This window comes from Polypterus senegalus, chromosome 3, assembly GCF_016835505.1.
Source record: "Polypterus senegalus isolate Bchr_013 chromosome 3, ASM1683550v1, whole genome shotgun sequence".
NCBI lineage: Eukaryota > Metazoa > Chordata > Cladistia > Polypteriformes > Polypteridae > Polypterus > Polypterus senegalus.
The window spans coordinates 300,464,456-300,536,544 of record NC_053156.1 but is presented as its reverse complement, the minus strand read 5'-3'; the positions used below and the strand labels follow the sequence as shown (position 1 = coordinate 300,536,544).

Below are 72,089 nucleotides of genomic sequence, written 5' to 3'. Positions count from 1 at the left end.
TGGTGTGTCGCCGGACTTGCGGCCATATGTCTTGGACACTCGGGTGAAGAGAGGGGCGGAGCTGTCAACTGATCACCACCTGGTGGTGAGTTGGCTTCGATGGTGGGGAAGATGCGGTCAGACCTGGTAGGCCCAAGCGTGTTGTGAGGGTCTGCTGGGAGCGGCTGGCAGAGTCCCCTGTCAGAAGTAGCTTCAACTCCCACCTCCGGCAGAACTTCAACCCGTCCGAGGGAGGTGGGGACATTGAGTCGAATGGGCCATGTTCCGTGCCTCTATTGTTGAGGCGGCTGACGGAGCTGTGGCCGCAAGGTGGTGGTGCCTGTCGTGGCGGCAATCCCGAACCCGTTGGTGGACACCGCGTGAGGGATGCCGTCAAGCTGAAGAAGGAGTCCTATAGGACTTTTTGTCCTGTGGGTCTCTGGAGGCAGCTGATAGGTACCGGCAGGCCAAGCGGAGCGCTGCTTCGTTGTTGCTGAGGCAAAACTTCGGGCATGGGAGGAGTTTGGAGAGCCATGGAGAGCGACTTTGGACGGCCGAGGAGATTCTGGTCCACCGTCCGGCGTCTCAGGAGGGAAGCAGTGCAGTGTCAACACCGTATATGGTGGGGATGGTGCGCTGCTGACCTCGACTTCGGGGCGTTAGGGTGGTGGGAGGAGTACTTGAAGACCTCCTCAATCCCACTAACATGCCTTCCAATGAGGAAGCAGAGCCTGGGGACTCTGAGGTGGGCTCTCCCATCTCTGGGACTGAAGTCACCGAGGTGGTCAAAAAACTCCTTGGTGGCAGGGCCCGGGGTGGATGAGATCGCCCGGAGTTCCTTAAGGCTCTGGATGTTGTAGGACTGTCTTGGTTGACACGTCTCTGCAACATCGCATGGACATCGGGACAGTGCCTCTGGATTGGCAGACGGGGTGGTGGTCCCCTCTTTAAAAGGGGACGGAGGGTGTGTTCCAACTATGAGGGATCACACTCCTCAGCCTCCCTGGAAAAGTCTATTCGGGGTTCTGGAGAGGAGGGTCCGTCGGATAGTGAACCTCGGATTCAGGAGGAACAGTGTGGTTTTAGTCCTGGTGCGGAACAGTGGACCAGCTCTTCACCCTTAGCAGAGTCCTGGAGGGTGCATGGGAGTTTGCCCGACCGGTCTACATGTGTTTTGTGGACTTGGAAAAGGCATTCGACCGTGTCCCTCGGGAATCCTGTGGGGGTGCTCGGGAGTATGGGGTACGGACCCCTGATAAGAGCTGTTAGGTCTCTGTACAACCGGTGTCAGAGCTTGGTCCGCATTGCGGCAGTAAGTCGAGCCCGTTTCCAGTGAGAGTTGGACTCCGCCAGGGCTGCCCTTTGTCACCGATTCTGTTCATAACTTTTATGGACAGAATTTCTAAGCGCAACCAGGGTGTTGAAGGGGTCGGTTTGGTGGACTCAGGATTGGGTCACTGCTTTTGCAGATGATGTTGTCCTGTTTGCTTCATCAGGCCGTGATCTTCAGCTCTCTCTGGATCGGTTCGCAGCTGAGTGTGAAGCGGCTGGGATGAGAATCAGCACCTCCAAATCCGAGAGCATGGTCCTCAGCCGGAAAAGGGTGGAGTGCCCTCTCAGGGTTGGGGAGAGATCCTGCCCCAAGTGGAGGAGTTCAAGTATCTCGGGGTCTTGTTCACGAGTGAGGGAAGAATGGGCGTGAGATCGACAGGCGGATCGGTGCGGCATCCGCAGTGATGCGGGCTCTGCATCGGTCTGTCGTGGTGAAAAAGGAGCTGAGCCGTAAGGCAAAGCTCTCAATTTACCAGTCGATCTACCTTCCTACCCTCACCTATGGTCATGAGCTATGGGTAGTGACGAAAGAGCGAGATCGCGAATACAAGCGGCTGAAATGAGTTTCTTCCGCAGGGTGTCTGGGCTTTCCCTTAAAGATAGGGTGAGAAGCTCAGTCATCCTGGAGGGGCTCAGAGTAGAGCCGCTGCTCCTCCGCATCGAGAGGAGTCAGATGAGGTGGCTCGGGCATCTGATCAGGATGCCTCCTGGACGCCTCCCTGGTGAGGTGTTCCGGGCACGTCCAACGGGAGGAGGCCCGGGGAAGACCCAGGACACGCTGGAGGGACTATGTCTCCCGGCTGGCCTGGGAGCATTTGGGATTCTCCCGGAAGAGCTGGAAGAAGTGGCGGGGAGAGGGAAGTCTGGGCCTCTCTGCTTAAGCTGCTGCCCCCGCGACCCGACCTCGGATAAGCAGAAGAGAATGGATGGATGGATGGATGTATGTAAAAAAAAAAAAAATGTACAATTTAAATTGAGTGTAGTGGAGCTTTGGAATGACTTGAACTTATTTGGATGTGCAGCCTCAAGCTGTATTCCTAATAACTTCATTCCATTCCTTGTCAAAGTTTGCGGACCCACCTTGCCTAAAGTCGAGGGAATGTTGATCATCAACTGCACAGCACATTCACACCATCAGAATGTTTTTATATATTTACATATAAATTTAAGTTCTTCATACACTAACCACATTTCCTTTTAAAATACAGGCTCCAAAAATACAATTACAAACAAACCAAAACAAGCTAATTTGAGATATTCATTGGTTGAAAAAGACCTCTAACTCTACATCACCTACAGTTTTAAACTTACTGTAGAGGATTATAATTGGCTCAAGCACCCAATAGGTCTGAAACCAATATGCCACAAAAAGTACAGGACTACCTGATATCACAGGGTGCAGGATTACCATATATATTGTCACTGATTAGGGTTTTCTCGCACCCTTGTACCCTCAGACCACACGTCAAACACCAGGTAAAAGTCCAAAAGATTAATATTTATTATAATAATAAGTGCACAAAGAACGCTCCTCTACACAATATTCAATAAACAATAAACCAATAACAATCCTCCTCTCCCAGACGCTTAGTCACCCTGCCTCCCAACTCAGCTCGTCCGTCTGGAATTTCCCACAGTCCTTTATAGTTCTTGACCCGGAAGTGTTTGTCCCTCAGCCCACGTGACTTCAGGTAAAACTTCTCTTTTTCTTCAACCTGGAAGTACATCATTCCTCCCGTTCACGTGACCAGGACGCACTTCCAGGTTATAGGGCACATATGAGTCTACGAGCCTCGCTACAGCGACTCCTTGTGGTCCCCAAGGTATCCAGCAGGGTTGTGTATAAAAACAACAAAGTCCATGAGGCCCTGCTGGAACTCGGGGCATGTCCATGCTGTCGGGAGAGCTCCTCCTGGCGGCCTGGGGTTGAGGGCCGGACATCCATCACAATATATATATATATATATATATATATATATATATATATATATATATATATATATATATATATACACTCACCTAAAGGATTATTAGGAAGACCATACTAATACGGTGTTTGACCCCCTTTCGCCTTCAGAACTGCCTTAATTCTACGTGGCATTGATTCAACAAGGTGCTGAAAGCATTCTTTAGAAATGTTGGCCCATATTGATAGGATAGCATCTTGCAGTTGATGGAGATTTGTGAGATGCACATCCAAGGCACGAAGCTCCCGTTCCACCACATCCCAAAGATGCTCTATTGGGTTGAGATCTGGTGACTGTGGGGCCATTTTAGTACAGTGAACTCATTGTCATGTTCATGAAACCAATTTGAAATGATTCGAGCTTTGTGACATGGTGAATTATCCTACTGGAAGTAGCCATCAGAGGATGGGTACATGTTGGTCATGAAGGGATGGACATGGTCAGAAACAATGCTCAGGTAGCCCGTGGAATTTAAATGATGCCCAATTGGCACTAAGGGGCCTAAAGTGTGCCAAGAAAACATCCCCCACACCATTACACCACCACCATCACGTGCACAGTGGTAACAAGGCATGATGGATCCATGTTCTCATTCTGTTTACGCCAAATTCTGACCATTTGAATGTCTCAACAGAAATCGAGACTCATCAGACCAGGCAACATTTTTCCAGTCTTCAACTGTCCAATTTTGGTGAGCTCGTGCAAATTGTAGCCTCTTTTTTCTTTTTGTAGTGGAGATGAGTGGTACCCGGTGGGGTCTACTGGTGTTGTAGCCCATCCGCCTCAAGGTTGTGCGTGTTGTGGCTTCACAAATGCTTTGCTGCATACCTCGGTTGTAACGAGTGGTTATTTCAGTCAAAGTTGCTCTTCTATCAGCTTGAATCAGTGGCCCATTCTCCTCTGACCTCTAGCATCAACAAGGCATTTTAAGCCCACAGGACTGCCGCATACTGGATGTTTTTCCCTTTTCACACCATTCTTTGTAAACCCTAGAAATGGTTGTGCGTGAAAATCCCAGTAAGTGAGCAGATTGTGAAATACTCAGACCGGCCCGTCTGGCACCAACAACCATGCCACGCTCAAAATTGCTTAAATCACCTTTCTTTCCCATTCAGACATTCAGTTTGGAGTTTAGGAGATTGTTTTGACCAGGACCACACCCCTAAATGCATTGAAGCAACTGCCATGTGATTGGTTGATTAGATAATTGCATTAATGAGAAACTGAACAGGTGTTCCTAATAATCCTTTAGCTGAGTGTTTATATATATATATATATATATATATATATATATATATATATAGTGGAACCTCGGTTTACAAGTAACTTGGTTTACGAGTGTTTTGCAAGACGAGCAAACATTTTTAATTAATTTTGACTTGATAAACGAGCGATGTCTTGCAATACGAGTAGTATGGATACACTTTGTCTGCTGAGCGTTATGTGATCACAACTGAGCTGATGGTTCTTCTCTCTCCTTATCTCGCTCGCTCGCCCAGCGCATTTCTCTCTCTCTCTCTCATCTCGCTCGCCCAGCGCGTCTCTCTCTCTCTCCTTATCTCTCCCCCCAGCGTCTCTCTCTCTCTCTCTCTCTCTCTCTCTCCCTGGTAATCGTCTCCTATTCTCCGTCTGAGTCTGTGTGCCTCACTCATATAGTCAACATCTGTTTCCTACAGCATTGTGACTGTGTGTGTGCGCGCTGTGAAGTGCGAGCCCCATCTTGCTCCCCAAAATACGAAGCTGAGTCCAAGTACTTTAACACCAGCTTTATTCAGCTTGAAACAGGAACAGCGCTGTTATTTATTGTACCGGGATCTTTATAATGTTCCTTGTATGACCCATTGACGACAGGCTTATAGCATGTCTGCGATCTTTCGGATGCGCTTATACGGCGAACTGCTACAGCGCTGGGAGACTGCGATTGCTTTGGGACGCTCTTCCGCGTGTTGTCTCGTTGGGTGGAATCCCACATGAGTTTAGAAACTCACACCAGCCATGATTCTTTATAAAGGTAAAGTGCAGGTTAATTTGTATTATGTATTTTACTTTATATTTTGTATTAATCATTTTTATATGAATAGTTTTGGGTTGTGGAACGAATCATCTGAGTTTCCATTATTTCTTATGGGGAAATTCGCTTTGATATACGAGTGCTTTGGATTGCAAGCACGTTTCCGGAACGAATTATGCTCGCAAACCGAGGTTCCACTGTATATATATATGTATATATAAGCAATAAGATAATATAAGCAGTATATAAGCAATAAGATGCTGCAGATGTTCTATCAGATGGTTGTGGCGAGCGCCCTCTTCTATGCGGTGGTGTGCTGGGGAGGCAGCATAAAGAAGAGGAACGTCTCACGCCTGGGCATACTGGTGAGAGAAGGCAGGCTCTATTGTAGGCACGGAGCTGGACAGTTTGACATCTGTGGCAGAGCGTCGGGCACTGAGCAGGCTCCCTACAGATTTTATTTCCCTACAGATTTTATTTTTTCTCCAGCCGTCTGGAGTTTTTTTGTTTTTTATGTCCCCCCTGGCCATTGAACCTTACTCTTATTCGATGTTAATTAATGTTGATTTATTTTGTTTTATAATTGTGTCTTTCATTTTTCTATTCACCATCCTGCTCCACTGACAGACTGAGGAGACCCCACACTATGCGACTCTTCAATTCCAACCGAGGGGTAAACGCTAACATTATACAAAGTTATTGTCTGTCTGTTATACTTTCATTGTTATCACTCTTTAATTTAATAATTTAATATTGTTCTTTATCAGTATGCTGCTGCTGGAATTTCCCCTTGGGATTAATACAGTTATCTATCTATCTATCTATCTATCTATCTATCTATCTATCTATCTATCTATCTATCTATCTATCTATCTATCTATCTATCTATCTATCTATCTATCTATCTATCTATCTATCTATCTATCTATCTTGAGGTATGGGCTCAGGTACACATGTAACCAGGGGCTAGCAAAGGGAGCTCAAATGAGATAAGGTAACGGGGAATACTGGGGACATTCCTCATCCCAACGTGGCCGCAAGTCAGTTTCAGGGGAGACAAGTTTAAGGCTTCACTAGCATGGAGACTATATACAAAAAAAAACTAAGGGAACACCTAATCATGCCAGTCTAACACTAAGTTAATAAAGTTTCAGGGATATCAGTTTTATCAGTTTGTCCAGTTAGGATACATAAGCGATTTTGAAACAGCTTTACTTGATTTGATGCAAATGAAAGTGACAACAGGTTCACTGTTTAGGTAACAGCATGAGAAGCCGCAAAAGGAAATGGTTTTGCAGGTGGCAGCCACAGACAATTGCTCTCTCCCTATCCTTCATGAATGATTCTTCTCTTGATTTGTATTTTGCTACAGTCCTTGTCACTTGGATAGCATGAGGTCGTACCGGGAGCTGATTCAAGCTGTACAGGTAATCCTGCTCTTCCAGGACGGCACATCAAACAGTGCTGTTGCAAGAAGGTTTGTCGTGTCTTCCCAATGTGGTATAGCGGGTCCACGGCTCAGAAGAGAAGCCCAGATTATAAAGAAATAATCACCACACTCGTGTCTTAAAGGGGGGGTGTGGTAGTGTAGCCGGAGTGGTTCTTGGACACTAGGTGATGTAAGCAAGCAGGCGACAACAGGCTTGCTGTGAGAAGGAGAGGCAGCTGCGAAGTGAGCCCTAGCGGGTTGTTTGGCTGGCGCCAGGGGCAGTCGGTAGTGGTCGCTCCTGCTGAGCATTAGTGAGGAACAGCAGTGACCAGTAGGAGGTTGGCTCGCTGCATATGGCCACGGAAGATAGCGGGAGTCAGGAGGCTTGGGAGATGGATGCCCCAGCGTAAGTGACCTTGTTACTAGGGATCCCAAGTCTCAGTCTGGTGGAGCTCTACGGATCCAGGGACCGAAAGGCTTCCAGACCAGCAACATGAGGCAGCCAGCTGTGGGTAGGGCGACTCCCCTGTTGCAGAGCCTGGATGGGAGAATCAGGGGAGTCGCCAGTTAAAGAAAGTACAATGTTCGTTTTTAAAGAAAGGACTGCTTCCAGACAATATTTTAGGCACATTTTAACTGGAATTATTTATGGGATTTTAACCTCCACATTTCACTTATTTTTAATGGATTATTAGGGGGCTTTGCTCGCCAACCCCCTGGTCTGCGCTATGCACCAGCCACCTTATGTCTCTGTCGTTCATGTATGTAGATTTCACTTTTATCAAACAACAAATCTTTTAATTCTTGTGGATACGCCTCTTCATTGGGAAGAAACACAACTTTTCCTTGATGGCAACATGAATTAGATGATATACAAGTCTCCAACTTAAAGTTTAAATCCAAACAACATATTCGATCTCTTTTTGCTGTACCGTAATTTTACAGAGTAATAATTTCCATTTGTTTGTGCTAATGCGATCCTTACTATCATTTTTTTTTAGCCTTTCAAATTTTAGTACTTTCGTTATCTCTAACCTACTCTGCATGTGTATCGCGCCAACGTTTTGGAACATCTTTATGAAGTTCTAATTTGTCATCTACTCCTTGTCTTTTATTTCTGGCCTTCAGGATTTATTTATATAATAGAAAGATTTATATAATGACATTTGGAGCACTGCATTATTTATTTTGAACACTGTTTTTGGTTTTATTGTATTTAATAAAAGCACTTGAACCTTTTTGTGCCATCCCCTTGCTTCATTGTGTCCTCGCTGTCCAGCTCATCCAGTTACATTACTGACGGTGTTGGGTTCAAGAGCGCCCAAAAGGAAGTGAGAACATTGGGCAAGAACACACATCACATCTAGTACAGTCTCAAAAGCATGGAGGAGATACCAGGGGATGATCCAGTACATGAGGACAGCTGGCAGTAGAAGGTCATCATCCCAGCAACAGAACCAGCATCTGCTGCTTTGTGAAAGGAGGAACTGAGGTAGCCCTGCTAGACCCCTATAAAATGACCTTCAGGTGGCTACTGGTGTGAATTTTCCAGACAAAACTGTCAAAAACAGACTCCATGAGGGTTTCATGAGGGCCCAACATTCTCTAGTGGGACCTATTCTCACAGCAAATTATCATCCAGCTTGATTAGCATTTGCCAGAGAATTCCACAATTGGCAGCTCTGCCCAATCTCTTCACAGATGAAAGTAGGATCACACTAAACACAAATGACAGATGTGAAAGAGTCTGGAGACACCATGGTGAACGTTATACAGCCTGCAACATCATCCAGCATGACTGCACAGATCATATATCACACAGACCTCCATGGATATCCTGACTGCTTTTAGCTACCTGGATGAAATCCTCAGAGCCCCTGCCAGACCTTATGCTGGTGGAGTGGTATCTGGCTTCCTCCAGGAAAGAGACAATGCCTGGCCTCATGTGGCCAGAGTGTGTAGGCAGTTCCTGTATAATAAAGGCATTGATGCCATTGAATGGCCCACATGTTCCCCAGGCCAAAATCCAACTGAGAACTTCTGGCATGTTATGTATCGGTGCATTTGACGCTGCCAAGTGACACCATGGACTCTCCAGGAACTCACTGATGCACTAATCCAGGTCTGGGAAGTGATCCCACAGGACATCATCTGCTGTCTCTTCAGGAACATGCCCAGATGTTGTCAGAAGTGCATACAGACACATAAGGGGCCATACGCATTACTGAGTCACATTAGGAGTTGCTTTGATGAAATTCACACAAGTTGAATCAGTCTGTGATTTCAATTTTGAACTCTGATTTTTTGGTGTGATGTTGAATTCAGCCCTCAATGGGTTGGTGATTTTGGTTTCCATTGATGATTGTTTTCAACAAATTAAAACAATATTACCAATTGAATATTTTGTTCATAGGGAGCCGATGTGTTACTACTTAAGTGTCCCCTTCATTTTTTTGAGCAGTGTATAGAGAAAGTTTTCAGACCCCTTTGCTTTCTGCACACTATATTATGTTGTAGATTTAATTTTAAACTGATATATCTGTCATTTTTCAATTTGCACTCAATAACCCATAATGACAAAGTAAAAACATTTTTTCAGAAGGGATTACAAATTTATTAAAAGACAAATCCTGAAACATCTCATTCATGTAAGTATTCAAGACCCCTAATTTAGTATTTTGTACAAGTTCCTAAGGAAGCACTATGGAAGCACAACACACCTGGATTTGGGCAGTTACACCCATTCTTCCTCTCTGATCCTCTCCAGCTCCATTAGATTGAATGGGAAACAATGCCATCTTCAGGGCTTTTTCACAGGGTAGGTAGGGTTCCTGACAGAAAAGAAAGTGTGACCTGACATTTTTAACAAAGTATGTGGCTTTTCAACCTGCATTTACCCCTGATAAGGCGTAATCCAACATGCCACAAAACATAAGGAAGTCCCTTTTGCCGTAATGAAAAGTGTAGCCATATCTTAATCTTTAAAAAAACATCTCTTCTATACTTAAAATCATCAACTGGACCTCCACATCACCATACATATTGTACTTTTTGAAAGCTAAACTCAATTGGTCTAAATCACACTTAACTTGTTCAAGTGATCCTACCATTTCTCTGTGACCTGACATTTGCGCGATAGACATATGCGCGCTGACAAAATTGCGCCGACAAAATCGCGAAAGTTTCATTAAATATGAATTACTAGTTTAAAGCATAAATAATTTTTTCAAAGAAATATCAGGCATGCTAATTGATGATGTTCTTGACATAGTAAATTCGTCATTAGATACGGGGGTCTTCCCAGACTGTCTTAAGACTGCTGTAGTTAAACCCCTGCTCAAGAAAAATAATCTTGACCCCTCTGTCTTTGAAAATTTTAGACCCATCTCTAACCTGCCCTTCTTAAGTAAAATTCTAGAGAAGGCAGTCATTTTGCAATTAAATGACCACCTCAATGAACCTGCTATTCTTGATACATTTCAGTCAGGTTTCAGAACAAATCACAGCACAGAAACTGCACTTGTTAAAGTAGTAAATGACTTGCGGGTAAATGCAGACAGAGGCCATTTATCTGTTCTCATCCTCTTAGATCTGAGTGCCGCATTTGACACCATTGATCACAATATTCTTAGAAATCGCCTTAGTCAATGGGTGGGCCTCTCTGGCAGTGTCTTAAATTGGTTTGAATCCTACCTGGCAGGGAGAAAATTCTTTGTGAGTTGTGGGAATTACATCTCAAAGACACATGATATCCGATATGGTGTTCCACAAGGCTCTATCCTGGTCCGCTGCTCTACTCAATCTACATGCTTCCGTTAGGTCAGATTATCTCAGGGCACAACGTGAGCTACCACAGCTATGCTGATGATACTCAGCTGTACTTATCAATAGCACCTGATGACCCCGATTCTCTTGATTCACTAACACAATGTCTGACTTTTATCTCAGAATGGATGAATAGTAACTTTCTCAAACTAAATGAAGAGAAAACTGAAATTTTAGTAATTGGCAATAATGAATTCAATGAGGTTATCAGAAATAAACTGGATACATTAGGATTAAAAGTTAAGACTTAGTAAAAAACTTAGGGGTAACCGTTGACTGTAATCTGAATTTCAAATCGCATATTCATCAGACCACTAGGACAGCATTTTTTCACTTAAGAAACATAGCAAAAGTTAGACCTCTTATATCATTGAAAGATGCTGAGAAATTAATTCACGCTTTTGTTTTCAGTCGACTAGATTACTGTAATGCACTCCTCTCAGGACTACCCAAAAAAGACATAAATCACTTGCAACGAGTGCAGAATGCAGCTGCTAGAATCCTAACTAGGAAAAGAAAATCCGAACACATCTCTCCAGTTTTGATGTCACTACACTGGTTACCTGTGTCATTCAGGATTGACTTTAAAATTCTGCTTATAGTTTACAAATTCTTAAATAATCGCGCTCCATCTTATATATCGGAATGCCTGACATGTTATATTCCAAATCGTAACCTTAGATCTTCAAATGAGTGTCTCCTTATAATTCCAAAAGCTAAACTTAAAAGAAGTGGTGAGGCGACCTTCTGCTGTTAGGCACCTAAAATCTGGAATAGCCTGCCAATAGGAATTCACCAGGCTGATACAGCAGAGCACTTTAAAACACTGCTGAAAACACATTACTTTAACATGGCCTTTTTATAACTTCACTTTAACTTAATCCTGATTCTCTGTATGTTCAATTCATCATAATAACTATTCATGGTGGCTCTAAAATCTGTACTGACCCCTACTCTCTCTTCTGTTTCTTTTTCCGGTTTCTTTGTGATGGCGGCCTGCACCACCTCCACCTACTCAAAGCATCATGATGCTCCAACATTGATGGACTGAAAGCCAGAAGTCTACGTGACCATCATCATCAGGTCCTTCCATGAAAACCCTAAATACAAAGAGGACTGTTTGACTTATGTTAGGTAGATTGCGCAGAGGGGACTGGGCGGTCTCGTGGTCTGGAACCCCTACAGATTTTATTTTTTTTCTCCAGCTTTGGAGTTTTTTTTTTTGTTTTTTCTGTCCACCCTGGCCATCGGACTTTACTTATTCTATGTTATTTAATGTTGACATATGTTTATTTTTTATTGTGTCTTCTATTTTTCTATTCTTCATTTTGTAAAGCACTTTGAGCTACATTTTTTTGTATGAATATGTGCTATATAAATAAATGTTGATTGATTGATTGATAATAATGTTTATTTTAGATGTCAATATTATAAGACGCGGCATGCCATCAGCATGGTACGCAGATAGTCCTTAAGATCATGCCCTGCATATGTAGGAAGAATTGCAGCAAGGGTTGGCCTCTCTCGCGATTTTGTCGTGGCGATTTTGTTGGCGCACATTTGTCGAAAACCAGTTAGTGGGTTTGTCGGCGCTCATTTGTCCATTGTGGTTTTGTTGGGGTGCATATGTCTATTGCGTTTTTGTCGGTGAACCCATTTCTCAGGTTGTCAGTTCTCAGTTGTCAGATGTGCAGCACACAGTCTGTAAATGTGACTCCCCACCAACAAAAAACTTGTAGACTTAATCTACTTAACCTTGGGTATATGGGGGGTTTGGCTCTCTTGCTTCTACGACCTGAGCTATAGCGTAGCAATGGATTGTAGAGACTGCGCAAAGCACAAGGGCCTACAGGTTTGGGGGGCCCACTCAGAGCCATATAGATTTATAAAATAATCTCTTGCACAGTTCATCAGTTCATCGTGTTAATAATTCACAGTTTCAGTAGCATGTTTGCTCCATCACCATGCAAGTCCAATCCAATCCATGATGATATTACGTATTCTGCAGACGTACCGCTTACACAAATTTAGACTTCAGGAGTTTGGAAGCCCTGAGCCTAATCACAGGCACAACACGGCCTAGTCCGCCTTACACATTCTCAAATTTGGCGACCTTTGGAGAGCCAAAATGGACGTGAACTGAAGAAGTTTTGAAGTACATTACATGAATGATGTAATATGCATTATTATTGTAAATAATTGTTACTTTTGTACTTTGATTTGATGTCAACAGTCTCAAGCGCAAGGGGTCTGAGTTTCTGGGCTTGTGAGTGTCCTGGATAAAAACCAAAATGCAGGCCTTTAATGACCTCTTGCTCACAGCCATCAGCAGTTTTGTAATATGGATGTGAGACATGGACCCTATCCAGTGAACTGAGACAAATATTGGACTCCTTCGGTACTGTGTCTCTTTGGAGAATCCTTGGGTATCGCTAGTTTGACTTTGTGTCAAATGAGCGGTTGCTCACAGAGTCCTGAATGAGGCACATTACATGCATTGTGAGGGAGCATCAGTTAGGGCACTATGGCCATGCAGCGTGATTCCACCAGGATGATCTGGCTTACAGAGTCCTCAATGTTAAGGACCTGAGCTAATGGACCAGGCCAAGGGATAACACCTGGCTGTGGCAGATAGATAGTCATTTCCAGAGAATGGGGGCTGGACCATGTATCTGCCTTGGTGTGTGCCAACTGGGATTCCAAGCTGTTTTGTTGTGTCGTTGGTGAGGCCACACACTGTACCAGTGCATGCTCCACAACCTCACCTGACCTGAAAGTTTTTTTTGGGAGTATTTTCTTATTTTCTTACAGAGTTCAGGCTAGGGAGCTGTCAAGAAATATGGTTTGTTAAAGCCCATTCTGGCATTCCTTGTGTGGGCAATACAAAAAAAAAATTGTTGTTGGTTATTTTCCTTATTTTTCCTTTTATTTTTCTTGAGGTCAGGCGAGCATGGGTGCCAGTCAATAGTATCAATTCCTTCATCCTCTAGGAACTGCCTGCATCCTCTTGCCTCATGAAGCCGCGGATTGTCGTGCACCAGGGGGAACCCAGGACCCACTGCACCAGCATAGGGTGTGACAATGGGTCCAAGAATTTTATCCCAATACCTAATGACAGTCAAGGAGCTGTTGTCTAACCTGTAGAGGCCTAGGCATCCCTCCATAGATATGCCTCCCCAGACCATCACTGACCCACCACCAAACCGGTCATGATGAACGATGTTACAGGCAGCATAACTTTCTCCACAGCTTCTCCAGACCCTTTCACGTCTGCCACAACTGCTCAGGGTGAACCTGCTCTCATCTGTGAAAAGCACAGAGCGCCAGTGGTGGACTTAACAATTCTGTTATTCTATGGCAAATGCCAAACAAGCACCATGGTGCCGGGCAGAAAGAGACCCCAGGGCCCACTAGAGTAAATTGGGCCCTCAGGCCACCCTCATGAAGTCTGGTTCTGATTGTTTGGTCAGAAACATTCACACCAGTGGTCTGCTGAAGGTAATTTTGTTAGACTTCCTGTGCAACGTCTGTGGGGTCCAGGTATCGCCTCATGCTACCATTAGTGACACTGACCGTAGCTAAATGTAAAATGAGTGACAAAACAGATGAGAAGGGAAAAATGACAGTGGCCTCCACCTGTTAATCCATTCATGCCTGTTTTGGGGGTCATCTCATTGTTGCCCCTCTAGTGTACCAAAGCAGCTGAAACTGATTAACAAGCCCTCTGCACCTTAACTGACCAGATCAATAGCCCAGAAGTTTCAATGACTTGATGAGATACTCAGATTAAATAGTGTTCCTTTATTTTTTTTGAGCAGTATATATGTCCTTATTTATTTATTTTTCATATCCCTGCTTTTATTTATTTATGTGGGAACTTAATTTCCATCTAATTAAACAAACAATTAAACAATAAAAAAATCAGACAATAAAACAATCAGCTCGCCTCCACACAGATCACCCGCGTTTTCCAATCTCCTCAGCTGTGCATGGACACGCAGTGCCCGAATTTCACTATTCATTTTATTTTAAATTTTCTCATCAAAGACAGCATGTTCATAAAATTAGTACTTTTGAAATAAACACACAGCACATTTTGTTTAGGCGTGCTCTCCAAAAGTAGAAGTCAATGTTTTATTGTTTTAATATTCAAAACTTTCAACTTTGAAGCATTCTGCCTCAGGGAGAAAGAGTACTTTTCTTTAGGAGAAGTTTTTAGGAAAATTTGATTTAATGTACTGTAAATTCCGGCAATGAATTCAAGACTGTTTTGCATCTTGCACAGCTTGTCTGTGGCTCCTGGCAGGCTACAAGAAGCACACTCTTAGTTGATTGAAAACACTGTTAAAACAGAGAAATACTTTATTTGATGCAAATTAGATCTTTTGTAATCGCTCCATATAAACTCTAGTAGACGCTCTGATAGTCGGAGATCCTCAGACCTCATCAAGTGAGCTGAACATCATGTTTGCTGCCCGTGTACTTCACATCATGGCTGCCATTGCTGTGCTAGCCACACTTGCTGCTGCTGGTGTGGTGAGTATTACTGCTGTTCTACAAGTCCTCTTGCATAAATCTGTGTCATTCGTTCATAGAAGTATTCAGATTTTTAATTTAGTACTTTGTAGAAGCCTCATTGGCAGCAATTCCAACTTTGAGTCTTTCGATAAGTCTCTACAAGCTTTCAAACTCCATTAAATTAGTTGAATAGCTTCTGTAAACTTTCATCTTCAGAGTTAAAGTCTTGGCGTTGGCTCTTCCACTTAAGGACACTCAGATATTTGTTCTGAAGCCACCGCAGCATTGTCTTTCTGTATGCCTCAGGTTATTCTTATGCTGAAAGGTGAACTCTCACTCTAGTCTGAGGTAACATATGCTCTGAAGCAGGTTTTCTTCAAGGATCTCTTTGTATTTGACTACATTCGTTACATTTTGACCAGTATCCTTGTTCCTGCTACTTAGAATCACTTTAGGAATGGTACTGGTAGGTGATGAGCAGAGCATGGTCTTCATCAAGACATAGGCCTTAGAGGTTTTTTTTTATCACATCGTAGAATCTTTTCTGTGATGCTCGAAGAATTCCAATCAGGAGTTAGCCATCATAAATGACTGATTGATGGAGTACTGCTAAGATGTTTCTCTTTCTGACAGCTTTTCTTATCTCAGTAGGTGATTTCTAAAGCTCTCTTACAGTGACCATTGGGTTCTTGCTCACCGTCTGACAAAGATCTTTGTACCCAGTTACTCAGTTTGGCCAGACAGCCAACTCTAGGAAGGATCACAATGGTCCCAGACTTCATCCATTTCACACTTATTGAGGCCTACTGTGCTCCTGGGAACACTCAATCCTGTACAAATGGTTGTATACCCCTGTCCTGATCTATAGTATATCACAATAATTTGATCGTGGACGTCTACATGCAGTCCCTTGAACTTCATTGTTTGGTTTTTGTCCTGATATGATGTGTGAAGTGCAGACCTTCCATATACAGGTTCAGGTGTGACTTTCTAAACACCATCCAATCAATTCAGTTTGCCACAGATTTAGTCCAATCAAGTTCTAGACACGTCTTAGGGAGAATTAAAGTAAACAGGATAAACCTCAGCACAAACTGAACTTCCACTGAAAAAGATCTGAATATTTACAAGAGATTTCAGCTGATGATTTTTAATAAGTTTGCAATCCTTTCTGAAAACGTCTTCACTTTGTCATTATGGGTTATTGAGAGCAGATTGATGGGCAAAATGGCAACTTTATCCACTTAAATTAAGTGTGTATAAAGTGGAGGGGTCTGAATACTTTTGAATCCAATGTATATGAAAACAGCTGCATGATTCAATCGACTCCTTCATTAAAGAGTACTTTTCAACAGCAACAACAACAATATTTATTTATATAGCACATTTTCATACAAATGATGTAGCCTAAAGTGCATTACAGGATGAAGAAAAAGAAAAAAGACAATATATAAAAATAAAATTAGGCAATACTAATTAACATAGAATAAAAGTAAGGTCCGATGACCAGGAGGACAGAAAAAACAAAAAGAGAGAGAGAAAAAAAAAAGAAATCTGCAGGGGTTCCAGGCCCCGAGACCACCCAGCCCCCTCTAGGCATTCTACCTAATATAAATTACCTCAATCAGTCCTCATGGTTTTCAGGCTTCAAATGAAAAAACTTAAAGATGATGGTCAAGTGGACATCTGGCCTTCAATCCATCAGCATAGGGGCAGCATGGTGCTTTGATTGGGTGCTGGTGGCACAGATCACCACCACAGAAAATTGGATAAAAAACAGCAAAGAAGGTAGAGGCTAGTACGGATTTTGGATCCACCATAAATGATAATGATAAGTAAATGCATATACAGAAACATCAGGATTAAACTTAAATGAAGCTATGAGAAAGCCATTTTACCATAATGAGTTTTTAGCAGGTTTTTTTTTTTTTTCGCTAATAAAAGATACAAAGTCATGACTGTTCTCCTCTAAGGAGTGTCATAGCTGTCATCTTGTGTTTCAATAATTGCGTAATAAACTGAATTATAGAGAAATGTCGTACTGCAGACCACTGTGGCTTTGTAATTCAGGAGCTCCAATGAAAAGCCAATTGGTTTACAATTTTATGTCACCTGATTTATATAACAAAACTCCAGGAAGGGCCTGGCTGTGGCTCACAGAACTACAGGACACTCCTACCACAAGACACACCCACTAAGAGACACGCCTACTTGATGGTCGCTGTTACTCCTGAGGAAGTCCGCCCTCCCACAACCCTCCCCTTAACCACAGTGTAAGGAAGTTTTTGTTATGTTTTGGCCAGCATTCCACATCTGGCTGGGGTTCAAATGTCTCTTTAATGTGTGTTTTGTTCATTTTTATATTTGTTGTCATTTCTGCATATCTTTGTATCTTTTATTATGTGCCATTTTACTGTTAAATATAATTTCTCTATTTGATTCTGTATTGATTATTATACATATGCTTGCTAGCAGATAGCTTTTGTCTATTTAGTCAGCAGCCATATCACCCTGTAGCCCTAGACTGGTTGCCCACTGAAGCTAAGCAGGGTTGAGCCTGGTCAGTACCTGAATGGGAGACCTTCTGGGAAAAACTAGGTTGCTGCTGGAAGAGGTGTTAGTGAGGCCAGCAGGGGGTGCTCACCCTGTGGTCTGTGTGGGTCCTAATGCCCCAGTATAGTGATGGGGACGCTATACTGTAAAAAAAGCACCGTCTTTCGGATGAGACGTTAAACCGAGGTCCTGACTCTCTGTGGTCATTAAAAATCCCAGGATGTCTTTCGGAAAGAGTAGGGTGTTACCCCGGCATCCTGGCCAGATTTGCCCATTGGCCTCTGACCGTCATGGCCTCCTAATCATCCCCATACACTGATTGGCTTCATCACTCTGTCTCCTCTCCACCAGTAAGCTGGTGTGTGGTGGGTGTTCTGGTGCACTATGGCTGCTGTCGCATCATCCAGGTGGATGCTGCACACTGGTGGTGGTTGAGGAGATCCCCCCCCTTGTATGTAAAAGCGCTTTGAGTGCCTTGAAAAGCGCTATATAAATGTAATAAACTAATTATATAATTATTTGTCTCTTGTAAAATATTTTAATTAAAGACTTCATTGACCCTGCCCTGTTGTTACTCTTGTACAAGTTTAAATATTGATAATAAAACTGTGCAATCCAGAGTAGCAGACATTTGACACCGATGGTCCATTTATCAGTAATTTTCAAATTCATAAGAAATGCCCACTAACCACATGTTTCTATAATTAACTGGATTTTCAAGAAGTGTGAACAACAGCTGTAGTTCAGTCATCTCTTTCCTGGTGTTATGATGACTCCACATGTGTGGTAATAATAAAGATGTACATCCCACCCTGAGTTGGCTTCATGAATTTGACTTTGACAGGCCCCAAGAGGCACAGCCACTAAAATTCACCTTCAACCGACTTCTCTCAATCTTATAAAGTCTACAAACAAAATCGCAGTCCCTTGTGGTTTTTTAAATGCACTGGCATTGCTGAGTTCTCTGGTGTGTATTGCTTCACTTTGATTTTTGATTTTTTTTTTTTTTGACCCTTGTGCTTTGTCTTTTGAACATTCTTGAAATATGTGCACTGAGACTTGTTTGCCTGTTGATTGCCACGTTGAAGCAACTCCTTTTGTCTTTGTCCACCTCATAGCTATTTTTTGCAGCATTTTTTGCATGTGCAGCTGGGGTTTGATGGCTTTCGCCCCTTCTTAGTGAGTATTTTGAATCATTTGTGGGTCTTATTCTTAGTAGCTGTCTATTTCATGACAGTTTAATGAGAACAAAGCACTAGCTAGGATTTGAATTCGGCTTGGGATGTCCAATGCAAACAAATGAACATTTCACAGAGCGTGAATATTTATCAGATGTGTCCAATTTTATAGATCATCAATGGAGCAGAGCTGCGGAGGTCTAGAACCCACCTTTTATGGAATTACATCACTCAAGACCTCATGGGTTATTTCTGAGCAAACCACGCAAGAAATGAACTGTGCACTGATATAGAAACTGGGTTTGGACAAGTTGATTTTCATTAAAAAAGGACAAAAATATCTGCAATTGGAGCTAAACATTAGAAACTCATTTAGTTTAACTCCACTAAAAACTGCATTGTACTGGTGATGACTTGGTGTTGTTACCATAACAAGAATCAGAATCACATTTATTGGCCAAGTGTGTTCACACACAAATAATTTAATTTCTTATTTTATGATGACTCTCCAAGTATGGTTGCATGACAATCATACATGTAATTGATAAATTAATGCCTGACATAAAGAGAAGACAAAAAATATGAAAATATTTGAACAATCGGGCTGTGCTTTTATGTCATGTAAGTGGTGGTTCAAGTAGACCCTCTTTCAGACAACTGGCAGTTTAGCTGCACAGGACCTACTTCAGATAACTGCAGCGCCATATCAGCGCGTGAACTCACATATCTCATGGTGATTGGAAGCTTTAAAGTTGAACAACTCATTAATTGTTTCATTTTTCTGTCTTTCAGATACAGCCTAGAGGTGTAACTCCTTCTCCTGTTCCACTGTGGTAGAGGCCTTTGAATTCTTTGATTGAAGAATTCATCACTGGAGCAGAACCACTAAAGGAGCTGTCTTTTTCCTCCATTCCTGTTTAACAATGGCTCTAATTCTGTTTCACTAAGTTTAAGAATAAAATCTGCTCTCCTCATGACTGATTATTGTGCAACTTCAGAAGCCCAAATGTGACAATATGCATACAAAGGGCAAGACAGAGCAAGAAATACTGAAATAAATAAAGAATTAAGCCTCAGCTGTATGTAAGAATATCACATCAGATATCATGATCATATTGAGTAGGCCAGCCAAATTAACTGTGCGCTGGATGGCCAAGTTTAGTCTCAGGCTTAAAGTGGGCCGCTACACACAGCTTCTCAGTTTTTATACTTTGCACATTAAGTGTTTTATTTGTACTGGCAGTTCACATGTCTGCCCCTCCTTCCACCTTCAATCAAATGTCAGTGTATCTCAGACCTCGAAACTCCTGCCTTCCCCCTCATCTTTGTTATGAACTGCTGCTATACACCAATCACCCCCAACATTAACACCATCTGCCTAATATTGTGTATGTCCCCCTCATGCCACCAGCACACCTCTGACCCATGGAGGAATGGACTCCACAAGACCTCTGAAGATGCCCTGTGGCATCTGGCACCATGATGTTACCTATAAGTTGCAGGGTGGTGCCTTCATGGAAAGGACTTGGCTAGGGCTCCAGCACATCCCAAGGCCAAGTCTGAACAATTTTTACAATCTGGAAAGGCATATCATCCTGCTGAAATGAGCCAATGCTGCAAGGAAACACCATTGACATGAAGTGGTGAATGAAGTTTGCAAAAATCACTAGGTAGATAGTACATGTCAAATTAACTCTTTTAGGGCTAATTTTTTTTTTTTTCTTATCTCCCAGGGCTGAATATTTTTCCAAAAACTAACATTTTTTAAAAAAGAACACAAAGCAATTGTTTAACATATCAAATCAACAAAAAATATTTACTTTTGACAAATATTACTGTCTTGCATGTTGTATGAGCCTGCATACTCTATGATTTCACATACATATCACATACATTTTACACAGCAAAGTCCTGCAAAGTCTGATCTCGGTCCAAGCAGCCAATTTCAGTCATTGCCACATTGCACTGCTCACAATACGTGTTGCTTTGGTGCCTACTTTTCAATTGTCTGCTGCTGCACTTTCTCACATATATTGTTAGTGTGTGCTGTAGAGAGACAAGTCACCCTTTTGCCATCGTGCCATTCCACTGCCACCAAGTTTTCTGCCCGCATGAAAACCGTATTGTCACCTCTTTTCATCTTCTGAAACTTTATGAACTTTATGCATGGCATTATAGCCTGGCTCACCCCATGGGATTTGCTTCTGTTTATTACAGAAGTGAATAAAACTTTGCAGCAGCACGTACCTATCACCATGCTACATAACCTGTCCAAAGCCACCAGGGGACAAAGCACGCTTTGGACCAATGCTCCCTGAAGTTATATCACCAGTTCTGTCCCATCTCTATTTGTAATACCACAGCACGCTTCATCTCGTCTTTTGTTGTGTGTTTACACTTTGAAAAATGAGAATGCGATGCAAACGCAGCCCGCGATTGAAAAAATTTCTCTGCCTACCTGTTTATCTCGTCTGACGGTAGCTGAAAAGCAGCATCAGGAGAGAGCAGCCTGAAGTACAGCAGCTGGTGATCTGTCGTGTCCAACAGCAAGCCATGCCGTCTTGTGAAGTCCAGTAGCCAGCTCAGCTCTCAACGGATCAATGTCTGTGTATTTATCCCACGCGAACCTTGCTGTAGATGCATCGGCTGCACGAAGCGCTCAGCTGGCAGCAGATCTGCTGGCGCGGCATCGGCTGGTGTTTGATCAGCTGATGCCGGCTTCTCACTCTCTTGCTCAATCTCCTGATCACTGTCAATAAAATCCGATTCTGAAAAATCAGAGTCCGACTCCGCGATAATGCGCAAAACATTGTCTGCCGAGTGTTTTCTTTTCTGCACTCGCCTCGCTCCATTGTCACATGTCGATACCATCTTGCCATTGTTTACATTTCGCAACTCACGCACACGCTAGGATTAGTTGCCGAGTCAACGAGTCTATCATCCTTCCAAGCACAGAGGGAATGCCTGTGACGTGACAGTGAGATTTGTCGCCATTAACAGCTGATTATCGCCCTCTATCCCTGGATGTCGACTTTAGTCGACATTCGCCCTCAACCCCTCCTGTCGACAAAAGTCGACATCCGCCCTAAAAGAGTTAACATACACATGGATGCCTGGACAAAAGGTTTGCCAGCAGTTCATCGCCCAACTTCACACTGCCTCTGTCAGCTTGCCTTCTTCCCAAAATGCATCCTGCTGCCATCTCTTCCCCAGGCCATCCACATAATATAAAATAAAACGTGATTCATCATAGCAAGTCACCTTGTACCATTGCTTATGGTCCTTTAGTGACACTCACGTGCCCATTGTAAGTGCTTTCTGTGATGTACAGGGGTCAGGATGGACACCATGAGCAGTCTGCATCTATACAGCCCAATACACAGGAAGCTGCAATGCACTGTATGCTGTGACTCGTTTGTTTTCATGGTTAGCATTACATTTCTCAGCAATTTATGCTACAGTAACTCCTCCATGGGATGGGACCAGGTGAGCTAGACGTGCCAATGCCCATTTTGCTCAAAAACTTTACAGAATCCCAAGTCATCATGCACTATTGCTTGTGCAATTCGATGGCTGATACCTAAATGTGCTACAACAGCAGGCAGTGTAATCCGTTGGTCTTCTTTGATTAAGTCATTTTTAATGTTGATGTGGGCTTGTATTGATGATGTTAATGGTTGACCCCATCAAGCTTTGTCAGTTACAGTACACTTGTTCTTCACATTTTAAAGTTTTCTACACATTCATAACTATTTCATTGAATCATTCTACTTTCACTTCCATACTTAGCCAACAGGTTTCATTCTCTCTGAGCAAAAAATTCTCACTACCAGGAGTGGCATTTGGGGGTGGCAAGTGGAGCAGCTGCCCCATGCCCCGCACCTAAGTGTGCCCCACTTCTGAGGTCCACATGTCCTTTTCAAGCAGATTTGTCAAGTTATATTCTCCAGTATATATATATATATATATATATATATATATATATATATATATATATATATATATATATATATATATACAGTGGTGTGAAAACTATTTGCCCCTTCCTGATTTCTTATTCTTTTGCATGTTTGTCACACAAAATGTTTCTGATCATCAAACACATTTAGTCAAATATAACACAAGTAAACACAAAATGCAGTTTTTAAATGATGGTTTTTATTATTTAGGGAGAAAAAAAAACCAAACCTACATGGCCCTGTGTGAAAAAGTAATTGCCCCTGAACCTAATAACTGGTTGGGCCACCCTTAGCAGCAATAACTGCAATCAAGCGTTTATAACTTGCAATGAGTCTTTACAGCTCTGGAGGAATTTTGGCCCACTCATCTTTGCAGAATTGTTGTAATTCAGCTTTATTTGAGGGTTTTCTAGCATGAACCGCCTTTTTAAGGTCATGCCATAGCATCTCAATTGGATTCAGGTCAGGACTTTGACTAGGCCACTCCAAAGTCTTCATTTTGTTTTTCTTCAGCCATTCAGAGGTGGATTTGCTGGTGTGTTTTGGGTCATTGTCCTGTTGCAGCACCAAAGATCGCTTCAGCTTGAGTTGATGAACAGATGGCCGGACATTCTCCTTCAGGATTTTTTGGTAGACAGTAGAATTCATGGTTCCATCTATCACAGCAAGCCTTCCAGGTCCTGAAGCAGCAAAACAACCCCAGACCATCACACTACCACCACCATATTTTACTGTTTTTATGATGTTCTTTTTCTGAAATGCTGTGTTCCTTTTACGCCAGATGTAACGGACATTTGCCTTCCAAAAAGTTCAACTTTTGTCTCATCAGTCCACAAGGTATTTTTCCAAAAGTCTTGGCAATCATTGAGATGTTTCTTAGCAAAATTGAGACGAGCCCTAATGTTCTTGTTGGTTTGAATCTTGGAAATCTGCCATGCAGGCCGCTTTTGCCCAGTCTCTTTCTTATGGTGGAGTCGTGAACACTGACCTTAATTGAGGCAAGTGAGGCCTGCAGTTCTTTAGACGTTGTCCTGGGGTCTTTTGTGACCTCTCGGATGAGTCGTCTCTGCGCTCTTGGGGTAATTTTGGTCGGCCGTCCACTCCTAGGAAGGTTCACCACTGTTCCATGTTTTTGCCATTTGTGGATAATGGCTCTCACTGTGGTTCGCTGGAGTCCCAAAGCTTTAGAAATGCCTTTATAACCTTTACCAGACTGATAGATCTCAATGACTTCTGTTCTCATTTGTTCCTGAATTTCTTTGGATCTTGGCATGATGTCTAGCTTTTGAGGTGCTTTTGGTCTACTTCTGTGTGTCAGGCAGCTCCTATTTAAGTGATTTCTTGATTGAAACAGGTGTGGCAGTAATCAGGCCTGGGGTGGCTACGGAAATTGAACTCAGGTGTGATACACCACAGTTAGGTTATTTTTAAACAAGGGGGCAATTACTTTTTCACACAGGGCCATGTAGGTTTGGATTTTTTTTCTCCCTAAATAATAAAAACCATCATTTAAAAACTGCATTTTGTGTTTACTTGTGTTATATTTGACTAATGGTTAAATGTGTTTGATGATCAGAAACATTTTGTGTGACAAACATGCAAAAGAATAAGAAATCAGGAAGGGGGCAAATAGTTTTTCACACCACTGTGTGTATATATATATATATATATATATATATATATATATATATATATATATATATATATATATATATATATATATTTGAGATGCCTCTAAGATGAATCCTTTTAAAATCCCTCTGCAAGGTCAAATTCTGTTCATTTACATCTTTGAAAACATTCCATAGTTTGACTATTAATGCACAAAAACATGTATCACTAATAATAACCTGCTGACTTGACATCAACGTGAGATATGACTATGGCATCCTGCATATCGAGACTCAGAGTATACTTGCAATTTGGGTACTTTTCTTGACGAGGCCTGCAAACGTCTGCGTGACACTGCATCGCATTTCGAACTGTTGTGGTATTGTTATGAATTGCACTTTTTAAATAGTTTATATCATTATATTTTGATAAAGTCCACATGTTATCTTACAAAAATGTAGCTGAATACTGTAATAAGAAATTCTGGTGTATGTTAACATTATTTTTATTAAATTTGTGTGCAAGTTTATACAGCCCACACAAACCGGTAACAGCATTTTAACGGGCCTCGCGTGGCCCTGCACACCCCTAAGGCCGCCTCTGCTCAATACGGAATGTTATTCAATAGTCGTGCAATCCCGCATTGGACTTCCATGTACATTCTGACCTGGGATTCAACTAGAGTAGTGGAGTGGTGGCACTGAGTCTAGGGATCTGTGCCAGCAATCAGAAGGTTGTTGGTTCAAATCTCGTAAATGCCAGAAGTACCGTATATACTAGCATATCAGTTGGGTCTTGACACCCATAAAATTAGACTCTGACTTACATGCCCGTTCAAAAATGCAACACTTAATTTTTTTTTCTTTTACATTTTCCTGTTTCCTCCAATCTCACACCAGTTTCTCAGACACATCGAATTTTGTTGCAGCAGCGCAGTTGCCAAATTCTTTTGCCAATTCAACAACTTTTAATTTAAATGCAGCTTCATATTTCTTCTGATCGAACGCTCCATTGTACATAAGGAATGCTCTTACGATAAAGGAGTATGAGGGTGTGAGATACAAAAAGGACAAATCAGTGTCGCTTTGGAATAGTTTGGAATATTCACGTAGGCACAATACATAGAAAAAAAAGGCAGTGTGCTCCGTGGTTAGTCTCTCAGGTGCGCGTTAGCATATCATAATCTCTTGGACCAATAGCGTGTGTCTTCTGCTAATTTGATCAACATATGGGAGAACTTAAATATTATTATATATGGTAATTCCTCCCTGTTAGGCTCTTGATCAATGCCCTAAACCTGCAATTGCTCCATCCTGGGTATAACGTTAACCTGCATCCTTCCCTGCAAGCAGGTCCTCCAACTTGCAGGGAAAAGTTGGGGGTTGGTGGCATGATTGGCACTCCAGCCGCTGTAGAAAACATCAACAAAATTTATTTCTATACCACATTTTCATACAAATGATGTAGCTCAAAGAGCTTTACAAGATGAAAATAAGATTAGGCAATTCTAATTAACAACAAATAAAGTTAGGTCCGATGGCCAGGGACAGAAAAAAACTAAAAAAACTCCACAGCTGGAGGAAAAATTAAAATCTGCAGGGGTTCTGAGGCTCTGGGCATTCTACCTAACATCAATGATCTTAATCAGTCCTCATGGCTTTCAGGCTTCATGTTGAAGAATTAGATGATGATTGTCATGTGGACATCATGTGTAAATGGTGTGTATGTACAAAAATGTTACTCGTGGTACTCTCATTTTCACGCTCACATCGTGATGTATAAAACCTAAACTTGGTATAAAGTCAAGCACATTTTTACACTAGCTCAAACCATGCCATACGCAAGTTCTCAGCTCAGTTTTGCAAACTGCCGGCACCCAGCGTCATAGCAATGCTTTTGTTCCAGTGTGGTTTTCCTTTCTTTTTTAGATCCACATCCCTGATGCGGCTTTATCATATACACTGGAATTAACCGCATATTGTTTATTAGTTTAAGGCATCTGATTGTAACTAACCTGTAACAATATAATGGTCCACAGAATGGCCAAACTATTCCAAATACGATAGCTGCTTTAGCATTGTTACTCTCACTGCACCTTCTTCTTCTTTCAGCTGCTCCCCTTAGCAGATACCACAGCGGATCATCTTTTTCCATATTACTCTCACTGCACCCCACAGAGTATTTACATTACTGTATCTGAGTGTGGAATCACACCTCTACAGCAGCTGATCGGAAAGAGAATTATCGGTATACAGCTTCAAGCACATGCTTCCTCAGCAATGCTGCCTATTTGAACTTCTTCCATACAGCAAATGTTTCAAAGCCTTTCCTGTAGGGACCTTGCGGTTCAGAAACAGTTTCATCCCAAGAACTATAAACGCACTCAATCAGTCCATCAAGTGCTCCTTGTAGAACTGTTTGTACTTACAATATAAGTACAATTGCCTCACTGTAAACTTGCGATACAGTTATAATATTGCACAACCTGGGCCACTTTAGCGTATATTTACATATTATGACAATATCATTTTTAAGATGAAATGCAGCAAAATATGTTTATTGCATTATACAGATAAAATGTTAACATCATTTAAATAATCTATATTGTTAATAATTAAAAATGTGAAGACACAGTGTCATAGCACTAGCAAGGAGCTGGCGTCCCGTTCAGGGATTGTTCCTGCCTCACGTTGTATTCGTACTGGGGCTGGCGCGACACTGGAAGGATAGATGGATAGAATAATTAAACATGTACTACGAAGATATTTTAATATTCCATAGATGTTTTGAAGAATCGTAGTTCTAAGCTTACAGATGGCTTAACGTCTATTACTGAGCTGATTGTGTGGCGATTGGGTACTTGGAGAAAGAGAGCTGTAATATCATGAATGTAATGGATTCTGTGTCCAGTCGGAGGAAGAGAAAGCCCGTTTAAGAAGCACGTAGTGATTCACACACATAGAGCACATAGAAGAACACATACAATACAAAGCATTTAACATGCTACTTCAGTTACGGTGGTATTTGAGAAACTAGTAAATTAAATGATTTAAAGATGAAGTTTATGATGTTCAACCTTTATGACAAAATAAACTATGAGATTAAAGTGGAAATTTCAAGATTAAAGTTGACATTTTGATCTTTTTTCTCACTGTGTCCATATTTTTTTTTTCTTTTCTCTGTACCCTATTAAGCTTTCATATGACACTCATATGGTGGGCTACGACTCGCCTTTTCACGGCGACTTCTGATATCTGACAACTTCTTTTTTATTATGGGCACTGTGCGACTTTATTAACTTGAGATTTTGAGTTTCTCCGACACTCTATGTCACTCAATCAACTTCCTTTTGTTGTTTATACCACAGTTTAAACCAATAAATAGTATGTTTTTCCTTGACCCCATTTGGTGTTTAAATTCTTTTATTTTCCCCTGTGCTTTTGCCATTGCCTTTTCACCGAACGCTGAGCTTAAGGGCTATTTATGTTGATTTATATATTCAAAGTGGCATAATTCTGGAAGGAGTTTAGGAGGAGCAATAGGTGCGTGCACGTGCATTACTTTTCAAGTTGACTGGGATTTATGGAATGGAAGAACATAAAAGTTGGTGAATGCACAGATTTATGCATCTGGATTTTTTTGTGTGTATGAACATTTGCACTTCTGTCCTTACACCATTTTTTAGTGTGAAGTCTACACACGGCGTTATGCATGAAGCCCCAAAAGTTCACATGAAGTCAACATGACCATCATCATCAAGGTCTTCCATGTGATACCTGAATACCATGAGGACTGATTGAGGTCATTTATGTTAGGTAGAATGCATAGAAGGGGCTGGGTGGTCTCGTGGCCTGGAACCCCTGAAGAGTTTTTCTGTTTTTTTTTGTTTTTTGTTTTTTCTGTCCTCCCTGGTCATCGGACCTTACTTTTATTCTATATTAATTAGCATTGCCAAATTTAGTTTTTAAAATTTAGTTTTTTTTTCTCTTGGATTTCAATGGGTATGTTGGTGAAGGGAACAGTGGAGAAAAGGAGGTGATGGGTAGGTATGGTGTCAAGGAGAGGAATGAGGAAGGTCAGAGGATAGTGGATTTTGTCAAAAGGATGGACTTGGATGTGGTGAATAAGAAGAGGGAGGAACATAGGGTTACGTATAAGAGTGCTGGAGTATGTAAATTTTCCCCTTGGGATTAATAAAGTATCTATCTATCTATCTATCTATCTATCTATCTATCTATCTATCTATCTATCTATCTATCTATCTATCTATCTATCTATCTATCTATCTATCTATCTATCTATCTATCTATCTATCTGTGGAGGAAGATGCACACAGGTAGATTACATCCTATGTAGAACAGTTGACCTGAAGGAGATTGAAGACTGTAAAGTGGTGGCAGGAGAAAGTGTAGTTATGCAGCATAGGATGGTGGTCTGTAGGATGACGCTGGAGATCAAGAAGAGGAAGAGAGTGAGGGCAGACCCAAGGATCAAATGGTGGAAGTTGAAAAAGGAAGACTGCAAGTTTGAGTTTAGGGAGGATGTGAGACAGGCACTGGGTGGTAGTGAAGATTTACCAGACAGCTGGGAAACTACAGTAGATTTAGTAAGGGTGACAGCAAGAAGGGTGCTTGCGTAACATCTGGAAAGAGGAAGGAGGAAAATGAAACATGCTGGTGGAATGAGGAAATACAGGAGACTATACAGAGGAAGAGGATGGCAAAGAAGTGGGATAGTCAGAGAGATGCAGAAAGTAGACAAGAGTACAAGGAGATAAGGCGCATTCCTAATGCAGCCCACAATAGCAGTGTTATCAGCTAATTTTTGCACGTGGCCGAACTCCGAGTCGTATTGGAAGTCTGATGTATGTTGGCTGAACAGGACCGGAGAAAGTACAGTCCCCGTGGCGCTCCTGTGTTGCTGACCACAATGTCAGACCTGCAGTTCCCGAGATGCACATACTGACGTCTGTCTGTTAGACAGTGGTTCTCAACCTGTGGGGTGGGCCCCTTAGGGGGGCGCAAAGTATCAAAAAGGGGGTCGCGAAGAAGTGAAAAAAGGAAAACAAGAATCAGAAATATGAAAAAAAATCTGTTGAAACCAAAACAAATTAGCTTAAACTACATTCTTATACTAGAAAAATAAATATAGAGTTAGTGAAATGTCGATAAAAGTTAGGTATAATAAAATATGCATCTACATATCTGTTCTTATTCTACTAGACCTCAAGTGCAGCATTTGACACCACAGACCACAGTATTCTTAGAATTCACTTTAGACAATGGGAGGGCCTCTCCAGCAGTTTTTTAAAAATGTTTCAGCATCTTTAGGGTATGCTGGGAACTGTAGTCCAGTGGGCGTAGCGATCTTGGGGTGCTACGGGGAATTGCACTCCCTACTTTATAGAGATAATTTCAAGGCAATGCCCAGGCACCAGAAGTACTTCCGGGTTTTCAATAAAAGGGACCACACTGCCATATCCAGATTAGTGGGAACAGGGAAAGGAGACATGCAACACTCACCCGGGTGGAGTAGAGGAGAAGAGGAAGAAGAAGAAGGAGAAGAGAGGATTATATTACTGTGCTAAAGTAGTTTATCAAAGTTATTCCATTGAATAAAAGTTTGTGTTTTGAACCGGGGTACATTTGTGTCTGGGGTATAGGGGCTCTGTTACAACACCTGCTGGTCACAGTGAAGTTCATAATAAAATACATAATAAAATTCAAATTCATAGACAATTAAGAGTATATAAGTTTCCCCTCTCATAATAGAGGGATGATTAAAGGATCTTGTGCTGGTCACTAGATGGTTGCCAGTTTGAAACCTGACAGTGCCAGAAGGAATGCTACTCAAATGGGCCTTTGAGTAGGGCCCTTCACCTGCCATTGGTCCAGGGGGACTGTTCACATAGCTGACCCTGAATTTTCACCACAAGCTTCTAATCTTCCTCTCTGTGAGTCATTGGAGGGTAAGCAGGGGAAAGCAAAAAATGACAAGAACTTAATCCAGTCAATTGTATGTGGCAAATAAAGTGAATTATCATCATCATAATGAAAGGCACTATATATATATATATATAATGAAGGCATTATACACATATAGATATGAGAAAAGTATCCCCACATTCCAAGTGGTCTTGCACAGGATGACTCATTCAGTCTATTAAAGTTCTTCATGCTGAGGGACATGAAGGCCACTGGTGTGTGGTCATTAGGTGCCCACCTTACAATACAAACTGTTTTCTTCAGCAGCAGCACTTTCTGCAGCCTTTGTGGCAGTCTGAACAAGTAACAAAGGACACCACTAAGGTGGTAAGCACAATTAAAATACAAAAATTCAATGAAAGTTAAATGGAATTCAATATTGTTAAAAAAAGAGCTAATAATAAAACTGAAGATCAGTTGTTGGCCTGTTGTAGTTAGAACACTTTAATTTACATTGGATGTACAAGAGCTAGGGAATGATTCATGATGAACTTATTTGGATGTACAGCCTCAAGCTGCATTCCTAATGACTTCATTTACTTCTTGTAAACGTTTATGGATCCACCTTGCCTCAAGTCAAGAGAATGTTGATGATCACAGCACAATCTTCCCATCAGCATGTTTTCATATATTTGCATAGTGAGAAGACAAGCAAAATGTCACCTTTTATTAGCTAACAAAAAAGATTACAATATGCAAGCTTTTGAGGCAACTCAGGCACCAGTTTTACATATCTTGTGCAGAATAATAAAATTGCTCAGATATGTTGTATTAACATTGAATTGAATTAAAAAAGGGTTATCACTCCAAGGGTGGATGCCTTGCTAAAGAAGTTAGTCCAGAAAAAGAAGACTGGGGATAGGAAAAAAGGGTAAGTTAAAGCTAAGAGTGGGGACACTGAATGTTGTGACAATGACTGGGATGAGTAAGACATTTGTGAGATTTGATTGCATACATGGGCCAGTGTGATGCAAGAACAGAGACAAGGAAAGACAACCTATCAGGAAATTATGCTCTCCCGTTACGCTTGGTGGCGGCATCCCAGGGCAACACTACTTGTACAGACACCTACAAGTCATGCTCAGAACTGGAATCCAATAGGGCAGCCTTGTCAGGTTCCGTGGGGGGAGCCTGCAGGGACACATGATTTCATTTGACCCAGAAGTGCTTCCAACAGGTGTTGCCCTGCAACCAGAAGTACCTGGTCAACCTTGTCCAGATGAGTCAGAGTCGGGTGTGGAGGACGGACAAGCTCACCTGGGAGATGTGGAGGAGAAGAAAGAAAAAGAAGAACTGTATAATAAAATAAAAATAAAATGATAAAATATAATAAAATAATAAAACTTTTTTATTATAACCGGGACTTGTGTTTGTGAAGTTGTGTCTGGAGTTTGGGGTGCTGCTATGACTCTACTGGTCACAATTGAAAGGAGGAAAATGGGAGTGCTGTTTTATGTCAGAAACAAGATGGAAGAGGAATAAGGCAACTTTAAACTGTTATACAGTGGAGAAAATGGTGCAGGTCTACTAGTGTCCATAGAAGTAAAATATAGTCTTGTCAAGATTCAAGATTCAAGAGTTTTTATTGTCATTTCATCCATATACAGTAGTACAGCATACAGTGAAACAAAACAACGTTCCTCCAGGAACATGATGCTACATAGAATACAGGACAACGTAGAATCCACGACACATAACATAAAGACACATAATATATAACAAGGTGCATGTGAGTCAAATGTGCAAACATGTGCAACCATGTGCAACATTGCAGAGCAGAACACATATATCAGATATCAGATCGGTCCATGAGTGTTCAGAAATCTGACTTCTTGGAGGAAAAAACTGTTACACATTCTGGTGGTGAGGGCCCAAATGCTTTGGTACCTTTTTTCCAATGGCAGGAGTGTAAACAGTGAGTGTGAAGGGTGTGTTGGGTCATTCACAATGCTGGTGGCTTTGTGGATACAGCGTGTGGTGTAAATGTCCATGATGAAAGGAGGAGAAACACAGATGATCTTCTCAGCTGTCTTCACTATCTGTTGTAGGGCTTTGCAATCCCTGACCGTGCAAATTCCAAACCAGACAGTGATGCAGTTGCTCAGGATGCTCTCTTTGGTTCCTCTGTAAAATGTTGTTAGAGCAGCTGGTGGAAGATGGGCTTTTCTCAGCCTATGCAGGAAGTAGAGCCGCTGCCTGGCTTTCTTGGCTAAAGAGCTGGTGTTGTAGGACCAGGTGAGGTTCTCTGTGCAACCATACCACCAATACAATTATACTTTTTTTTCTAATTAAATTACCCACTAGGGGGAAATGCTGGAGGCAGGCTCTCTTGTCATGGGGATGTTCCTCGATGTGATGTGAAAGTACTCCCTGATCTAAGATTAAACAATGTGGTAAACATCATCCTGGTAAGTTGGAGTAGGGTGGAAGAGGACAAAGCTCACCTGCGACAAGTTGTGGAAAAGGAAAAAGGAGTGCTGTTTTTGTGTTGTTGTTATTATAATAACAATAATACATTTTATTCATATAGCGCCTTTCTCATGCTCAAGGCACTTACAGAATATAAGAAAGAACGGCAGGGTATACAGCGTATAGCATTGTACAAAGCAAATAAATAAATAAAGAAGATTAAGACAGTAAATTCAGAGAAAGCCTAACAGACAACAGAATTGATGGTCTAGCACACACACACAGATTACATGAGCATCTTGAGAGGTAAACTGAGAGAAGGGGAATGAAGTCAAGTAGAACTAAAAGCCTTCCTGAACAGATGAGTTTTAAGTTGTTTTTTAAAAGAATTCATGGAGTCAGCTGACTTGACCAATTTCAGTAGGTCATTCCAGAGTCTGGGCACTCGCTATACAGCTGAAGGCCCTGTCACCCATGGAGTGTAGATTAGTGTGGGGCACAACAAGATTGCCAGAATTAGAGGACCTTAGTGGGCGGGCAGGCACATAGTGATGGAGAAGGTCACTGATGTAGTTTGGCGCAAGGTTGTTTAAGGCTTTGTAGGTTATTAGTAGGATTTTATATTCGATTCTGTAAGACAAAGGGAGCCAGTGAAGACGGCGCAGGATGGGTGTGATGTGCTCGCTGTTGCTGGTTCGAGTGAGAAGTCTTGCAGCCGAGTTTTGAATAAGCTGGAGCTGTGATATTAGATTAGAAGGGGCACCTGCCAGCAGCGAGTTACAATAATCAATGCGGGATGTGATAAAAGCATGGACAAGTTTCTCAGCGTTAGAAAAGGAGAGGAAGGAGCGAACACGTGATATGTTACGGAGGTGAAAGTAAGAAAGTTTCTTAATGTGATTTATGTGGGTGGAGTAAGAAAGGGAGGAATCAAAAATGACACCAAGATTCTTTGCAGTAGAGGCAGGTCTGATGAGATCACCACCAAGATGGACTGGGAAGGAGCTCATTTTATTAAGTTGCATTTTAGTCCCAATTTGCAGGAGTTCAGTTTTGTTGCAGTTTAATTTTAAAGAGTTCTGCTCCATTCAGGTTTTAATTTCACTAAGGCTGAGAAAGCTCTGATGAAGTTCCACTTTTAACATTGAAGTAGAGTTGAGTATCATCTGCATAAAAATGATAGCCCAGTCCATAGCTACGAATAATATGGCCAAGGGGAAGCATATAAATACAGAAGAGAAGAGGGCCAGGACAGAGCCCTGAGGAACTCCTTGTGTGACTGGCGCGAGCTGGATCTGCTGTTACCAAGACTAACAAACTCTTGCCTATCAGTCAGATAGGACTTCAACCACTGGAGGGCAGTGCCAGAGATACCAGCATGGTCTCCATTCTGGACAGTAAGTAGAATGTCATGTCTGACCAGAGTGTCAAATGCTGCACTGAGGTCTAACAGAATTAATATGCTGGTTTGTCCAGAGTCTGCTGCCATAAGCAGATCATTGGTTACCCGTAGCAGAGCAGTTTCACAGCTGTGCTGCATCCTGAAACCAGACTGAAAGGGTTCCATCAAATTATTAGACATTAAGTAATTGGTGAGCTGGGAAGCTACAACACGCTCAAGAGCTTTTGACAGGAAAGGTAAGTGGGAAATAGGCTGGAAATTGTTAAGATTGTCAGCATCAAGACCAGACTTTTTTAACATTGGGGTTACAGAAGCGATTTTAAAAGTGAGCGGCACAGAGCCAGTGTCAAGGGATGAGTTTATTATTGTTGTAACAGTCGGGGTTATGGCATGAAGGCAGGATTTAAGTAGTGTGCTGGGGATGGGGTCCAGTACACAAGTAGTTGGCCTCATCTTACAAAGCAGGTTATTAACAAACGCAGATGTGACTGGTGAGAACTTAGAGAAGGAGCTGGATGGAGTGGGAAAACAGGGAGAGATATAAACAGATGATGTATTTATGTTAGTTGAATTATTTAGATCTTTAATTTTGTTATGGAAAAAGTGGAGGAAATTCTCACAGACTTCAGTAGAAGTGGTAGTTGGGCCAGATGCAGGTTCGAGTAGCTTATTAACTACAGAAAACAAAACCCTTGGGTTATCGTGGCCACTTTCTATTATTCTGCCATAGTGGGTGTTCTTAGCAGCAGTTAGTGCTTCTCTGTAAGCTCTCTATTATTACAAAGAAGCCTTTTGTTAGGGTAATTTTTACAGTAAACCTTTTATTTGAATCTGGGACTTGTGCCACTGTGGTTGTGTCTGGGGGTTGCTGAAACACCCCTGTACTGGTCACACAAGCAGGACAAGTCTCTTGCTATTCATGGAACACCACAAAAAGTGCTGCCAGATGTTTATTCCACTTGAGACCGGTCAGGACATTCGGCTCCCATTCCAGTCAGGCCCACTACTCGTTTGAAAAATTTGACAGCCTGAGCTCATACTAACTGCTTTATTTAGACTTCTTGACTTATTTTACTGTTTCTTAGGTCTCTGTCATTTCAGAAGTAAAAGCCACCTCTGCACTTTAAAGTGCATAATTTATTCTCTTTTGTAAAACTGCTGTAATAAACACGTGGCTTAATAAAACTACATTTAGGTCCTTAATAGTCAAATTTTGTGTATTACTGATAAAGAGCCAAATGATTTGTTATATACCCATTTTACAAACCAATCTACATTAATGAGATCATTTTATTTCATAATTGATGTATTTGCATAATCTAAATATATAAAAGTGCATAACACACCCAAGAGTTTAGAGATCCTGAGACCTCATCCTCTGAGACGATCATCACCATGTTCGCTGTGAAAGCAGTTTGCCTCCTCGCCACCGTTGCTCTGCTTATTGCAATGGTGCCTGAGGTGAGTATTAATGGTCTGCTAGGTGACTCCTTCCTATTTTCTGGTCAGTTTAGCTAATTCACTCTAAATTTGAAATGAATACTGCAGGGTCTTTTCAGACATAGCAGTTAAAAGAATGAAATGCTTTTAAATTCATGCTGATTTTCAATTTTTTGTTTACATATTTTATATATATATGTGTGTGTAGCTGCGTTTTTCCAAAGTTACCAAAGTTCAGCATCTCTAACTCAAAAAATGGAATTCAACAAAAGCCTGATGTGCAGAAATGATTCCACAGACAAAATATCTTTGTTTTTAAAAGATTAGTTAAAATTCAAAGTAAAAACAGTTCACACAAAAAAGAAAATTAATATATAAAAAAAAAAGAAAAATTCTTGTTAAGAAATGTTCTGTTCAAAGCTTAAATCTTGTTACATCTCAAATCGTTGCTATTTACTTTTCTGCAACAACAACAACATTTATTTCTATAGCACATTTTCATACAAACAGTAGCTCAAAGTGCTCTACATAATAAAGAATTGAAAAATAAAAGACACAATAAGAAAACAAAATAAGTCAACATTAATTAACATAGAATAAGAGTAAGGTCCAATGGCCAGGGGGGACAGAAAAAACAAACAAAAAAAAACTCCAGACGGCTGGGGAAAAAAATAAACCATTTTTTTCTGAATCATTTCATAATGGTCAGAAAACTGTATGCTTATTCCATTTCTAAGATGAAAATGGGTCTTTCAAGTGCCTGCTTACTGGGACCTGTTCTAAACACAAAAACAGAGCTATTATCACACTGTATCTCAGTTATAGCAAGAAGGTTCTAACTTTTACTGTCTTACAGGAGGAAAAGACAATACCAGTAGCTATGACTGTTATACTACATTTTTCTTTATGTCACTATATCTGGACAATACTGTTATGAGTTTTATTCACATGTACATGTTAAATTTGGCACACAGGGGCTTAGCAGTTAGAATTGCTAGCCAAGCATTGGAGTAGATAGCCAGAGACAACTGGAGGCTTGTATAGTCAGCTTAAACACAGGTCAGGGTATTTCTGTCCTCTATCAGCACAAATCTTCATTCCTTATTGGGAGAATGAGAATCGGCATGTAAGCACTATGATATTTCTGTATTTTATGGGGGAGGAATTCAGCCCTTGTTTGGAGACGGAGAAGACCAGCAAGTGAAGCAAGAACCATATAAAAGGTCTGGACAGTGGCCAGACCCTTCGAGGCTGCGTCGACACAAAGTTGTTGAAAAACCTCCCAGCGTGGGGACGGAGAAAATGGCTGACTGTGTTGATCCAGATTTCCCACCTGGATAAAAGTCTGTCCATATGCCTCCCCGTCTGTAACAGCGTAAAACGTCAGTAAATGTAAGCTAAAAGATATTTTTTCTCATGTGATTCTTGTACCGCCGTAATCACTATGGGAGGGATATCGCCTTTTCTGGTATATCATGATATTGTTTAATTATTTAATATGCCACAATTTTAAAAGAACACATTTCCCCTAACCTGTGTTTAAGCTGACTATACAAGCCTCCAGTTGTCTCTGGCTACCTACTCCAATGCTTGGCTAGCAATTCTAACTGCTGAGCCCCTGTGTGCCACAGTTAACAATGACTATGCAAGAAATTATATTCTATTCAAATTAAGCAAACATTAATATGAGTTGGCGGCACAGTGGCGCAGTGGTAGCGCTGCTGCCTCGCAGTTAGGAGACCCGGGTTCGCTTCCGGTCTTCCCTGCGTGGAGTTTGCATGTTCTACCCGTGTCTGCGTGGGTTTCCTCCGGGCGCTCCGGTTTCCTCCCACGATCCAAAGACATGCAGGTTAGGTGGATTGGTGTTTCTAAATTGCCCTAGTGTGTGCTTGGTGTGTTTGTGTGTGTCCTGCGGTGGGTTGGCACCCTGCCCAGGATTGGTTCCTGCCTTGTGCCCTGTGTTGGCTGGGATTGGCTCCAGCAGACCCCCGTGACCCTATTCGGATTCAGCGGGTTAGACGATGGATGGATTAATATGAGTTTAACTCAAAAGTTTAACTTTCTAAGATTGGCTTTTACATTTCTGGCCCCTAATTGGCTATGCAGGAGCGGAGACAATTACTATACTTCGATATGAGCCAATTACTTTTATATTAACTATTGATAACTATTCACACTGCCTTCATTTCAATTCAGGCTTTCTTTGGGTACCTTAACAGCGTAACCCTTGTCTATAATGTCTTTCATGAAGGCTTTACAGTCTTCGTGGAATCCTGAATTTTTGCTCAGTTTTCTTTTGAGTCCAATAGCACGCTGTTCAGCAAAAGATAGATAGATAGATAGATAGATAGATAGATAGATAGATAGATAGATAGATAGATAGATAGATAGATAGATAGATAGATAGATACTTCATTAATCCCAAGGAAAAATTCAAATCATCCAGCAGTAGTATACTGATACAAAGAAATCTTAAATTAAAGAGTAATAAAAATGCATGTAAAAACAGACAATAACTTTGAATAATGTTAGCATTTACCCACAGGGTGGAATTGAACAGTCGCATAGTGTGGGGGAGGAACAATCTCCTTGGTTTGTCAGTGGAGCAGAACGGTGTCAGCAGTCTGTCACTGAAGCTACTCCTCTGACTGGAGATGTCACTGTTCAGTGGATGCAGTGGATTCTTCATGATTGACAGGAGTTTGCTTAGCTCTGCCACAGATGTTAAACTGTCCAGCTTCATTCCTACAATAGAGCCTGCCTTCCTAACAATTTTGTCCAGGTGTGAGTCGTCCTTCATCTTTATGCTGCCTCCCCAGCACACCACCGTGTAGAAGAGGGCGCTCGCCAACACCATCTGGTAGAACATCTGCAGCATCATATCGCAGATGTTGAAGGACACTGACCTTCTAAGGAAGTATAGTCGGCTCTGACCTTTCTTACACAGAGCATCAGTATTGGCAGACCAGTCCAATTTGACATCCAGCTGCACTCCCAGGTATTTAAAGGTCTGTACCCTCTGCACACAGTCTCCTCTGATGATCACGGGGTCCATGAGGGCCCTGGGCCTCCTAAAATCCACTACCAGTTCCTTGGTCTTGCTGGTGTTCAGGTGTAAGTGGTTTGAGTCGCACCATTTAACAAAGTCTTTGATTAGCTTCCTATATTCCTTCTCTTGCCCACTCCTGATGCAGCCCACAATAGCAGTGTCATCAGTGAACTTTTGCACGTGGCAGGACTCTGAGTCGCATTGGAAGTCTGATGTATATAAGCTGAACAGTACCAGAGAAAGTACAGTCCCCTGCGGTGCTCCTGTGCTGCTGACCACAATGTCAGACCTGCAATTCCCGAGACGCACATATTGAGGTCTGTCTGTAAGATAGTCCATGATCCATGCCACCAGGTGTGAATCTACTCCCATCTCTGTCAGCTTGTCCCTAAGGAGCAGAGGTTGGATGATGTTGATGGCGCTAGAGAAGTCCAAAAACATAATTCGTACAGCACCACTGCCTCTGTCCAAGTGGGAGAGGGATCGGTGTAGCATATAGATGATGGCATCCTCCACTCCCGCCTTCTCCTGGTATGTGAACTGCAGAGGGTTGAGGGCATGGCGGACCTGTGGTCTCAGGTGGTGAAGCAGCAGCTGCTCCATGGTCTTCATCACATGTGACATCAGAGCAACAGGTCGGAAGTCATTCAGCTCACTAGGACGTGATACCTTTGTGGGTAGGGATGTCTCACCTATGCTGGTATCAGCAGAAGGATGGTTGGAGGATGAAGTACTCCGAGGTGAGAGTGGGTCAGGGTGGTCAAACCTATTAAAGAAGTTATTCATTTGGTTTGCTCTCCCCACGTCTCTCTCGATGGCGGCACCCCGCTTCGAGCTGCAGCCAGTGATAATCTTCATCCCATCCCACACTTCCTTCATGCTGTTATTCTGCAACTTCTGCTCCAGCTTTCTCTTGTACTGCTCTTTCGACGCTCTGAGCTGGACTCGGAGTTCCTTCTGTACGCGCTTGAGCTCATGCTGATCACCACCTTTAAAAGCCCTTTTCTTCTGGTTCAAAAGGCCTTTGATGTCACTTGTAATCCATGGCTTCTTGTTAGCATAGCAGCGTACTGTTCTTACTGGAACTACAATGTCCATACAGAGGTTGATGTAATCAGTTGTGCAGTCAACAGCCTCTTCAATATTCTCACTATGTGACCCCAGCAGGATATCCCAGTCTGTAGTTCCAAAGCAGTCTCTCAGAGCCTGCTCTGCCTCAGGGGACCACTTCCTGAATGATCGTGTTGTTGTAGGTAGCTCCCTCACTCTTGGTTTGTATTGAGGCTGAAGCAGAACCAGGTTATGATCTGCTTTCCCAAGCGCAGGCAGCGGGGTGGCGCTGTATGCGTCTTTAACGTATGCATACAGTAGGTCAATAATGCATCTTTAACGTTCGCATACAGCGGTTATTCTGCATTTTAAGTGTTTCATCCTTCAGAGGCAAATTTAAACAATAGTGGCCACCTACCAGTCTCACAGATTCTGAGGCTATGCGCATGAACTTGATGTCCTCCTGCTACATTTCCTCTTTTTCTTCACAGCTGCGCTCTGGAAAATCTGTGTTATACTGTTGCAGCAGCACATCTTCAATCTCTGTTATTGACACTCGATTGACTGAATGTTTACCACTGTGTTTTGCGGAGTCATCTATTTCTTTGTATGCTCCACCAACCACCCATCCAAGTGCAGTCTTCATAGCATGAGGTCCATCTCCTTGGCTAGGTATGATTCGTGACTGTTTGAAGATTTCTGGGTAGTTGATTCCTATTAAAAGATCAACTTCAGAGTCAATATGAAATAGACGTACCTCTTTAAGATATGCCCACTTATCGATATCTTCTTGTAGTGGAATACTTTTTCTTTTCACTGGAATGGAGACCTGTGTGAAGACCTTTGGCAAATCAATATATTCAGCATCATTGAGACCATAGACTTGTAAATCTGATAAGACAGAACATTGGGTTAGCATTTTTGAATCATCATCATAATTACTCATAGTTTTGAGGAATACTTGTGTTCTTTTCCCATCCATCCATCCATCCATCCATCCTCTTCGCTTATCCGGGGTCGGGTTGCAGGGACAGCAGCTTGAGCAGAGAGCCCCAGACTTCCCTCTCCCCAGCCACTTCTTCCAGCTCTTCCGGGAGAATCTCAAGGTGTTCACAGGCCAGCTGGGAGACACAATCCCTCCAGCGTGTCCTGGGTCTTCCCTGGGACCTCCTCCCGGTTGGACATGCCCAGAACACCTCACCAGGGAGGCGTCCAGTAGGCATCCTGATCAGATGCCCGAGCCACCTCATCTGACTCCTCTCGATGCGGAGGAGCAGCGGCTCTACTCTGAGCCCTTCCCGGATGACTAAGCTTCTCACCCTATCTTTATGGGAAAGCCCAGACACCCTGCAGAGGACACGGTCGAACGCCTTTTCCAAATCCACAAAACACATGTAGACTGGTTGGGCAAACTCCCATACACCCTCCAGGATTCTGCTAAGGGTGTAGAGCTGGTTCACTGTTCCGCGACCAGGACGAAAACCACACTGTTCCTCCAGAATCTGAGGTTCGACTATCCGACGGACCCTCCTCTCCAGAACCTCCGAATAGACTTTTCCAGGGAGGCTGAGGAGTGTGATCCCTCTGTAGTTGGAACACACCCTCCGGTCCCCCTTTTTAAGAGGGGGACCACCACCCCGGTCTGCCAATCCAGAGGTACTGTCCCCGATATCCATGCGATGTTGCAGAGACGTGTCAACCAAGATAGTCCTACAAATCCAGAGCCTTGAGGAACACCGGGCGTATCTCATCCACCCCCGGGGCCCTGCCACCAAGGAGTTTTTTCACCACCTCGGTGACCTCAGTCCCAGAGATGGGAGAGCCCACCTCAGAGTCCCCAGGCTCTGCTTCCTCATGTTAGTGGGATTGAGGAGGTCTTCGAAGTACTCCCCCCACCGACCCACAACGTCCCAAGTTGAGGTCAGCAGCGCACCATCCCCACCATATACGGTGTTGACACTGCACTGCTTCCCCCTCCTGAGACACCGGACGGTGGACCAGAATCTCCTCGAAGCCGTCCGAAAGTCGTTCTCCCTGGCCTCTTCAAACTCCTTCCATGCCCGAGTTTTTGCCTCAACAACCACTGAAGCCACATTCCGCTTGGCCTGCCAGTACCTATCAACTGCCTCCAGGGACCCACAGGACAAAAAGGTCCTATAGGACACCTTCTTCAGCTTGATGGCATCCCTCACCGCCGGTGTCCACCAAAGAGTTTGGGGACGGCCGCCATGACAGGCACCGACCACCTTATGGCCACAGCTCCGGTCAGCCACCTCAACAATAGAGGCACGGAACATGGCCCATTCGGACTCAATGTCCCCCACCTCCCTCTGGACATGGTCGAAGTTCTGCCGAAGGTGGGAGTTGAAGCTATTTCTGACAGGGGACTCTGCCAGCTGTTCCCAGCAGACTCTCACAACACGCTTGTGCCTACCAGGCCTGACCGGCATCTTCCCCCACCATCGAAGTCAACTCACCACCAACATTTATTTTATTTAGTGGTGATTCTGGTATTCAGGTGGTGATCAGTTGACAGCTCCGCCCCTCTCTTCACCCGAGTGTCCAAGACATGTGGCCGCAAGTCCGACGACATGTGTTATACTAAAGTTGTTATAATATTAATAATTGTGTCACTGTATCTGTTATTCATCTCTTTAAATGTATTTTTCGTTCTTTTTCTGTGTAACATGCCATGCAGAGCTGAGCCAGCTTTAGCACAGGGTGTCACCTTTCAGAAGTGCTGCGCTGGGCAAAGCATGAGACAGACAGGAACAGCTGTGGTCAGCCCTAAAAGGCCTAGTGTTATATGATCTGATGGTCTGATGCTTAGTTTAGTTTTTCTACCTTGTTTGGCATGAGACCAGGGGGCTTTGGTCGTGTGAATACAATATAAGAACCACTGGAACCAGTCCAAGCTTTGAAGACCTGAGGGAGTGTAAGCAGCATAGACTCCAACGCCGCCTCCGTTGTGACAGCAAAAAGCCATTTCTACATGACCGAACCCCCGTGGTCATTATGAAATGTGTCTGGTCTTTCTTAATCTATAGCAAAGTAAGCCACATTAAACAAGCTAAGTATATACTGTCTTTTCTGTGACTTTGTCGTCGCCTATCGCCGAAAAGAGGGATATCACTGTTATTATATATATTTAACTAAAGGGTTATTAAAACCGCCGCAATATAAAAGAACATATTTCCACGGAGCTAACACTCCCATCGGAAACAACATGACCACAAAGTCGATCATCGAACTGAGGCCTAGGGTGTCCTGGTGCCAAGTGCACATATGAACACCCTTATGCTTGAACATGGTGTTCGTTATGGACAATCCGTGATGAGCACAGACGTCCAATAACAAAACACCGCTCGGGTTCAGATCAGGGGGGCCATTCCTCCCAATCACGCCCTTCCAGGTCTCACTCTCATTGCCCACGTGAGCATAGAAGTCTCCCAGCAGAACGAGGGAGTCCCTAGAAGGTATGCCCTCTAACACCCCCTCCAAAGACTCCAAAAAGGGTGGATTCTCCAAACTGCTGTTCGGCGCATACGCACAAACAACAGTCAGGACCCTTCCCCCCCCCCGAAGGCGTAGGGAGGCCACCCTCTCGTCCACCGGGGTAAACCCCAATGCACAGGCTCCAAGTCGGGGGGCAACCGTCACCTTATCGTGGTGGAGGGGTTTGCGTGTCCCAGTGATCCTAGGAGTTATGTTGTCCGGGGCTTTACCTAAGGCAAACTGGTCCTAGGTGAGGGATGAGATAAAGAGTGGTTCATCAAACCTCCTATGAAGAATACAAATTTTGGACGCCATTTTCCCTCGCCCGGACGCGGGTCACCGGGGCCCCCCTCTGGAGCCAGGCCTGGGGGTGGGGCTCGATGGCAAGCGCCTGGTGGCCGGGCCTGCACCCAAGGGGCTCAGTCGGGCGCAGCCCGAAGAGGTAACGTGGGTCCTCCTTCCCATGGACTCACCACCTATGGGAGGGGCCAAGGAGGTCAGGTGCAGTGTGAGTTGGGTGGTGGCCGAAGGCGGGGACCTTGGTGGTCTGATCCTCTGCTACAGAAACTGGCTCTTGGGATGTGGAATGTCACCTCTCTGAAGGGGAAGGAGCCTGAGCTAGTGCTAGATATAGTCGGACTCACCTCGACACACAGCTTGGACTCTGGAACCAGTCTTATTGTTTTTTTCCCTTGAAGGCTTAAATGTCTCTGGAGTCTTTCAGTGCAAATTGTTACTGTACTGCCGAGGTCTATAAAGGCGTATGTTTCTACATACCTTTCACTTTTCTTAGATTTTACCTTAACAGTGTGCATTCTTCTTCCAGTCTCGGTTTCCCTTTCAGTAGATGTTGCCACACTGACTGTAGCTTTAGATGTTGCTCCACTGTCTTTTTTGATGTGCAGGATGTCTGGGTGCTTAAAAGAACATGTGTGACATTTCATACTTTCTTTACAGTTCTTAAGAAGGTGCCCCCATTTGAGACAGCAAAAACATAAACATTTTAAAAAGTCAATTCTTTCTTTATGTGGCAGTTCTTTGATTTTACTACATTCAGCAAGGGTATGGCTGGCCATTGCAGAATACACAAGGATTTTTAAATGCACATATATCATTAACAGTCTTTTTGACAGAGATTTCTTGAGTCCCCTTTTCATCAGCATCAGAAATACCTATGATAAAAATACCTCCCGATCTCTGTCCGTACTTCTGAGTGCGTACTTCTATTTTTTTGTCAGTCTTTTCCTTTTTCTCTGTGTTACATTGTAAAACATCTCCATAAAAAGGATCCTTCATCATCCTTACCAGATGATGTAGAAAGGTGATTAGGTGATCAATACCTGCCCTTCTTGCTTCCTTTTCTTTAAATTCAAAAGCCCAGCTTCACCACTTATCTCGTAATGAATATGGCAGCTTAGAGATTATTATGCATATATTTGGATTGCTGTTGAATGCATCACGACTCCCTGCACTTGTCATTGCGTCCATACAGCTATCAAGAAAGGATGCATATTCTCTCAGGGTCTCAGGGCTGCACTATCATTTTGTTTTATTTGAAGCCACTTCAATGCCCTTTCTACATATGCATTAGCTATGAATACCTCATCACCAAGTTAAGTTTCAAGTTGCTTTCTGGCCTTTTGATAACCTTGACCTGATGGCAGTCACACACAGCCTTTAACTAAATCCAGAGAAGGACCTCTTGTGAATTGGATCAAATATTCTAATTTATCTTGAGGGTTTTCTAACACATCCCCAACAGCATTATCAACAGCCCTAATTAAGTCTGCATAAGCCAATGGGTCACCTGAAAATAAAGGGACCTGCCTGTGTGGTACTTCACCAGGTGGCGCTGGGTTTATCTTTTGTTTGGTTAGCGTTTTAGCCATTTCACTGATTGCTTTGTGACATTCGGCTTGATTCTTCTGATATTCGACTTGATTCCACACTAGTACGTCTAGTATATCATTTCTGGAGCTCTGATTGTCGGTTTTTGCACTAGTTGTGGATTGTTCCTGTCTTTCCGCTTCAGCTTTAAGTTCATGTAGCATTTGTAGGATACCATCACTGCTGAAGAAGGTGATGATGCGGCAGCGCTTTTCTGAGCTAAAGAGTCACATTTAATATCAAGAGCACTCAGGAGACGTCTTTCGTGTTTTTGACTTTCAGCGATCCCGTTCTTGCAATTGCATATCTTCGAAATGATTAACTGTTCATCAGATGTATGTGCTAAAAGGCTATTTGTATCTTTCAGCCATGTCGATGTAGCGTCAATAGATTTATTCCAGATCTTAGAGCTTTCTGCGAATGTCGTTTTCTGTTTCTAAATTGCACCTTCTTTACTTAGCGCCGATATTAGTCTTTTATTGAGCTCCTCAATCTGACAGTGCGTCCCATGAAAATTTTCAAGCTTTTGCGCTACTTCTAAGTGATTTTCTGAAGTGTCTTTAAGGCTTTCAGTTTCAGCCATAAGCTCAGAAAGCTGATCTTTCCTTCTGCTTATATGATCTTTAAGATCTCCAATTACATTCTCTGGCTTTGAGTCAATACTCATACCACTCCCGACTTCACCTGAGCTATGCTTAGACATTGCCATGACAGCAGCTAGAGTAACTGACAGCGCGTTTCCTGACAGCAACTTCGTCACAATCAAGACGTTCCAACAAAGCAGATTACTTCCTTACAACAAGGCTTCAATAACTCGGGCAAAAGCACAACCGATCATCCACAACATCTTCTATGATATCACAGTCTCTTAAATCATCTCAAGTTCAGGTACGGCGTCCTTGCTTTCATTTACGATCATGCTGAGATAGAAGATAAGAGCACAGTACCTCAGAATGACTTTTTCTTTTTCGTTTGTTAATGAGTTCTGGAGTAGAAGCGTCCTCTGTCCTCAGATGGTAGATTCTGGTTCACGTTCAAGGTCTTCAGATGGCAAGTTTTCTGACGAAAATGTAGCTTTTTTTCCAAAGTTACCAAAGTTCAGCAGCTCTAACTCAAAAAGTGGGCTTCAACAAAAGCCTGATGCGCAGAAATGATTCTACAGACAAAATATCTTCATTTTTAAAAGTTTACTTCAAATTCAAAGTAAAAACAATTCACAAAAAAATGAAAATTAAAATGGCAAAAAAAAAAAGTTCTGTTCAAAGCTGAAATCTTGATCCATTTCAAATCGTTACTATTTACTTAACATTTCTGAACCATTTCATAATGATGTTTCTGAACCATTTCATAATGGTCAGAAAACTGTATGCTTATCCCATTTCTAAGATGAAAATGGGTCTTTCAAGTGCCTGCTTACTGGGACCTGTTCTAAACACAACAACAGAGCTATTATCACACTGTATCTCAGTTATAGCAAGAAGGTTCTAACTTTTACTGTCTTACAGGGGGAAAAGACAATACCATTAGCTATGACTATGCAAGAAATTATATTCTATTCAAATTAAGCAAACATTAATATGAGTTTGACTCAAAATTTTAACTTTCTAAGATTGGCTCTTACACTATGGACTTAGCAAGAGACCAGTACTTGTGTACAGTTGTGCTTGAAAGTTTGTGAACCCTTTAGAATTTTCTGTATTTCTGCATAAATATGACCTAAAACATCATCAGATTTGCCCTCAAGTCCTAAAAGTAGATAAAGAGAAACCAGTTAAACAAATGAGACAAAAATATTATACTTGGTCATTTATTTACTGAGGAAAATGATCGAATATTACATATTTGTGAGTGGCAAAAGAATGTGAACCTCTAGGATTACCAGTTAGTTTGAAGGTAAAATTCAAGTCGGGTGTTTTCAATCAATGGAATGCCAATCAGGTGTGAGTGGGCACCCTGTGTTATTTAAAGAACAGGATCTATCAAAGTCTGCTCTTCACAACACATGTTTGTGGAAGTGTATCATGACACGAACAAAGGAGATTTCTGAGGACCTCACAAAAAGAGTTGTTGACGCTCATCAGGCTGGAAAAGGGTACAAAACCATCTCTAAAGAGTTTAGACTCCACCAATCCACAGTCAGACAGATTTTGTACAAATGGAGGAAATTCAAGATCATTGTTGCCCTCTCCAGGAGTGGTCGACCAACAAAGATCACTCCAAGAGCAAGGCACACGTGTAATAGTCGGCGAGGTCACAAAGGACCCCAGGGTAACTTCTAAGCCACTGAAGGCCTCTCTCACATTGGCTAATGTCCATGTTCACGAGTCCACCATCAGGAGAACACTGAACAACAATGGTGTGCATGGCTGGGTTGCAGGGAGAAAGCCACTGCTCTTCAAAAAAAAACATTTCTGCTCTTCTGCAGTTTGCTAAAGATCACGTGGACAAACCAGAAGGCTATTGGAAGAATGTTTTGTGGATGGATGAGACCAAAATAGAACTTTTCGGTTTAAATGAAAAGCGTTATGTTTGGAGAAAGGAAAACACTGCATGCCAGCATAAGAACCTTATCCCATCTGTGAAACATGGTGGTGGTAGTATCATGGTTTGGGCCTGTTTTGCTGCATCTGGGCCAGGACGGCTTGCCTTCATTGATGGAACAGCACAGTGACCACTTTTCTCCATTTAAATGGACTGAAAGACTGATGGCACGATTGGAGACATGTGTGGTACAAATTCAAGAAAACAGCTAGTGTGAAAAATCAGTCAATTCCGATTATTTTATGGTTCTCCTAAGGGTCTCAAACAAATGTGACCAGACAATTTTAGAATATCTAAAATACAGTGGAAAAAATGCCATCACTTTTCAGGGGCACACAGCACTATTTCAATGAATTGGAAAGGTTCCAACAAATGTGTCCAATTCTGAACTGCTAATCCTAGAGGTTCACATACTTTTGCCACTCACAAATATGTAATATTTGATCATTTTCCTTAATAAATAAATAACCAAGTATAATATTTTTGTCTCATTTGTTTAACTGGCTTCTCTTTATCTACTTTTAGGACTTCAGTGAAAATCTGATCTTGTTTTAGATCATATTTATGCAGAAATATGGAAAATTCTAAAGGGTTCAGAAACTTTAAGCACAACTGTATATTTCACATCTGCAGATTTTCTTTACTTTGTTGCTACAGTGGGTTCAGTGTGTGTTCAGACTCCTTCCACTTTCTGAACTCTTTATTGTGCTCTACATTTAATATCTGAAATGGAGAAATTTGCCATTCTTACTCATCAATCAGCTCTCAACAACCCATAATGACAAAGTGGAGACATGTGTTCATAAAGGCTTAGAAAGTGATTCAAAATGAAAAATCAAAATCTCTCATTCATTGAAATATTCAGACCCTTCATTCAGTTCTTTTTAGAGGCCAATTTGGGAATAATTTATGGAAGATTATTCATACCAAATCTAAATGCAATCTAGTGACCAATCAGCATCAGAAAGGGGGGGACAAGGATTGTCAACAATTGCGAAAAGAGGTGGTCCAATCATGAGTCTGTTAGAAGGTGAACAGGATGGAGCTGATAAAGCATGGAATCCACTGTCTCACTGAATGGGTGGAAGCTGGCAATTGAAATGATGATATTATTACCTTGTGTATCAAAAGAAGGGAGAAATGGCCTAATATCTGTATATCGCAGAAGGTATGAATAAAGAGCTGAAAAGAAACTAAGTTTGGGGATGCTAACAAACGTTTTACTGTATTCAGTATTTAGCTAAAGTGGTGTGACAGATGGCTGGGGCTCTTACCCGGCTGGGACGCCTTCATGATGGAAGGACCTGGGGAGAGAGTTTGTGCAGGGTGTTATCTACCTCAGAACGGCAGAGGGCAGCCCTTGTTACAGTGCTAAAGGCTTAGAGTTTGGAGGCTCAGCCCTGTTTGGGTCCGTGGTCACTACCAGCAGGCAGATGGAGAATTGTTGAGACCTTTATTACAGCACTTTTGCCACACCCAGAAGTGCTGCCAGAAAGAGATTATAGGGCACCTGGAACACTCCCAAGAGCTCTTTAAAAGGAGCTGCCTCACTCCATTCAGAAAGCCAGAGTCTGGAGAAGGAAGGACGAAACTTGCTGGAGGAGGAGTGGAGGTGGAAGACAGAGAGGGGTCAAGAGACAAAGAGAAGACAAAGTGCAATGTGTTTGACTGTGCTTGTTCAGTGTAGGACACACAATGACACCATGCAACACAGTAACCACTTTTCTCCATTTAAATGGGCTGAAAGACTGATGGCACGATTGGAGACATGTGTGGTACAAATTCAAGAAAACAGCTAGTTTGAAAAATCAGTCAATTCTGATTATTTTATGATTCTCCTAAGGGTCTCAAACAAATGTGCCCAGAAAATTTTAGAATATCTAAAATACAAAGGAAAAAAATGTCATCACTTTTCAGGGGCACATAGTACTATTTCAGTGAATTGGAAAGGTTCCAACAAATGTGTCCAAGTCTGTACAATGTTTATGAAGAAATAACTTGAAAAATATCAGACTTATCCTTTAAATTCTAGACTCTGGTCAATATGTGGTAGTCTGGCACAACAGTTTCATTATCCAGATGTGACGCAATGATGTAAAGTACAGAGAACACAGGTATTACAGACTCTTTTTGCGATGACAGAAATATATTTTTTTCAAGCGCACCCCTTTCTTTTTATCTTCATTAATCCTATACCTTGTTTGGAGTCCATCTGTGGTGAATTCATTTGATTTGACTGATTAAGAAAGGCACACACCCGTCTATAAAAGGTCCCACAGTTGAACAAAAGTGATGGCCACGTGGCCAAAGATCTGCACAGGTATCTGGAAGGTTGCCACTTCAAATCTTGTTACTGCCAGAAGGGATCCTACTTCATTAAAGTCAAAGTCAAGGCGAAATTTATTGTCATCTCAACCATATACAAGTATACAGATTGACGAAATTGCGAAGCTCCGGGTCCACAGTGTAACAACATGAAGTGCAAATAATAAATTAAAAATAGAATTAAAATGAAAATTTAAAATTAAAACACAAACAAGACAAGACATTGTGCAAAGACAAGACAAAGAAGTAGCAGCAATATTGACGTGTAGTAAGCAATATGAACATTGATGCAATGTATGGTATTATGCAATCTAGATACGTACATATAGTCAATAAATATGTATTATAATAAATAAATAAATAATAGATATAGATAATACAGAAATGATCAGTGTATGATAATAGTTGTTTAAGACATGTGTAAACAATGACAGATCAGAATGTTTCACAGCAGAAGGATATCAAGAGTGTCAAAATCCTTAAAGGTCAGTATGAGATTTTCAGTTCTTTTCTACCTGCACACTCGTCTTTGCAGGAAAGTGGTTTTCATGTATAAAAGTTCTGTTTTTAGAGGTGGTTGAGGATGTGTGGAAGTTTCCAGGGGGCAGCCTGGTGTTAAGGAGTCTGACAGTTTTGGGGGAAAAACTATCCTGTAGCCTGGCAGTTCTGGCCCTGATGCTGCAGTATCTTCTCTTGGATGGCAGAAGTGTGAACAGTCCATGTGAGGGGTGTAAAGGGTCCTGCTCAATGCTGCAGTCCTTGCAGACACTGCTTTTGTAAAATATGTCCTGTAGTGAAGGGAGAGGCACCCCAGTAATGTTCTCTGCTGTCTTCAGTATCCTTTGCGGTCAGATATGTTGCAGTTGCCATACCAGATAGTGATGCAGCTGGTCAGAACACTCTCAATGGTGCCTCTGTAGAACATGGTGAGGATGGAAGGGGGAAGACTTGCTCACTTCAGCCTCCTCAGGAAGTGTAGTCTCTGCTGGGCTTTCTTGATTAGTGGTGAGATGTTATGCATCCACGTAAGTTCCTCAGTTATGTGCACACCGAGGAACTTGGTACTCCTAACAATCTCCACATCTAAGCCGTTGATGCTGAGTGGGATGTGGGCAGGATGTGATTTTCTGAAGTCCATGATTATCAATTTTGTCTTGTCGACATTGAGAGATAGATTGTTGTCTTCACTCAGTGCGGACAGCCATTCCACCTAATCTTTGTATGCTGTTTTATCATCCCTGCTTATCAGTCCCAGCACCGTTGTATCATCCGCAAACTTGATGATGTGTTGTTTGTGGTTGTGCAGTCGTCAGTCAGCAGGGTGTAGAGCAGTGAACTAAGCATGCAGCCCTGCGGCGCTCCGGTGCTCAGTGTGATGATGCTGGAAGTGTTGCAGCCCAACCGAATTGACTGGGGCCTCTCTGTCAAGAAGTCCAGAATCCAATTGCAGAGGGTGGTTTTCAGGCCCAGCCTGTTCAGTTTTACAACAAGCTTTTGAGGGATGATTGTGTTGAAGGCAGAGCTAAAGTCTATGAAGAGCATCCTGACATATGCATCTTTTTTGTCCAGATGTATTGCTTCAGGTGCGCTGTACAATGGGTGACCTTGCACTCTGACCCCTAACGGTTGTGTGAAAAGAACATTTCCACTTGAGATCCAAGGAACTACCTGCAGAGTTTTAAGACAACATTGTCTTAACACAGATCTGAGGAAAGCTATACAAAAAACTGAAGAAGTTTGGAACAATCGCAATTCTTCCTACAGCTGGCCACCTGGAGAAACAGTGCAATTGTGCAAGAAACGGGTCAATTGTGTGAGAAGAGTCTTCGTAAGGGAGGTGACCAAGAACCCAATGAGAACCTATGTGGAGATGAAAGAAACTTCCAGAAGGAAAGCAGTCCACCAATATGACCTTTATGACAGACAGAAACCTCTCTTAAGTAATAAACACATAGAAGTCAGCTTGGAGTTTGTAAAAGGAAACCTAAAGGACTCTCAGACTGTGTGAAACAAGATTATCTAGTCTGATGAAACCAAGATTAGCATCATGTCTACCAGACGAAACTCATCAACAGCTGAATGCAATTCCAACAGCGAAGTATGGTGGTGGAAACATCATGGTGTGGGGTTTGCGAGTGGGGAAAGCTGAAACAAAGTACAGAGATATCCTTAATGTAAACCTACTCCAGAGACTGGACTTGAGACTGAGACATCACATGAGTGGCGTAGTGACACTTCTGAGAATGTCCTTGAATTGCCCAGTTAGACCACAGACTTTAACCCACCAACCAACAATCCCCAATCAACTACACAGGGCTTGAGAGGGTACTGGGCGGTCTCATGGTCTGGAATCCCTGCAGATTTTATTTATTTCTCCAGCTGTCTGGATTTTTTTTTTGTTTTTCCTGTCCTCCCTGGCCATCGGACCTTACTCTTATTCTATGTTATTTAATTTTGACTTATTTTAAATTCCTACAATGTCTTTTATTTTTTTTTTTTTTGTATTTTTCATTATGTAAAGTACTTTGAGCTACATTTTTTGTATGAAAATGTGCTATATAAATAAATGTTTTATTGTATTGTATTGTATTGTATTGAAAGGATGAGTGCAGAAGAATGTCAGAAATTCCTCAAATCCAGGAGTGAGAAGCTTGTTATAGCAGACCAAGAAGATACCAGTCTGGAATTGCTGCCAAGGGTTCTTCAACTAAATGCTGAGTAAAGGCTATAAATTCTAACAATATTGTGCTACTTCAGATATTTATTTTTAATAACTTTAAAAAAATGTATTTTTCACTGATGGTCATTCTGGAGTGTATTGAGTGTTGTTGGACGGATAAAAAAATAATTTTGATGATTTTAGCACAAGCCTGCAACATAGCCAAATGTGAAGGAGGTGGAGGGATATGAATAATTTCTGAACCCACTGTACAATATTGACCTGTTGATGATGATATTCCAGAGGGTTACATTTCATTTAATTTTCAGTATGTCATCTTCTCACAGAATTTCATTGTTTCTTTTGGAAAGGCACAACTATTGTATTTACAAAGCAGGTGGGGGCATAGATTCTGTCAGTGAAGTCTACAAAAAGCAAGCAAAAATGTCAGCTAATTAGTCATTACAGACTTTAAAATGCACTGACACCTACCATGGAGTAGCTGCTCTTATACAGATGTGAACATCTCTCAGCCATCTGAGTGCCGATCAGGGATTCTTTATTTTTAATTTATTTCATTTTCATTGTTCTGTGATTGTCATGTGAAGTTATTATTGTTATAGAAAACCAAAGTCCAATGCTTTACTCTTCTGATCAGTCACATATTTTTCTCTTTCAGGGAGCTCCGAATAAGAGAGGCTGCATACGTGGTAAGATTTTCATATATTATTCAATATGGTTTGTTTTGTATTGAATTACCTTGAGATCCTGTAACTACAGAAAAGCACATACAGTGCTCTCCATAGTGTTTGGGACAAAGGCACATTTTTCTTTGTTTTTCCCCTCTGCTCCAAAATTCCAAATCAAACAATTCAGACATGATTAAAAAGCACAATGGAGACTTTTCTTTTTGGGTATTTGCCTACATTTCGGTTACACCATATGGAAATGACAACACTTTCTCTACATGGTTACTCCATTTCAGTGTCCCATAATGTTTGGACACAGCAGTGGCACGTATATTGAGCCGTCATATTTAGGACTTTGTCACATATCCCTCATATACTATGACTGCTTGACGTCTGCAATTCATAGACATCACCAGGTGCTGTGGTGCCAAGCCTCTAATGCTGCCATCTCATCAGCTCCTGCCTGTTTCGTCAGCTTCCAATAACAAAGGGTAAAAGAGACCCTCCTTGCACAGAAAATGAAAAAATAAAGAGGAACAGTGTCTTCCTAGACATCAATAGTCATGTACTGAGAATATACTAATGCACACTGATGAGAGTGGTCAACCAACATTAGGTTTAATCCAAGCCACTTCAGCAGTTATGCACTGGACTCCAAACTCATTTTCCATCATTCCACCACCATCCCTTGGCATTTGTGAGATGATTCTAAGAGCCAATGGACGCTCCTGCTCGTACAATTCTCAGCAGGTGTGACCAGTCCATATTTCTCAACCATATTGCATGATTTTCCTCCCTTTCTCTGTTTATTTCTTCTCTCTAACTCAATTTTGTTTTTTTCCCAGTTTCCCTGTATGTCCTGCTGAGATCCTTACACACCCTGTGGCAGTAGGTGTTTCCCCTAATGACTTGGGTAGCATCAATGAGAAATGTCTTAGCTGCTGCACATGAATAAGCAATCAGTCGACTTCCCCAATAATCAGTTCTTGTCCGTACAGCTTTCCACTGGAACACACCCACACCCATCACGTATGAGTCAAACTGATTTTATCAAAAAACAAAATCATGCACCTCCACGGATCCATGATCCGCTATGCCACAAACAGTCCCTTAGACTTTTATTAAATGTTTAGCTCATGGAAGACACTTTATATTTCACAAATTGTATTTTGTGAATTTGTGTGGCCTCCCCCAAAAGTAGTCAACCTCAGGGTGACAGCCAATGCATCGCTGATTGATAAGTGGCTTTAATCAAGATTTGCCAGCCTGCAAATTTTCCTGGGACATGTGGGTTATTTGTATCAAAACTAATGAGTTCCTATGTGAATTAATGAAGAGTGACAGGCAGTAGTTGTATCATTCATAAACAGTACATAGAAAGGAACTGTGTGTATAAAGTTTAGGGTGTAAAGGAAGACCAATCCAATGATAAACTTGGTGAGTTCTACTCATCCAATGATCATACAATATTCTTATTCGAAAAAGTAAAAGAAAGACTACTTACTGGTGACAGAGCTCCTGTGAAAGTGTCCAGCAGCTATGCAGATGGCAAGCTACATTTAGATGTCTATGACTCCTCACAAATGGTCAGAAATTCCACAAGTAAACACTTCATTTTACTGCAAGTCACTAGCTAAAGTAAAATTAAACTAGAAGCTGAACCAAGACTCTTTGTGATAAACATTCTAATAATAGGCAGCTGGCCTTCTTCTGCAAGAAGATTCTCAAAAGACAGGAGTGTTGAATAAGAATCAAAAACTGCAATAAGCTGCAAACAGACTGGCTGTACAAAACATTCTAAGTTCCTGCTTTGCCTTTGAGCTTTCCCATAATACACTTCACTCCTGTCCATCTTGACAAATCTTTCAGGCCTCGGTTCTTTACCTGAAATCTATCAGTTGAAAAGGTGTCACCACATATAGGCCATGTTTAATGTCTGTTCTTCAATTTTGTAAAATTTCTCAGGATTTCTCCTTTTTTCCTGCCTTCATCCTCTTCTTCTTTTTCTACTATGTGCAGTCAGGGTGCTTGATCAACCTTCTCCATACAGCTCCGTCATGCACCTCCTTCTTGGTCAGACCTTATTCCTTCAGGTCATCTTTTACCTTATCTATTCTCCTCCACTTCAAAATCCCACATTTTCCCTTCCATCCCCATCCCTCTTTTCCCCGCATATTCATTGTCTCTCCTAGTCACATATCTATACCACTTCAGCCTACCTTCCTTTATTCACTTACATACCACTCCCATATTTGCTGTAACCTCTCATATTCTCATTTTATATTCTGTCCTTCTTTGTAACTCAACACATCCATCTGAACATTCTGATTTGTAGCATATCAAACTTCTCCTGCTGTGCTCCTTTAATTGCCCAATCCACACATACAATCCACAAATACTTCTCTGGTACTTCTTTGCCTCTTATACTCCTCCAGACCTCTTGATGTGGCACCTTCTCCAAATCAGTAAACACTATATGCAAACCTTACATCAGTTGTTCGTCTCCCTGGCATTAAACCAAACTGTTCCTCCCCTATTGTGGTCTCTTTCCTCAGTCTTCTCTCTTTAACCCTTTCCCAAATTTTATTTGTGTGTGACATCAGCTTTTTCCTTTAATCGTTTCCACAATCCTGAATATTCTCCTTATAAATGAGTAGTGTCACAGTGTTCCTCCATTTCTCTCCCACAACACATCTAATTCCTCTTCTCCTAAACTCTTCCACACATCTACTACTATTACATGCATTTTTCATTCATTTTAATGCTCTCTTACTTCATCCCTCTTTACTTTTGGTATTAGTCCTTTATTTGGGACTCCAACCCCAAATACCACCTTTGGATTGTCTTCATTCAACAGCATTTCAAAGAACCTCTTCCATCTATTTGTAATCTTATCATGCTCATTTGAAAACCACTCCTTGCTCATTTTTCACCTGCTTTTTCTGACTAAAATCCTTCCCAGTCTTGTTCTTAAGCTCTGCTATTCTAAAACGTTTTCTCTTTCCCCATCTTTTGTCTCCAATTCTTCATATACCTCCTCCAATGCCTGTCCCTGGGGTCTTGCCACTGCCTTTTGTGCCTCCCTGTTTGTCTGCCAATTTATTTCTTTACATTGTCCCCATCCTGATTGGTACCATGTCTTCTTTGCCGCCTTCTTATCCTTTATGCAACTCTCTGTTTCACCACCATGTTTCTTTGTCCCCAGTTGGAATCCTTCCTGTCATCTTACCCAACACCTCTTCATCTACTCTTAAGACTACTTTCTATTCTTCTCCCACCATTCCTCCACACTCTTAAATAACTGCACTTTATTTCAAACTTTCTCCTGAAACCTGTTCATAATCCCTTCATCTTTAAATCTCTACCACTTTATCCTTGGTGCTGCTTGCTCTGGTTTTAATCTTCTGCTGATTCTGATCCCCCAGTCCATCACCTCACCTTTATGCTGCACTGTCAGTCTTTTCTCATCTATGACCTAACAATGCTTTATCTCTTTCAAATGAGATCTTCTACACTTTAGAAAGTGTATTTGGCTTTCCAAAATTAGCTTTTACAAGTTGATTTACTTTTATTTATCTGCCCACCTCCCCATCCTTCATGCCCCCTCTCCATCATCTCTCTACTCTTTCCCACTAGCCCATTTTGATCACCACCAACACACCTTTTTCTCCTTCTTGTGCTACACTCTTCATCCATTATGCCCAGAAAACATCCTTCTCTTCTTCATCATAGCCCACTTGAGGATCATTTGCACAAATGACATGAACTACAGTCTCACCAAGGACCAGCTTGACACTCCTCACCATTTCGCTCCTCCTATTCACACTAACAAGACTATCTTTAGTTCTTTGGATACTACTAGACCTGTACAATTTCTCCTTTGTTCATTTGCTCCACTGTAGAGCAATTTAAAGTTTCCTCCCAAAGTCTCTTCCCTGATTCCCTTCCACTTCATTTTCTGCACACACAGCATTCCCACTTTCCTCTTTTCCATTGTGACCACCGTGGGGTGCTACAGCACACAAAACAGCAGACAACTATAATATGTACACAGTACCTTTCTTAAACGGTTTCTTTATAGTCCAAACAACACGATTCTTCTTCCTCTCTATTTTTTTCTTCTCCACACCTCCTATGTGAGCTTTATCTATCCTCCACACCGAATTCTGACTCTCAAGCATTTCCAGAAGCTTAGACCTGGGAGTATTTTCAGTGTCACAGCAGAACCCGTTGGAAGCACTCGTGGGTCAAACAGAATTACATTTCCCTGCAGGATCCCTACGGTGGCTTCCTCGGAACCCAACAAGGCTGCCCTATTGGACTGTCTTTCCCAGCATGCCTTGTAGGTGTCTGTACAAGTAGAATCACCCAGGGATGATGCCACCTAGTGTATCAGGGGAGCATGTATTCCTGATGGTTGTCTCCCCCTGTCCTTGCATCATACTGGCCCATGTGTGCTGTCCATCACACCATCAAATCTGACAAATGTCTTCCTGATCCCAGTCAATGTTACAACATTCAGTCTCCCCGCTCTTACTTTTTTCTTTCCCCTCCCCAGTCTTCTTCTTCTACTTATTCTGGACTAACTTCTCTAGCCTGCCCACCCTTGGCCTGGTAGCCCTTTTTCTCAATTCAATTCAAAGTTATTACAGAATTAGTGTGGGGTCTCCTCAGTCTGTCAGTGGAGGAGGACGGTGACAGCAGTTTGTTGCTGAAGCTACTCCTCTGCCTGGAGATGATCCTGTTCAGTGGATGCAGTGGATTCTCGATCATTGACAGGAGCTTGCTCAGTGCCCATCGCTCTGCTACAGATGTTAAACTGTCCAGCTTCATTCCTACAATAGAGCCTGCCTTCTTAACAAATTTGTCCAGATGTGAGGCGTCCTTCTTCTTTATGCTGCCTCCCCAGCACACCACTGCGTAGAAGAGGGCACTCGCCCCAACCGTCTGGTAGAACATCTGTAGCATCTTATTGCAGATGTTGAAGGATGCCAGCCTTCTGAGGAAGTATAGTTGGCTATGACCTTTCTTACACAGAGCATCAGTATTGGCAGTCCAGTACAATTTATCATCATGTGTAGAACTGCAAATTATCATGCAAAGAAAAGATAATATGAGACTGTGAAAAATGTCAGTAGAGTGCAATGTAGAAATTGTGTAATATTTGTGTGTATAATTATCAGGACACGCAGAAGAAATGCATTTCTCTTTGAAGAAGATTCTATAAGCCTTTGGAAAATATGAAATCATAGTAATAGTAAATCAGTGACAGCAGCAATGATTTCCCTAGTAATGTAAAAATAGCACTGTCCTTCAGATGAGATGTAAAATTAATGTCCTGACTCTATGAGCTTATAAAAGTGTCTTTTATGAGAAGGGTGTATCCTGATGTCCTGGCTTAATCATTCTGGCCACTTAATTCTCCCCTGTCTCTAATTGGCTATCTCTTACTCCTTCACCACCGAACAGCTAATGTGTGGTGAGTGTACTGGCACAAAAATGGCTCCCATCGCATCATCCAAGTGAATCCTACATATTGGTGGTGGTTCATGTGGCTCCCCACTCACTATGCAAAGTACTTTGAGTAGTGAGGAAAGCGCTATGTAGATGTAAAGAATTATTATTATTATTAGTGGTTGATGAATTTCATGGGTCTTATAATTATCATGCCTTGCTTGTCCACTTGAAGTGTAGACATTTTCAGTCAGATATCTTTGATTTACTTGTTTTTATTATATACCTCAGCAGAATGCTGGACAATTCTTTTTTAGAGTACTTCATTTTAATGCTTTACTTCTTTTACAGGCAGTTTTGCCTCGCTCTTCTGTCACTAACCATAAAGGTAAGGCACTGATTGTGAGACACCATGTGAGTGTGTCGGTGTCTTTGCTCTGTCTGTGTCCTGATTAACTTCTGTTATCCTCCTTAGCGTGACAAAAACAGGCAAAAAGGACTGAGATTTATTTTCAACACCTAAAAAATTTTATTATGTATAACAGAAACATGTAAATGGCAAAACATTATCAGAATCACAATAGGAGAGATAAGTCACATATCCACTGCCATACTGATGAAGATTTAGTGCACATCCTTTGTGTGATTGTTTTGAAACAGTCGCCAATGCACATAGACACTTTGTGCAGTTTTTGAAAAAATTGTTTTTTTTTTATCTATTTAAAATTATTATTTTCACACATGCACGCCTGAAGGTCATCTTCCAGGCTCACATAAAAGAAGTAAAACCACCCCAGGACAGGAGGGGGTACTAGCGCTAACCGTCTTCTGTCCTTCTTCCTTCACAGCCTTCAAGAAACTGCCCCTTGAGGGCACTGAAATGAAACAAGCCCTCCCTCCATCCCTTTCAGTCCGATATAAAAGGAGACCGTCCTCAGGAGATGGCGTCTTGTTTTAGATGTTGAACAGGCTTTTCCGCTACCTCGAGCCGGAACTAAGTCCATCTGAAATGGCCGATTGAATCGACTATTTCTTGACATTTAAACACACGTTGAAGTCGTTGAGATTTGTTCCTTCACTTTTTTTGCTCAGTTGGCACCCCAAACAGCCTGCTTTTGGCATGGAACATCATTTTGCCCTGGTACACAATGCAGAATGTTAGTGCCTGACACGCTTCATTGATGCTGCCTGTTCCGTTCTTGTAACCTACCATGCTTAGTGACTTCCACATTTCCCCTAACATTGACAGTTGCTGCTTTGTGAACAATGCTTTAGAGGCAGACATCTTTTTTGTCCATACACTTTATTGCAATCATTTTGTCTTTCTGCGGTATAGTCACTGCACCACATTTCAGCTTGACGTGTTCATGCGACTGGAATCACCAGTGCCATATCCATCAGTTTTTCCTTTGAAGTTAAACTTACGCTGTTCAGGTGCTGTATAGGAACTGTCCATCATTATACAGTAACCTTGGTCAAGCCTGTGATAGCAGAGGTGATGTAGTGATGCCGTATTGACTCTACCTGCCATCTCTGTTGATCCCTCTACTGGTGTAATGTATCAAGTTTAAGATGTACCCTGAGCTTGCTCCACTTAAACTGTAGAATTAAAAGTGAATTGTTCCCATTGAGACAAAAGTAATTATTAAGGAAAAGACTGAGTAACACATGGCAAGGGCAGGGGTTTTACTGAACATTCAGCATGGGTTCAAAAGAGGAAGATTGTATTTTACCAAAAAGGTAACAAAAGGATACAACCAAAGTATAGTATATGATTTTCTTTATCTTGACTGTCAGAAAGCATTTGAGAAGGTGCCTCATGGGCATCTTACTAAAGTGGGAGATCAGGGTGTGGTATGTAGATGGGTGCAAATTTGCTCAGACACAGGAAACAGAGGGTGATGTTGTGAGGAACTCCACATGAATTGGGTGAAGTTAAGAGTGGTGTCTAGTTTGGGTCAGTGTTGCGGCTGCTGCAATTTATAATTTATATAAATAATTTGGATAGGAATATAAATTATAAGATGGCTAAGTTTGTAGATGACACCAAGAAGGGTGGATTGGCAGATAATCTTGAATCTGTTGAATCATCACAGAGAGACTTGGACAGCATATAGGCTTGGGCACGTTTTTGGTAGGTGAAACTTCATGTAAGTAATGTAAAGTATTATAAACAGGAAGTGAAAAGGTGAGGTTTGAATACACAATAGGAAGTCTGAAACTCAAAATTACACCTTATGAGAAGAACTTAGAAGTCATAGTGGGCTTGATACTATGAACTGCCAGGCAGTGTTCAGAAGCCACTAAGAAGGCTAACAGAATATCAGTTTATATAGCGCCCCGATGTGTGCAGTACAAGTCCAAGGAGGTTCTGCTCAAGCTTTATAATACACTGGTGAGGCCTCATCTGGAGTACTGGGTGTGGTTTTTACAAATTATATTTTGTGTGAACTGTTTCACTCATTTCTACTTAAATTTATTAAAACATCTTCTCTTGTGTGTCATAACTCATCTTAGATCCTTAGTCTTATCCCCTCTTCTGACAACTGGCCGTCTTGTCCATTCGATGTATTGCAGTCCTTTTCCTGAATGTTTCTCTGTTTCTCTTTTTTGCCTTAGATGAAGAGACGTCAAGCATCTACTAAAGAGACTCTAATTACTAAAAACATTCTGTAGTCAATTTTAATAAAGTAGTCATGCATACCTACTCCTTGTGTCTTCAATTGTCAATCCAGGTTGATAAAACAGTCTTGTCACTCAGCCACGATGGCTCTCGTGGATTTTTTTTTATTTTAGACAATATCCTGTGAATAAATCAAGTTTTATGGCGATTAAATAACAAATGTAAGCACCATATGTTTATGTTCCTTAGTGAGATATCCAGTCCCCTTTAATGATGATGATGATGGCAGCAGAAGCAACAACAATAACAACAACATTTATTTCTATAGCACATTTTCATACAAACAGTAGCTCAAAGTGCTTTACATATTAAAGAATAGAAAAATGAAAGACACAATTATAAAACAAAATAAATCAACATTAATTAACATCGAATAAGAGTAAGGTTCAATGGCCAGGGGGGACAGAAAAAACAAAAAAACTCCAGACGGCTGGAGAAAAAATAAAATCTGTAGGGATTCCAGACCATGAGACCGCCCAGAAGCGAATATTTTCAGACCAAGATCTTGGCTTTCTTCTTGGAAAATTCAACATGTTTGCTTTAGTGATACGAGAAACAGCACATAATTTCACATACTGTCAAATTGGTGTTTCTTAATACTTTTTTTGGACTGGAAGGCTATAGTTACTTTAGCTTCCCTTGGATGCCCTCCAACACGGCCAAGATGTTCCACGTTTCCTTCCATAAAGTTCATCATGCTTTTTTTGCTTGTGCACTTGCCTACATTTTTCCATGCTCTTCACCAGAATCTGCACATGGCAAATAATGTTAAATATAAAATTGTAAACATATGTGCTAACTGTGAGAAGTCAATTTTTATTTGCAAGGTTTTTGGTGAACTGCAAGTTTCGCTGCAAATTCATTTTCACACAAATTGTTTTGCTTATCACTAGTCTTCTTAAAAAACAATCTGGATGTCACACAATATAACAAAACAATTCCTAAGCCTGATGTATCAATTTCAAGGTAATAAATGACCAGGACCAGCATTGTCAGGACAAGATACAAGAGAGCAACAAACCCTGAAAGGTACGTATGCCATCCATCACAGGACACACTCATATACACCATGTTTGTTTTGACTGAGGAACATCACATCTCCTGGCCGCATTACATCCTGGTGTGGCACCTATTCAGCCCAGGGCCACAGGGCACTACAGACAGCTGAGCACAGAATATTCATTGCACACAGATAATCATTCTCAATGTAGGATTATGGGCTTCAAAAGGTTTGTAAGTTACCATATAACCATTCCCAGATGCCTGACCATCCAGACTTAATGTAACATTTTCATATTCTACATTTAATATTTTTCATTTTACATACAATTCCATCTTCCATAAATTTGCGAAAGCTGGTCTGCTCTCCAATATCCCTCTGTAACAATTATTTATCGGTTTGCTATCATCTGAAATTAACCAGATTGATTATGTTCCTTTCCTAATCATTTATGTATATTTAAAGAAGCAGAAGCTCCAGAGCTAATCACAGAGGGACACAACTTTAAGTATTTTGTAATTCTGAAAAAGTTCCACTCACCATTACCCTTTGCTTCCTTATTTGAGACAGTTTTGCACTCAATCTAGTGTATACAATATAAGCTTCATCTGTTTCTGGGGGAAATTTAAATTTTTCTAAGGCCTGGCATGAAAAATAATTTTGAAAGTAAACATTTGCATGAGTACATAATCATACGTCTATAGTGTAACCAGACAGGGGGTGGCAACAAAACCCCCAAACCCTACAGCCAATAATGCCCAACACAGTCATGAGTTCAAATAATGGATATTTAATCCTCCAAGCACCTTGAAAAATAAGGCACAGCCAATGACTATTCAAATAAAGAAATTCCAGTTGAGTGTCAGCTAGACTCCTTCAGAATGGCTTTCGGTGACCCAGTATGACTTGTTGGGAGCACTTCTGGGTTGTTTGGGAACTAGGGCAGACCCACCCCCCTGGCAACACCCAAGGACCCCAACTGGGATACACTTCCAGATTGCAGATCCCATGAACCCCTGTGTGTATCCAAGCTGGATATTCACTTCTCCAGTGAATCATTGCCACTTAATGTATGGGGGATTGAACTGCTCCTGGCTTCTGCTCTTCCATACTCTAGTTCCTTCCCTATTGGTAGGAGGTCAGGTTGTTGTCCAGCTCGGGTGTCCTTCTGTCCTCCACGGCACTAACAGTGTTCACAATGGTAGAACATTTCAATGCTATGCAATGTGACATCTAAACTTGGCACAATGAGAGCTGAGAGATTGAGGCACAAAAGAGATTCCATTCCAGGGTTGTGCATCACACAATTTCTTGGTTATGCGATATAAAAGAGAGGACAAAAATCCCTAAAGAACTGATTTTTTTCTCTTTTTTTTTTTTGCATTTCATTTAGTTGATATCAGTGTAAACAAAAGTTAGGATGTCATCAAGACAAGCTGAAAAGAATCCAAGAACAGTGTTTGCCATTTCAAATACAATGGTTAATGATGGAACATTTTGTTAAAACAGACATGCCACATTGCACCGGACGGATTGTGGTTCTGTGGAAATTTTTAGGGTATTAAGAAGAATTGGGCTTTAAAAATAGGTATTAAAAAGAACTGTAGCACATAAACCAGGAAACACTCTGCTGACCGTTCTTTTTAATGCCAAAAGTAAGAAATCTGTAGCAAAGACACACAATGCATTATACAGTATGCAGTACAGTGCATGCCCAGCTGCATACATGGAACAAACATCTTAAATACTTGCAATACATATACAAGAACATTGCAATGTGGTCAGAAGAAAGGACCACGCTCTCTGATTTAAACACATGCAGGTTCAACTGGACACATATTTAAAGGTGCAAGAAAAATTCAAGGCTATCACTAAAAGTGCCAGAGAACTGGCTGAAATGTGGCTATCCAATGAAAATGCCATTAACAGACATTTGAGCATGAATCCAGTATATGCAGGCTTGAAAAGAAGAACATGCACATAATAAATAACACTTTACATTCTCCAAACCCCACCTCATCAGTCCCTCACTCTCAAGCTCCACCTACCCTTCTCTCCTTATTTGCTATACATTTCCTTGGATTTCCCTTTGATGATGATTGCTGTTAGCAGTCGAAAGCTTAGTGTTAAAAAAACATTTAAAGATACATGATTCATTTACTCCCTTATATATTGTCACACACATGTGAGTAGGAGGCAGCTAAAGGACTCAAGTAATTGTAATACCATATCAGACCAGGAAGAGAAACAGAATAGGTGAAGGTTAGTATCCAATTATAACTATCATGTTACTTATGTTTTAGTGGTAATGACTAACAACAGAGATGCAGTCTGCACAGTTAATCATCAGCTCTAGTCAGGGTGTACTAAACTGAAGTAGTGAGTTTTCAGCCGGGATTTAAAAGCTGAGACTGAAGGGTCATCTCTTATAGTAAGTAGCAGGCAGACCAGTCCACAGTTTAGGGGTCCTGTAACTAAAAGCTCAACCTCCCAGTGTTATTTTATTAATCCTTGGAATCATAAGCAGACCGGCATCTTTAGATCTTAATGTGAGCTCTGGTTTGTAAGTCATGATAAGTTCAGACAAGTAAGCCAGACCTCGGCCATTTAATGCTTTATATGTTAAAAGGAGGATTTTGAAATCTGCCCTAAACTTAACCAGGAGACAGTGTAAGGATTTAAGAACTGGAGTTATGTGTTCGTATTTTCTTGTTCTTGTAATAATTCTTGCAGCCGCATTTTGAATTAACTGGAGACTGTATAAAGAATAGTTTCAACATCCAGTAAACACTGCATTGCAGCATTCAATCCATCTAGAAATAAATGCATGAATTAATTTCTCAGAATCCTGGTTATTTAGAAAGTGCCTTAATTTCCTAACATTTTTAAGATAGAAGAAACATGTTTAGGGTAACTTTGTAATATGTGCTCCTAGATTGCGGGCTGATTCAGTAAAATTAATGGTGATTCCAACTGAGTTAAATGATGTCAGAATATTGTTGTGATCAGTGTCATTCCCTCCAACAATTAACATGTCTGTTTTATCTGTATTTAAAGACAGGTAGTTCTCATTAATCCACTCCTTTAATTTACTAACACGACTAATTAAAGACAACATTGGATAAACTTCATTTGATCTAAATGAAAGGTATAACTGGGTGTCATCTGCATATGAGTGAAAATTAACATTATGTTTCCTAATGAGAGATCCCAGTGGAAGCATGTAAAGCGAAAACGGTAAAGGTCCCAGTACTGAGCCATGCGGGACACCATATCTCACTTCTGTGTATAATGACGAAGTCCTGTGAGCACATTTCTGTACATATTGGAGTCTATTTGATAAATAAGAACTAAACTAAGTGAGCACGGTGCCTGTAAGCCCAATATCATTTTCTAGCCTGTGCAGTAAAATAGAATGGTCAATGGTGTCAAATGCTGCACTTACAATATATTTATACAATTGACAGACAAAGCAGTTTAAACGTACTTCCCCAAACAACAAGTACATAACAAGAATTAAAGACAAGCATTCACAAATTAGGGTCTCACTAGAAATAACCCGAATCCCCCAAATCATCACACATTGGTTTATTGTCCTTACAGTTCAAGAGAACAGTGAAATGCCGGAAGCCCAATGGAGTACACTGGTAGCTGATGCCAATAACATAAATGTTTTGTCCTTCTGGTCCAACGGTCCATCGCTCCAGTGAAACTACAAAAAAAGGTTTGTCTTCAGAAATGCACTTCCCTTGCAAACCTGAGTAAAAAAAAAAAAACCTTCTTCTAGCAGGTGGCTTGCAAGTGGATTCTCAGAGCTAATGTGCTGTTGCTCCTCGCTTTACCGCTCGATGTCTCTCTCTCTCTCTTCTTTCCTTTCCGGGTTAAATCGTCTTCAGCCCAACTGTTCTGTCCGTGCTGTATCTTCTCTGCAAAGGTGTAATTCCCCATTTTCGGTGAACCGTCAGCAGCCCTATTCCTGAGGTACTCCTTAAGGAGATGCAAACTAACAAAGGAAGATTAGCACATATGGCACCAGCTACAAGTCTGTATCCTTCTCTTTTATATGTTACTGCTCCTGTATGCATTAGAATTTACCCAAGGGATTAATAAAGTTTATACAATCTAATCTAATGCTACATAAGAGACCTGGTTTGTGACTTAGCTTATTATAATCAGCTGTAAACATCAAAAGAACTCGCTGTTATGATAAAGGTAGACTCTCTTTGCTTGGAGCAATGTTAGACTTGTTGACATAACATCTAATCCCAACCTGTACGTGAGTAACAAAGAGCAAACAATGACAAAAAGGGTGATTGGTGCGGGAACGAAATAAACGTTCAAACCAAAATACTCAGTGGATGAAGTTTTGTGTAGTATCATTGAATTGGACTCTGATTTTTCGGAGACTGATTTTGGTGCAGATGATCTGGATATCGAGATTGAAAACTAAAGTGAGCTACTAGCATCAGCTGATCATGATGTTGAACGCATTCGTGCAGCTGACACACCTACGCCAATATTCACTTGGGAGGACCGCCACTTACAATGATAAGAGGTACAAACCAGATTGTGTTGCACTGCGACCGCTGCCGTCACCACCAGAGTTGGAAGAATCTGTAATGAGAAGTGCTTGCACTTTTTAATATTTTCATGAGATTGTTTTCTTCTGCCATATCACTTATTCTTCTTTGGATCGTATTGTTGCAGAGAGGTATTGTTTTCAGCTTGTCAGCCTCTTTTTCACCAACCGTTCTTTGCACCAAATCAACAGCTGTCATTAGAATCAAATTGTCTGCTATTGTAAGTGGCTTACTAGCTATTGCAATTCAAAATGCAACTAGATAACTTGCTAGTAATGCTTCGTCATTTTAGTGGTGGTTGCTGAAGTAAAAATGTCTTGCTCCTTAAGGAGGTAGTTTAGAATTCTTTCAAAGAATTTCACAGGCTTGACTTTTTTGTCTGAATCTTTGGTATTTAAATGTCGAAGCAGCTTTGACTTCTCAACAAGATATACACTGGGGTTTATTGGAAATAACAGTAAAACAACATTTGAGATATTCATCGCTTTACAATCTATTTTTCTTTTTATTCTTGTCACTGCCAGATATAGAAGGTTTCAATGATCTTCTTAAAAATGTATCCATCTTTAACAAAATGGGTGCAGCTCACACTTATCATTGAAAATTCAATATTATACTTATCACTCATCAACACAGTGCACAATCTGGAAATGATGCCTCATCACACTTCATTGCTTATGTAAATAAAGCCGAATTGAAATTTTCAGAAGACTCCAGTACCACAGAGAAATGATACAAATAATTAGCGTACGCTATCTCAAACGTGGTGAAAGGTACAGAGAACACAAAGAACAAAGAGGAATTGCGCTACTGGGTTACAGATGGCACCAGTATTTCTATTATTTGAAAACTATTTTACCATCGCTCAGCTGCTGTTTCTTTACAAATAAGGTTGAGTATGGTACTGGGGGGTCACAAATAAAATTCTTGCCCAAAAATGGGTCGTACCTTTAAAAAGTTTGGGAAAACCTGCCCTATGGTATTCATCGCTGTCTCTGTTTGTTTTGTGACACCGACTGCCTGTGAGTCACTAAGATTATATAAATGAAGACTATGACTGAAAAAGAGACCCAAAGATCATGTGAAAAGACAATTTCCCCTTGGAGATTAATAAAGTGTATCAAAATCAAAACCACTAGAAAAGTCGCGAAATGTGACATGGCCTTTACTTGATTTCATGCTACACAAGTTAAACCGCTTTCTTATTAGCTGTCATTAGGCACCCAGAGCACATTCAAGCAGGACGTTATCAACAGCAGTAGGTCTTTGTGAACTAATCTAATGATTATTGCAAAATAATGCAACACATGTTTTGTTTTGTTTTTTTATTATTCCTTACAGGCCATTATTATGAAAAAAACAGAAAAGTCTGTTTAATGATAGCAGCCAATGCAATAATCACCGTGGTCTTAGAGATAGTTAGATTCATACAGTCATTTTCTAGAAAGTTGAAGTGTTTTACATAGACAGTAGGGAGCCACGGCTACTACTAATGTGCAATATTCAACTAGGTGATGCAATGGCAGGCATTGTATACCAGTATACTCACCACACATTTGCTATTTCTGTAGGGGTGAAAGAGATAATTAGCCAAGTAGAGACAGGGGATGATTAAGGGGCCAAAATAGACAAGATCATGGTTTGTAATTTAGCCAGGACATTGTGGTACATTTTACTGATTTTGAGTACCATTTGTCAAGACAGTGTCCCCATCATGAAGTTAAGTTTGTGAGTTTTGTTATCCATATTACAAATGAATTTCCATAATATAAAAATAAACATCTCAATATATTTTCAGATAGTAAGAATTGTAACTGGGGCAGTGGCGCAGTTGGTAGCGCTGCTGCCTCACAGTTAGGAGACCCAGGCTCACTTCCCGGGTCCTGCCTGCGTGCAGTCTGCATGTTCTCTCCGTGTCTGCGTGGGTTTCCTCTGGGTACTCCGGTTTCCTCCCACATTCCAAAGTCATGCAGGTTAGGTGGATTGGCGATCCTAAATTGTCTCTAGTGTGTGCTTGGTGCGTGTGTGTGTGTGCCCTGCCCGGGGTTTGTTTCCTGCCTTGCACCCTGTGTTGACTGGGATTGGCTCCAGTAGACTCCCATGACTCTGTAGTTAGAATATAGTGGGTTGGATAATGGATGGATGGAGGAATTGTAACCGTAAGTGTGTGTCACTGATCTCCGAAACACAGATACAATGTCACCCAACAAATAAAGGATTTTTATTTGTCACAAACCTTCCCAAGTGAACACAGCCATTGAATACACAATCACAATTCTCTTCAACTCTGTCTGTCCTCCAGGTGAGGGTCCCCCATGGCCTCTCAAGTCTGACTCTCTGATCAAAGTGAGATGCGTTCTTTTATGTTAGATCCAGGAGAAAAAGATGTACTCCAAAACAGGGAGGTCATCTGCTGGTAGTGTCCCTTGGTGGCACCCAGGGATCCTAGCAAGCTTACTCTTCAGAACTACATCCTCCTTACAGCTTCTCCAACCTGGGACCATGCCAGAGAGGCTCTGCCACTGTCACATATCGTACCAGGGGTTAAATTATCCTTGGCAGATGAACTCCCCGTGTCCATTCATTAGTCTTTATCCCCCACTGGAATTAGAATGAGACATCAGCTGGGATGTAACTCCCTCTATGCTGTCAGATTACCTACTTGATTGATTGATTGATTGAGTTAATGAGCTTCTGTAAAAAGTCAAATCTATCTATCTATCTATCTATCTATCTATCTATCTATCTATCTATCTATCTATCTATCTATCTATCTATCCATCCAACCCACTTAGTCCTGAACAAGGTCATGGCGGTCTTCTGGATCCTTTCCCAGCTAGCATAGGGCACCAGTCTATCTCAGTGTGAACACAGACACCCATACACACACACCCCAACCACACACTAGAGCCAATTTAGGACTGCCAATTCACATTACCTGCATGTCTTTGTATTCTAGGAGGAAACTGGAGCACCCGGAGGAAACCCACGTAGATAAGGGGAGAACATGACCTTAACATATAAAGCTGGGGAAACAGGAACATGAAGCAGCACTTTAGGGTATTTTTTAATTCTTATTTCCTATCTGGAGATCTTATCCAACCTTGAGGTGCTGACAGCAGTGTCTGACACATTCACAGGGTTGAGAGAAGCTGTAAAAGGTCAGGCCACTCAGTGTGTGTTTTTCTCCTGTTTAGGTGAGATGGGCAGCTGATGCTGGAGGACACGTTCTCTGATGCTAAGACTTCTCTGTCTCTCATTCTCCATGTCTTTGCTTTGCTTCAGAGCACAAAACTTCTAGGACAAGAAGATGCCAAGAATTACAATGATCAGCATCATTTTATTGCTACTTCTTGGCTTGAATGAATTGATGTAAAGTTCCCAGGTTGTAAGATGTTGTGTATCTTTGTATATCTGCTGTTATTTGTTTTAATTAAAATAAATATAATTTTCAAGTTAAAGCTTAAAACTCAGTTCCTTTATCTAATTCTTGTTGTCATTGACAAAAGTCTGGATTGTCCAGTCCATGTCTAGCTAAGGTACGTTAAGGCCACATGATGATGCTGAGGTGAAGTCCTCCATTGGTGGTAAAGCTGACTTGAAGTAAAGGTTTGGAAATGAAAGACAGTCCCAGTCAGCAAGGTGTCTGTCATTAGAGGTCCTAAGGGTTACAAGACAGACAGTGAGACCAATAAGAGCTTACAGGTAACTGGTATTGACCTTTCTTCATATCCACCACTTACAAAGAACCTAGGAGTTCAGTTGGTATTGTTTCTTTCAGGTGGTCTCGTAACAACATTAAACAGTCTGTCTGCTGAATTTCAAATTAAAGCTCACTCACAATGAAATAAAACAAAAATAACATTCATTAAACTGGCTATCTATCAATTCAAGAAACAATAAGTGCAAAAAGAAAAAAAACTCCACACCTTGGATTAAGTTTCAGAGAAACGATGCAGAAGGAGGTCTGTTATTAAAGTTTGAGCACTCACAGCAGACCCTGGGCAGCCTTGAGGTGAACTGCAATAGTGGCTAACGTGGTACTCAGACACGGGGCACAAGGTTGTTAGGATTTACTTTATTTATTGTGCAGATGGTGAGAAGAAGAAGCAAAAAACAAAAGGGTATGAGAGAAAGAAGAAGTTACTGAATTTGCATCAGCTTACACTGTGGCCATTTCACAGAACATTTAGATTTTCTATTTCAATATTGCTAATTTTCATTGTGTCATTAAAGACCTGAAGCGAGTTTTGTGAAGCCGCACCTTTTTATTTTTATTATTCTGTATTTGACACGTAGTGTTATTCAGGATCACACTCCTAGACTATTTACATATTTTTTTTATAACTGCAGCTCTACAGAGTTAGGTGACCCCCTCAGGACTACAAACTGAAGTTAGCACACTAAATGTGAAATGGTGGTCTTGTGGGCAGTAACTAGAGCTCTTAAAGATGGACTTTTGTTAACTTGAAGAAATTAAAACTTGCATTCAGTGCAGACAACTCAATGTTCTCGGATTTCTCACTGACTTTATTAACCCGTTATGCACCTGATAAGGGAATTCTGGACCAGTTGTGGTATCAGGACTGGCATAGCTGCACTACTGACGTGACTCTAGTTTTGAAACTCTGACAGTGCATCTGTGACGATGAGACCACTGAAGTTAGTCGTTTTATTCATGGGATGTCACAGAGATATCAGAATTTATACTAACTCTTTAAAAAATAAAAATCAGTACATAGAAACTAGCACCTTGTAGTCCACATAAGTATGGGGTGCCATTTGTAAAATAGTGTACTTGTTTTTTTAAAATCATTTCTTGTACATTTACAGGATGGCAAATGTAAAAAGGTTCTCTTTTACTCAAATATGTGCATTTTTGAAGTGCAAAATCTGAAATCACTTGTTTAAATTGCAAATATTTAAGATAAGTGGTGAATCTCCCTGCTAAAGGTGAAAGTATTGAAATTAAATGCTAAAAATTCAGCTTAGATGCTGTATGTATACGGCTAAATGATAAATGTTGCACGTAAATGATATATTTCAGACTTAAATGTTATATGTCCCAGCTAAACAATAA

General features: G+C 41.5%; 2 long non-coding RNA genes across 2 annotated transcripts; both read left to right on the top strand.

The window, feature by feature from the left end:
* Positions 1 to 14,992: 14,992 nt before the first annotated feature.
* On the top strand, positions 14,993 to 19,766 carry LOC120526359. Its single transcript, XR_005633130.1, has 2 exons — positions 14,993 to 15,079; positions 19,585 to 19,766. It is a non-coding gene; the product is annotated as an uncharacterized LOC120526359 (long non-coding RNA).
* A 15,760-nt stretch (positions 19,767 to 35,526) lies between these two features.
* LOC120526357 lies at positions 35,527 to 61,453 on the top strand. The gene is made up of 4 exons (XR_005633128.1): positions 35,527 to 35,618; positions 53,283 to 53,313; positions 59,098 to 59,134; positions 61,366 to 61,453. It is a non-coding gene; the product is annotated as an uncharacterized LOC120526357 (long non-coding RNA).
* Positions 61,454 to 72,089: the final 10,636 nt, after the last annotated feature.